Source organism: Gorilla gorilla, chromosome 14 (assembly GCF_029281585.2).
Source record: "Gorilla gorilla gorilla isolate KB3781 chromosome 14, NHGRI_mGorGor1-v2.1_pri, whole genome shotgun sequence".
In the NCBI taxonomy this organism is placed as follows: domain Eukaryota; kingdom Metazoa; phylum Chordata; class Mammalia; order Primates; family Hominidae; genus Gorilla; species Gorilla gorilla.
The window spans coordinates 10,852,077-10,924,165 of NC_073238.2; positions in this window are offsets into that span (position 1 = coordinate 10,852,077).

Sequence of the window (72,089 nt, forward strand, 5' to 3'; positions counted from 1 at the left end):
AGAACGGAATGGAATGGAATGGAATGGATTGGAATGGAATGGAATGGAATGGAATGGAATGTAACCGAGTAGAACGGAATGGAATGTAATTGAATGGAATGTAACCGAGTTGAACGGAACGGAATGGAATGAAATGGAATGGAATGGAATGGAATGGAATGGAATGGAATGGAATGGAATGGAATGGAATGGAATTGAGTGCAATGCAATGCAATGGAATGCAATGGAATGGAAAGGAATGGAATGGAATGGAATGGAATCTACCCGAGTAGAACGGAATGGAATGGAATTGAATGGAATGTAACCGAGTAGAACGGAACGGAATGGAATGGAATGGAATGGAATGCAATGGAATGGAATGGAATGGAATGGAATGGAATGGAATGGAATGGACACCAGTTGAATGGAATGGAATGGAATGGAATGGAATGGAATGGAATGGAATGGAATGGAATGGAATGGAATGGAATCTACCCGAGTAGAACGGAATGGAACGGAATGGAATGGAATGGAATGGAATGGAATGGAATGTACCCGAGCAGAATGGAATGGAATGAAATGGAAATGGAAAGGGAATGGAAATGGAACGGGAATGGAAATGGAACGGGAACGGAAATGGAACGGGAATGGAAATGGAACGGGAACGGAAACGGAACGAGAACAGAAATGGAAAGTGAACGGAAACGGAACGAGAACGGAAATGGAACGGGAACGGAAACGGAACGGGAACGGAAATGGAACGGGAATGGTAATGGAACGGGAATGGAAATGGAACGGGAATGGAAATGGAACGGGAATGGAAATGGATCGGGAATGGAAATGGAACGGGAATGGTAAAGGAACTGGAATGGAAATGGAACGGGAATGGAAAAGAAACGGGAATGGAAATGGAACGGGAATGGAAATGGAATGGGAATGGAAATGGAATGGAATGGAATGGAATGGAATGGAATGGAATGTACCGGAGTGGAGTGGAGTGGAGTGGAGTAGAGTGCACTGGAACGGAATGGAATGGAATGGAATGGAATGGAATGTACCGGAGTGGAGTGGAGTGGAATGGAGTGGAGTGGAGTGGAGTGGAGTGTAATGGAACGGAATGGAATGGAATGGAATGGAATGGAATGCAATGGAATGCAATGGAATGGAAAGGAATGGAATGGAATGGAATGGAATGGAATGGAATGGAATGGAATGGAATGGACACCAGTAGAATGGAATGGAATGGAATGGAATGGAATGGAATGGAATGGAATGGAATGGAATGGAATGTACCAAAGTAGAACGGAATGGAATGGAATGGAATGGAATGGAATGGAATGGAATGGAATGGAATGGAATGTACCCGAGTAGAACGGAATGGAATGGAATGGAATGGATTGGAATGGAATGGAATGGAATGGAATGGAATGAAACCGAGTAGAACGGAATGGAATGTAATTGAATGGAATGTAACCGAGTTGAACGGAACGGAATGGAATGGAATGGAATGGAATGGAATGGAATGGAATGGAATGGAATTGAGTGCAATGCAATGCAATGGAATGCAATGGAATGGAAAGGAATGGAATGGAATGGAATGGAATCTACCCGAGTAGAACGGAATGGAATGGAATTGAATGGAATGTAACCGAGTAGAACGGAACGGAATGGAATGGAATGGAATGGAATGGAATGCAATGGAATGGAATGGAATGGAACGGAATGGAATGGAATGGAATGGAATGGACACCAGTAGAATGGAATGGAATGGAATGGAATGGAATGGAATGGAATGGAATGGAATGGAATGGAATCTACCCGAGTAGAACGGAATGGAACGGAATGGAATGGAATGGAATGGACAGGAGCAGAACGGAATGGAATGCAATGGAATGGAATGGAATGTACCCGAGCAGAACGGAATGGAATGAAATGGAAATGGAAAGGGAAGGGAAATGGAACGGGAATGGAAATGGAACGGGAACGGAAATGGAACGGGAATGGAAATGGAACGGGAACGGAAACGGAATGAGAACGGAAATGGAACGGGAACGGAAACGGAACGGGAACGGAAATGGAACGGGAATGGTAATGGAACGGGAATGGAAATGGAACGGGAATGGAAATGGAACGGGAATGGAAATGGATCGGGAATGGAAATGGAACGGGAATGGTAATGGAACTGGAATGGAAATGGAACGGGAATGGAAAAGAAACGGGAATGGAAATGGAACGGGAATGGAAATGGAATGGGAATGGAAATGGAATGGAATGGAATGGAATGGAATGGAATGGAATGTACCGGAGTGGAGTGGAGTGGAGTGGAGTGGAGAAGAGTGCACTGGAACGGAATGGAATGGAATGGAATGGAACGGAACGGAATGTACCCGAGAAGCACGGAATGGAATGGAATGGAATGGAATGGAATGGCATGGAATGTACCGGAGTGGAGTGGAGTGGAATGGAGTGGAGTGGAGTGGAGTGGAGTGGAATGGAATGGAATGGAATGGAATGGAATGGAATGGAATGGAATGCAATAGAATGCAATGGAATGGAAAGGAATGGAATGGAATGGAATGGAATGGAATGGAATGGAATGGAATGGACACCAGTAGAATGGAATGGAATGGAATGGAATGGAATGGAATGGAATGGAATGGAATTCAATGGAATGGAATGGAATGGAATGGAATTCAATGGAATGGAATGGAATGGAATGGAATTCAATGGAATGGAATGGAATGGAATGGAATTCTATGGAATGGAATGGAGTGGAATCGAATGGAATCGAATGGAATCGAATGGAATGGAATGGAATAGAATGGAATCAACCCGAGTAGAACGGAACGGAACGCAACGGAACGGAACGGAACGGAACGGGACGGAACGGAAAGGAATGGAATGGAATGGAACGGAATTCCATGGAATGGAATGGAATGGAATGGAATTCAATGGAATGGAATGGAATGGAATGGAATGGAATGGAATTCAATGGAATGGAATGGAATGGAATGGAATGAAATGCAATGGAATTCAATGGAATGGAATTCAATGGAATTCAATGGAATGGAATGCAATGGAATGGAATGGAATGGAATGGAATGGAATGGAATGGAATGGAATGGAATTCAATGGAATAGAATGGAATGGAATGGAATGGAAACGAATGGAATCGAATGGAATCGAATGGAATCGAATGGAATCGAATGGAATGGAATGGAATAGAATGGAATCAACCCGAGTAGAACGGAATGGAATGGAATGGAATGGAATGGAATGGAATGGAATGGAATGAAATGTTATGGAATGGAATGGAATGGAATTCAATGCAATTCAATTGAATGGAATGGAAGGGAATGGAATGGAGTGGAGTGGAGTGGAGTGGAGTGGAGTGGAATGGAATGGAGTGGAATGGAATGGAATGGAATGGAATGGAATGGAATGGAATGGAATTCAATTTAATGGAATGGAAGGGAGTGGAATGGAGTGGAGTGGAGTGGAGTGGAGTGCAGTGGAGTGGAATGGAATGGAGTGGAATGGAATGGAATGGAATGGAATGGAATGGAATGGAATGGAATGGAATTCAATGGAGTGGAATGGAATGGAATGGAATGGAATGGAATGGAATGGAATGGAATGGAATGGAATTCAATGCAAAGGAATGGAATGGAATCGAATGGAGTCAAATGGAATGGAATGGAATAGAATGGAATCAACCCGAGTAGAACGGAACGGAACGCAACGGAACGGAACGGAACGGAACGGAACGGAATGGAATGTAATGGAATGGAATGGAATGGAATGGAATGGAGTGGAATGGAATGCAATGGAATGGAATGGAATGGAATGGAATGGAATGGAATGGAATGGAGTCGAATGGAATCGAATGGAATGGAATGGAATAGAATGGAATCAACCCGAGTAGAACGGTACGGAACGGAACGGAACGGAACGGAACGGAACGGAATGGAATGATCAACCCGTGTAGAATGGAATGGAATGGAATTGAATAGAATGGAATCAACCCTAGTTGAACGGAACGGAACGCAACGGAACGGAACGGAACGGAACGGAATGGAATGGAATGGAAAGGAACGGAATTCAATGGAATGGAATGGAATGGAATGGAATTCTATGGAATGGAATGGAATTCAATGGAATGGAATGGAATGGAATGGAATGGAATGGAATGGAATGGAATGGAATGGAATTCTATGGAATGGAATGGAATGGAATGAAATGGAATTCATTGGAATGGAATGGAATGGAATGGAATGGAATGGAATGGAATCGAATGGAATCGAATGGAATCGAATGGAATCGAATGGAATGGAATGGAATAGAATGCAATCAACCCGAGTAGAATGGAATGGAATGGAGTGGAATGGGATGGAATGGAATAGAATGGAATGGAATGGAATGGAATGGAATTCAAATGGAATGGAATGGAATGGAATTCTATGGAATGGAATGGAGTGGAATCGAATGGAATCGAATGGAATCGAATGGAATCGAATGGGATCGAATGGAATGGAATGGAATAGAATGGAATCACCCCGAGTAGAACGGAGCGGAACGCAACGGAACAGAACGGAACGGAACGGAACGGAAAGGCATGGAATGGAATGGATTGGAACGGAATTCAAAGGAATGGAATGGAACAGAATGGAATTCAATGGAAAGGAATGGAATGGAATGGAATGGAATTCAATGGAATGGAATGGAATGGAATGGAATGGAATGGAATGGAATGGAATGGAATGGAACGGAATTCTATGGAATGGAATGGAATGGAATTCAATGGATTGGAATGAAATGGAATGGAATGGAATTGAACGGAATTCAATGGAATGGAATGGAATGGAATGGAATTCAATGGAATGGAATGGAATTCAATGGAATGGAATGGAATGGAATGGAATGGAATGGAATGGAATTCAATGGAATGGAATGGAATGGAATGGAATGGAATTCAATGGAATGGAATGGAGTGGAATCGAATGGAATGGAATGGAATGGAATGGAATGGAATGGAATTCAATTTAATGGAATGGAAGGGAGTGGAATGGAGTGGAGTGGAGTCGAGTGCAGTGGAGTGGAATGGAATGGAGTGGAATGGAATGGAATGGAATGGAATGGAATGGAATGGAATGGAATTCAATGGAGTGGAATGGAATGGAATGGAATGGAATGGAATGGAATGGAATGGAATTCAATGCAATGGAATGGAATGGAATCGAATGGAGTCAAATGGAATGGAATGGAATAGAATGGAATCAACCCGAGTAGAACGGAACGGAACGCAACGGAACGGAACGGAACGGAACGGGATGGAATGTAATGGAATGGATTGGAATGGAATGGAATGGAGTGGAATGGAATGCAATGGAATGGAATGGAATGGAATGGAATGGAATGGAATGGAGTCGAATGGAATCGAATGGAATGGAATGGAATAGAATGGAATCAACCCGAGTAGAACGGTACGGAACGGAACGGAACGGAACGGAACGGAACGGAATGGAATGATCAACCCGTGTAGAATGGAATGGAATGGAATTGAATAGAATGGAATCAACCCTAGTTGAACGGAACGGAACGCAACGGAACGGAACGGAACGGAACGGAATGGAATGGAATGGAAAGGAACGGAATTCAATGGAATGGAATGGAATGGAATGGAATTCTATGGAATGGAATGGAATTCAATGGAATGGAATGGAATGGAATGGAATGGAATGGAATGGAATCGAATGGAATCGAATGGAATCGAATGGAATCGAATGGAATCGAATGGAATGGAATGGAATAGAATGCAATCAACCCGAGTAGAATGGAATGGAATGGAATGGAATGGGATGGAATGGAATAGAATGGAATGGAATGGAATGGAATGGAATTCAAATGGAATGGAATGGAATGGAATTCTATGGAATGGAATGGAGTGGAATCGAATGGAATCGAATGGAATCGAATGGAATCGAATGGGATCGAATGGAATGGAATGGAAAAGAATGGAATCAACCCGAGTAGAACGGAGCGGAAAGCAATGGAACGGAACGGAACGGAACGGAACGGAAAGGAATGGAATGGAATGGAATGGAACGGAATTCAAAGGAATGGAATGGAACAGAATGGAATTCAATGGAAACGAATGGAATGGAATGGAATGGAATTCAATGGAATGGAATGGAATGGAATGGAATGGAATGGAATGGAATGGAATGGAATGGAATGGAACGGAATTCTATGGAATGGAAAGGAATGGAATTCAATGGAATGGAATGGAATGGAATGGAACGGAATTCACTGGAATGGAATGGAATGGATTGGAATTCAATGGAATGGAATGGAATTCAATGGAATGGAATGGAATGGAATGGAATGGAATGGAATGGAATGGAATGGAATTCAATGGAATGGAATGGAGTGGAATCGAATGGAATCGAATGGAATCGAATGAGATCGAATGGAATGGAATTGAATAGAATGGAATCAACCCGAGTAGAACGGAATGGAATGGAATGGAATGGAATGGAATGGAATGGAATGGAATTCAATGGAATGGAATGGAATGGAATGGAATGGAATAGAATGGAATGGAATGGAATGGAATCAACCCGAGTAGAACGGAACGGCACGCAACGGAACGGAACGGAACGGAACGGGACGGAACGGAACGGAATGGAATATAATGCAACGGAATTCAATGGAATGGAATGGAATGGAATGGAATTCAATGGAATCGAATGGAATCGAATGGAATCGATTGGAATCGAATGGAATCGAATAGAATGGAATGGAATAGAATTTAATCAACCCGAGTAGAACGGAACGGAACGCAACGGAACGGAACGGAACGGAACGGGACGGAACGGAACGGAATGGAATGGAATGGAACGGAATTCAATGGAATGGAATGGAATGGAATGGAATTCAATGGAATGGAATTTAATGGAATGGAATGGAATTCAATGGAATGGAATGGAATGGAATGTAATGGAATGGAATGGAATGGAATGGAATTCAATGGAATGGAATGGAGTGGAATGGAATGGAATCGAATGGAATTGAATGGAATCGAATGGAATCAAATGGGATCGAATGGAATGGAATGGAAAAGAATGGAATCAACCCGAGTAGAACGGAATGGAATGGAATGGAATGGAATGGGATGGAATGGAATGGAATGGAATGGAATGGAATGGAATGGAATGGAATTCAATGGAATGGAATGGAATGGAATGGAATGGAATGGAATGGAATGGAATGGAATGGAATTCAATGGAATGGAATGGAACGGAATGGAATTCAATGGAATGGAATGGAATGGAATGGAATGGAATTCAATGGAATGGAATGGAATGGAATGGAATTCCATGGAATGGAATGGAATGGAATGGAATTCCATGGAATGGAATGGAATGGAATCGATTGGAATGGAATGGAATGGAATGGAATGGAATAGAATGGAATCAACCCGAGTAGAACGGAATGGAATGGAATGGAATGTAATGGAATGGAATGGAATGGAATGGAATGGAATGGAATGTACCAAAGTAGAACGGAATGGAATGGAATGGAATGGAATGGAATGGAATGGAATGGAATGTACCCGAGTAGAACGGAATGGAATGGAATGGAATGGATTGGAATGGAATGGAATGGAATGGAATGGAATGTAACCGAGTAGAACGGAATGGAATGTAATTGAATGGAATGTAACCGAGTTGAACGGAACGGAATGGAATGGAATGGAATGGAATGGAATGGAATGGAATGGAATGGAATGGTATTGAGTGCAATGCAATGCAATGGAATGCAATGGAATGGAAAGGAATTTAATGGAATGGAATGGAATGGAATCTACCCGAGTAGAACGGAATGGAATGGAATTGAATGGAATGTAACCGAGTAGAACGGAACGGAATGGAATGGAATGGAATGGAATGGAATGCAATGGAATGGAATGGAATGGAATGGAATGTAATGGAATGGAATGGAATGGAATGGACACCAGTAGAATGGAATGGAATGGAATGGAATGGAATGGAATGGAATGGAATGGAATGGTATTGAGAGCAATGCAATGCAATGGAATGCAATGGAATGGAAAGGAATTTAATGGAATGGAATGGAATGGAATCTACCCGAGTAGAACGGAATGGAATGGAATTGAATGGAATGTAACCGAGTAGAACGGAACGGAATGGAATGGAATGGAATGGAATGGAATGCAATGGAATGGAATGGAATGGAATGGAATGGAATGGAATGGAATGGAATGGAATGGACACCAGTAGAATGGAATGGAATGGAATGGAATGGAATGGAATGGAATGGAATGGAATGGAATGGAATGGAATCTACCCGAGTAGAACGGAATGGAACGGAATGGAATGGAATGGAATGGACAGGAGCAGAACGGAATGGAATGCAATGGAATGGAATGGAATGTACCCGAGCAGAACGGAATGGAATGAAATGGAAATGGAAAGGGAATGGAAATAGAACGGGAATGGAAACGGAACGGGAACGGAAATGGAACGGGAATGGAAATGGAACGGGAACGGAAACGGAACGGGAATGGAAATGGAATGGGAACGGAAACGGAACGAGAACGGAAATGGAACGGGAACGGAAACGGAACGGGAACGGAAATGGAACGGGAATGGTAACGGAACGGGAATGGAAATGGAACGGGAATGGAAAAGGAACGGGAATGGAAATGGATCGGGAATGGAAATGGAACGGGAATGGTAATGGAAATGGAATGGAAATGGAACGGGAATGGAAAAGAAACGGGAATGGAAATGGAACGGGAATGGAAATGGAATGGGAATGGAAATGGAATGGAATGGAATGGAATGGAATGGAATGGAATGTACCGGAGTGGAGTGGAGTGGAGTGGAGTGGAGTAGAGTGCACTGGAACGGAATGGAATGGAATGGAATGGAATGGAACGGAACGGAATGTACCCGAGAAGCACGGAATGGAATGGAATGGAATGGAATGGAATGGAATGGAATGTACCGGAGTGGAGTGGAGTGGAATGGAGTGGAGTGGAGTGGAGTGGAGTGGAATGGAATGGAATGCAATGGAATGGAATGGAATGGAATGCAATGGAATGCAATGGAATGGAAAGGAATGGAATGGAATGGAATGGAATGGAATGGAATGGAATGGACACCAGTAGAATGGAATGGAATGGAATGGAATGGAATGGAATGGAATGGAATGGAAAGGAATGGAATGGAATTCAATGGAATGGAATGGAATGGAATGGAATTCTATGGAATGGAATGGAATGGAATGGAATTCAATGGAATGGAATGGAGTGGAATCGAATGGAATCGAATGGAATCGAATGGAATGGAATGGAATAGAATGGAATCAACCCGAGTAGAACGGAACGGAACGCAACGGAACGGAACGGAACGGAACGGGACGGAAAGGAACGGAATGGAATGGAATGGAACGGAATTCCATGGAATGGAATGGAATGGAATGGAATGGAATCAACCCGAGTAGAACGGAATGGAATGGAATGGAATGTAATGGAATGGAATGGAATGGAATGGAATGGAATGGAATGTACCAAAGTAGAACGGAATGGAATGGAATGGAATGGAATGGAATGGAATGGAATGCAATGTTCCCGAGTAGAACGGAATGGAATGGAATGGAATGGATTGGAATGGAATGGAATGGAATGGAATGGAATGGAATGTAACCGAGTAGAACGGAATGGAATGTAATTGAATGGAATGTAACCGGGTTGAACGGAACGGAATGGAATGGAATGGAATGGAATGGAATGGAATGGAATGGAATTGAGTGCAATGCAATGCAATGGAATGCAATGGAATGGAAAGGAATGGAATGGAATGGAATGGAATCTACCCGAGTAGAACGGAATGGAATGGAATTGAATGGAATGTAACCGAGTAGAACGGAACGGAATGGAATGGAATGGAATGGAATGGAATGCAATGGAATGGAATGGAATGGAATGGAATGGAATGGAATGGAATGGACACCAGTAGAATGGAATGGAATGGAATGGAATGGAATGGAATGGAATGGAATGGAATGGAATGGAATGGAATCTACCCGAGTAGAACGGAATGGAACGGAATGGAATGGAATGGAATGGACAGGAGCAGAACGGAATGGAATGCAATGGAATGGAATGGAATGTACCCGAGCAGAACGGAATGGAATGAAATGGAAATGGAAAGGGAATGGAAATGGAACGGGAATGGAAATGGAACGGGAACGGAAATGGAACGGGAATGGAAATGGAACGGGAACGGAAAGGGAACGAGAACGGAAATGGAACGGGAACGGAAACGGAACGGGAAAGGAAATGGAACGGGAATGGTAATGGAACGGGAATGGAAATGGAACGGGAATGGAAAAGGAACGGGAATGGAAATGGATCGGGAATGGAAATGGAACGGGAATGGTAATGGAACGGGAATGGAAATGGAACGGGAATGGAAAAGAAACGGGAATGGAAATGGAACGGGAATGGAAATGGAATGGGAATGGAAATGGAATGGAATGGAATGGAATGGAATGGAATGGAATGTACCGGAGTGGAGTGGAGTGGAGTGGAGTAGAGTGCACTGGAACGGAATGGAATGGAATGGAATGGAATGGAACGGAACGGAATGTACCTGAGAAGCACGGAATGGAATGGAATGGAATGGAAAGGAATGGAATGGAATGTACCGGAGTGGAGCGGAGTGGAATGGAGTGGAGTGGAGTGGTGTGGAGTGGAATGGAATGGAATGGAATGGAATGGAATGGAATGGAATGGAATGGAATGGAATGCAATGGAATGCAATGGAATGGAAAGGAATTTAATGGAATGGAATGGAATGGAATGGAATGGAATGGAATGGAATGGAATGGAATTCAATGGAATGGAATGGAGTGGAATGGAATGGAATCGAATGGAATTGAATGGAATCGAATGGAATCAAATGGGATCGAATGGAATGGAATGGAATAGAATGGAATCAACCCGAGTAGAACGGAATGGAATGGAATGGAATGGAATGGGATGGAATGGAATGGAATGGAATGGAATGGAATGGAATTCAATGGAATGGAATGGAATGGAATGGAATGGAATGGAATGGAATGGAATGGAATGGAATTGAGTGCAATGCAATGCAATGGAATGCAATGGAATGGGAAGGAATGGAATGGAATGGAATGGAATCTACCCGAGTAGAACGGAATGGAATGGAATTGAATGGAATGTAACCGAGTAGAACGGAACGGAATGGAATGGAATGGAATGGAATGCAATGGAATGGAATGGAAATGGAATGGAATGGAATGGAATGGAATGGAATGGAATGGAATGGAATGTACCGGAGTGGAGTGGAGTGGAGTGGAGTGGAGTAGAGTGCACTGGAACGGAATGGAATGGAATGGAATGGAATGGAACGGAACGGAATGTACCTGAGAAGCACGGAATGGAATGGAATGGAATGGAATGGAATGGAATGGAATGTACCGGAGTGGAGTGGAGTGGAATGGAGTGGAGTGGAGTGGAGTGGAGTGGAATGGAATGGAATGGAATGGAATGGAATGGAATGGAATGGAATGGAATGCAATGGAATGCAATGGAATGGAAATGAATGGAATGGAATGGAATGGAATGGAATGGAATGGAATGGACACCAGTATAATGGAATGGAATGGAATGGAATGGAATGGAATGGAATGGAATTCAATGGAATGGAATGGAATGGAATGGAATTCAATGGAATGGAATGGAATGGAATGGAATTCAATGGAATGGAATGGAATGGAATGGAATTCTATGGAATGGAATGGAGTGGAATCGAATGGAATCGAATGGAATCGAATGGAATGGAATGGAATAGAATGGAATCAACCCGAGTAGAACAGAACGGAACGCAACGGAACGGAACGGAACGGAACGGGACGGAACGGAACGGAATGGAATGGAATGGAACGGAATTCCATGGAATAGAATGGAATGGAATGGAATTCAATGGAATGGAATGGAATGGAATGGAATGGAATGGAATTCAATGGAATGGAATGGAATGGAATGGAATGGAATGGAATTCAATGGAATGGAATGGAATGGAATGGAATTCCATGGAATGGAATGGAATGGAATGGAATTCAATGGAATGGAATGGAATGGAATGGAATTCTATGGAATGGAATGGAGTGGAATCGAATGGAATCGAATGGAATCGAATGGAATGGAATGGAATAGAATGGAATCAACCCGAGTAGAACGGAACGGAACGCAACGGAACGGAACGGAACGGAACGGGACGGAACGGAACGCAATGGAATGGAATGGAACGGAATTCCATGGAATGGAATGGAATGGAATGGAATTCAATGGAATGGAATGGAATGGAATGGAATGGAATGGAATTCAATGGAATGGAATGGAATGGAATGGAATGGAATGGAATGGAATTCAATGGAATGGAATTCAATGCAATTCAATGGAATGGAATGCAATGGAATGGAATGGAATGGAATGGAATGGAATGGAATTCAATGGAATAGAATGGAATGGAATGGAATGGAAATGAATGGAATCGAAAGGAATCGAATGGAATCGAATGGAATGGAATGGAATAGAATGGAATCAACCCGAGTAGAACGGAATGGAATGGAATGGAATGGAATGGAATGGAATGGAATGGAATGGGATGAAATGTTATGGAATGGAATGGAATGGAATTCAATGCAATTCAATTGAATGGAATGGAAGGGAATGGAATGGAGTGGAGTGGAGTGGAGTGGAGTGGAGTGGAATGGAATGGAGTGGAATGGAATGGAATGGAATGGAATGGAATGGAATGGAATTCAATTTAATGGAATGGAAGGGAGTGGAATGGAGTGGAGTGTAGTGGAGTGGAGTGCAGTGGAGTGGAATGGAATGGAGTGGAATGGAATGGAATGGAATGGAATCGAATGGAGTCAAATGGAATGGAATGGAATAGAATGGAATCAACCCGAGTAGAACGGAACGGAACGCAACGGAACGGAACGGAACGGAACGGAATGGAATGTAATGTAATGGAATGGAATGGAATGGAATGGAGTGGAATGGAATGCAATGGAATGGAATGGAATGGAATGGAATGGAATGGAATGGAGTCGAATGGAATCGAATGGAATGGAATGGAATAGAATGGAATCAACCCGAGTAGAACGGTACGGAACGGAACGGAACGGAACGGAACGGAACGGAATGGAATGATCAACCCGTGTAGAATGGAATGGAATGGAATTGAATAGAATGGAATCAACCCTAGTTGAACGGAACGGAACGCAACGGAACGGAACGGAACGGAACGGAATGGAATGGAATGGAAAGGAACGGAATTCAATGGAATGGAATGGAATGGAATGGAATTCTATGGAATGGAATGGAATTCAATGGAATGGAATGGAATGGAATGGAATGGAATGGAATGGAATGGAATTCAATGGAATGGAATGGAATGGAATGGAATGGAATTCAATGGAATGGAATGGAATGGAATGGAATGGAATGGAATGGAATGGAATCGAATGGAATCGAATGGAATCGAATGGAATCGAATGGAATCGAATGGAATGGAATGGAATAGAATGCAATCAACCCGAGTAGAATGGAATGGAATGGAATGGAATGGGATGGAATGGAATAGAATGGAATGGAATAGAATGGAATGGAATTCAAATGGAATGGAATGGAATGGAATTCTATGGAATGGAATGGAGTGGAATCGAATGGAATCGAATGGAATCGAATGGAATCGAATGAGATCAAATGGAATGGAATGGAATAGAATGGAATCAACCCGAGTAGAACGGAGCGGAACGCAACGGAACGGAACGGAACGGAACGGAACGGAAAGGAATGGAATGGAATGGAATGGAACGGAATTCAAAGGAATGGAATGGAACAGAATGGAATTCAATGGAAAGGAATGGAATGGAATGGAATGGAATTCAATGGAATGGAATGGAATGGAATGGAATTCAATGGAATGGAATGGAATTCAATGGAATGGAATGGAATGGAATGGAATGGAATGGAATGGAATGGAATGGAATGGAATGGAATTCAATGGAATGGAATGGAATGGAATGGAATGGAATGGAATGGAATGGAATGGAATGGAATGGAATAGAATGGAATAGAATGGAATCAACCCGAGTAGAACGGAATGGAATGGAATGGAATGTAATGGAATGGAATGGAATGGAATGGAATGGAATGGAATGTACCAAAGTAGAACGGAATGGAATGGAATGGAATGGAATGGAATGGAATGGAATGGAATGGAATGCAATGTACCCGAGTAGAACGGAATGGAATGGAATGGAATGGATTGGAATGGAATGGAATGGAATGGAATGGAATGTAACCGAGTAGAACGGAATGGAATGTAATTGAATGGAATGTAACCGGGTTGAACGGAACGGAATGGAATGGAATGGAATGGAATGGAATGGAATGGAATGGAATGGAATGGAATTGAGTGCAATGCAATGCAATGGAATGCAATGGAATGGAAAGGAATGGAATGGAATGGAATGGAATCTACCCGAGTAGAACGGAATGGAATGGAATTGAATGGAATGTAACCGAGTAGAACGGAACGGAATGGAATGGAATGGAATGGAATGGAATGCAATGGAATGGAATGGAATGGAATGGAATGGACACCAGTAGAATGGAATGGAATGGAATGGAATGGAATGGAATGGAATGGAATGGAATGGAATGGAATGGAATCTACCCGAGTAGAACGGAATGGAACGGATTGGAATGGAATGGAATGGACAGGAGCAGAACGGAATGGAATGCAATGGAATGGAATGGAATGTACCCGAGCAGAACGGAATGGAATGAAATGGAAATGGAAAGGGAATGGAAATGGAACGGGAATGGAAATGGAACGGGAACGGAAATGGAACGGGAATGGAAATGGAACGGGAACGGAAACGGAACGAGAACGGAAATGGAACGGGAACGGAAACGGAACGGGAACGGAAATGGAACGGGAATGGTAATGGAACGGGAATGGAAATGGAACGGGAATGGAAAAGGAACGGGAATGGAAATGGATCGGGAATGGAAATGGAACGGGAATGGTAAAGGAACGGGAATGGAAATGGAACGGGAATGGAAAAGAAACGGGAATGGAAATGGAACGGGAATGGAAATGGAATGGGAATGGAAATGGAATGGAATGGAATGGAATGGAATGGAATGGAATGGAATGTACCGGAGTGGAGTGGAGTGGAGTGGAGTAGAGTGCACTGGAACGGAATGGAATGGAATGGAATGGAATGGAACGGAACGGAATGTACCTGAGAAGCACGGAATGGAATGGAATGGAATGGAAAGGAATGGAATGGAATGTACCGGAGTGGAGCGGAGTGGAATGGAGTGGAGTGGAGTGGTGTGGAGTGGAATGGAATGGAATGGAATGGAATGGAATGGAATGGAATGGAATGGAATGGAATGCAATGGAATGCAATGGAATGGAAAGGAATGGAATGGAATGGAATGGAATGGAATGGAATGGAATGGAATGGAATGGAATGGAATGGAGTGGAATGGAATGGAATGGAATGGAATGGAATGGAATTCAATGGAATGGAATGGAATGGAATGGAATGGAATGGAATGGAATGGGATGGAATGGAATGGAATGGAATGGAATGGAATGGAATGGAATTCAATGGAATGGAATGGAATGGAATGGGATGGAATGGAATGGAATGGAATGGAATTAAAAGGAATGGAATGGAATGGAATGGAATGGAATGGAATGGAATGGAATTCCATGGAATGGAATGGAATGGAATGGAATTCCATGGAATGGAAGGGAATGGAATGGAATTCAATGGAATGGAATGGAATGGAATGGAATGGAATGGAATGGAATGGAATAGAATGGAATCAACCTGAGTAGAACGGAATGGAATGGAATGGAATGGAATGGAATGGAATGGAATGGAATGGAATGGAATGGAATGTACCAAAGTAGAACGGAATGGAATGGAATGGAATGGAATGGAATGGAATGGAATGGAATGGAATGGAATGGAATGGAATGGAATGGAATGTACACGAGTAGAACGGAATGGAATGGAATGGAATGGATTGGAATGGAATGGAATGGAATGGAATGGAATGGAATGTAACCGAGTAGAACGGAATGGAATGTAATTGAATGGAATGTAACCGAGTTGAACGGAACGGAATGGAATTGAATGGAATGGAATGGAATGGAATGGAATGGAATTGAGTGCAATGCAATGCAATGGAATGCAATGGAATGGAAAGGAATGGAATGGAATGGAATGGAATCTACCCGAGTAGAACGGAATGGAATGGAATTGAATGGAATGTAACCGAGTAGAACGGAACGGAATGGAATGGAATGGAATGGAATGCAATGGAATGGAATGGAATGGAATGGAATGGAATTGAATGGACACCAGTAGAATGGAATGGAATGGAATGGAATGGAATGGAATGGAATGGAATGGAATATACCCGAGTAGAACGGAATGGAACGGAATGGAATGGAATGGAATGGACAGGAGCAGAACGGAATGGAATGCAATGGAATGGAATGGAATGTACCCGAGCAGAACGGAATGGAATGAAATGGAAACGGAAAGGGAATGGAAATCTAACGGGAATGGAAATGGAACGGGAACGGAAATAGAACGGGAATGGAAATGGAACGGGAACGGAAACGGAACGAGAACGGAAATGGAACGGGAACGGAAACGGAACGGGAACGGAAATGGAACGGGAATGGTAACGGAACGGGAATGGAAATGGAACGGGAATGGAAATGGAACGGGAATGGAAATGGATCGGGAATGGAAATGGAACGGGAATGGTAATGGAACTGGAATGGAAATGGAACGGGAATGGAAAAGAAACGGGAATGGAAATGGAACGGGAATGGAAATGGAATGGGAATGGAAATGGAATGGAATGGAATGGAATGGAATGGAATGGAATGTACCGGAGTGGAGTGGAGTGGAGTGGAGTGGAGTAGAGTGCACTGGAACGGAATGGAATGGAATGGAATGGAATGGAATGGAACGGAACGGAATGTACCCGAGAAGCACGGAATGGAATGGAATGGAATGGAATGGAATGGAATGGAATGTACCGGAGTGGAGTGGAGTGGAATGGAGTGGAGTAGAGTGGAGTGGAGTGGAATGGAATGGAATGGAATGGAATGCAATGGAATGCAATGGAATGGAAAGGAATGGAATGGAATGGAATGGAATGGAATGGAATGGAATGGACACCAGTAGAATGGAATGGAATGGAATGGAATGGAATGGAATGGAATGGAATGGAATGGAATGGAATTCAATGGAATGGAATGTACCGGAGTGGAGTGGAGTGGAGTGGAGTAGAGTGCACTGGAACGGAATGGAATGGAATGGAATGGAATGGAACGGAACGGAATGTACCTGAGAAGCACGGAATGGAATGGAATGGAATGGAAAGGAATGGAATGGAATGTACCGGAGTGGAGCGGAGTGGAATGGAGTGGAGTGGAGTGGTGTGGAGTGGAATGGAATGGAATTGAATGGAATGGAATGGAATGGAATGGAATGGAATGGAATGCAATGGAATGCAATGGAATGGAAAGGAATTTAATGGAATGGAATGGAATGGAATGGAATGGAATGGAATGGAATGGAATGGAATGGAACGGAACGGAATGTACCCGAGAAGCACGGAATGGAATGGAATGGAATGGAATGGAATGGAATGGAATGTACCGGAGTGGAGTGGAGTGGAATGGAGTGGAGTGGAGTGGAATGGAGTGGAATGGAATGGAATGGAATGGAATGGAATGGAATGGAATGCAATGGAATGCAATGGAATGGAAAGGAATGGAATGGAATGGAATGGAATGGAATGGAATGGACAACAGTAGAATGGAATGGAATGGAATGGAATGGAATGGAATGGAATGGAATGGAATGGAATGGAATTCCATGGAATGGAATGGAATGGAATTCCATGGAATGGAATGGAATGGAATGGAATTCCATGGAATGGAATGGAATGGAATGGAATGGAATGGAATGTACCGGAGTGGAGTGGAGTGGAGTGGAGTGGAGTAGAGTGCACTGGAACGGAATGGAATGGAATGGAATGGAACGGAACGGAATGTACCCGAGAAGCACGGAATGGAATGGAATGGAATGGAATGGAATGTACCGGAGTGGAGTGGAGTGGAATGGAGTGGAGTGGAGTGGAGTGGAGTGGAATGGAATGGAATGGAATGGAATGGAATGGAATGGAATGCAATGGAATGCAATGGAATGGAAAGGAATGGAATGGAATGGAATGGAATGGAATGGAATGGAATGGAATGGAATGGACACCAGTAGAATGGAATGGAATGGAATGGAATGGAATGGAATGGAATGGAATGGAATGGAATGGAATTCAATGGAATGGAATGGAATGGAATGGAATGGAATGGAATGGAATGGAATGTACCGGAGTGGAGTGGAGTGGAGTGGAGTGGAGTAGAGTGCACTGGAACGGAATGGAATGGAATGGAATGGAATGGAACGGAACGGAATGTACCCGAGAAGCACGGAATGGAATGGAATGGAATGGAATGGAATGTACCGGAGTGGAGTGGAGTGGAATGGAGTGGAGTGGAGTGGAGTGGAGTGGAATGGAATGGAATGGAATGGAATGGAATGGAATGGAATGGAATGCAATGGAATGCAATGGAATGGAAAGGAATGGAATGGAATGGAATGGAATGGAATGGAATGGAATGGAATGGACACCAGTAGAATGGAATGGAATGGAATGGAATGGAATGGAATGGAATTCAATGGAATGGAATGGAATGGAATGGAATTCAATGGAATGGAATGGAATGGAATGGAATGGAATTCCATGGAATGGAATGGAATGGAATGGAATTCCATGGAATGGAATGGAGTGGAATCGAATGGAATCGAATGGAATCGAATGGAATGGAATGGAATAGAATGGAATAGAATGGAATCAACCCGAGTAGAACGGAACGGAACGCAACGGAACGGAACGGAACGGAACGGGACGGAACGGAACGGAATGGAATTGAATGGAACGTAATTCCATGGAATGGAATGGAATGGAAAGGAATGGAATGGAATGGAATGGAATGGAATGGAATGGAATTCAATGGAATGGAACGGAATGGATTGGAATGGAATGGAATAGAATGGAATCAACCCGAGTAGAACGGAACGGAACACAACGGAACGGAACGGAACGCAACGGAACGGAACGGAACGGAACGGAACGGAATGGAATGGAATGGAAAGGAATTCAGTGGAATGGAATGGAATGGAATGGAATCAACCCGAGTAGAACGGAACGGAACGCAACGGAACGGAACGGAACGGAACGGAACGGAATGGAATGGAATGGAATGGAAAGGAATTCAGTGGAATGGAATGGAATAGAATGGAATCAACCTGAGTAGAACGGAATGGAATGGAATGTAATGTAATGGAATGGAATGGATTGGAATGGAATGGAATGGAATGGAATGGAATGTACCAAAGTAGAACGGAAAGGAATGGAATGGAATGGAATGGAATGGAATGGAATGGAACGGAAGGTACCCGAGTAGAACGGAATGGAATGGAATGGAATGGATTGGAATGGAATGGAATGGAATGGAATGGAATGTAACCGAGTAGAACGGAATGGAATGTAATTGAATGGAATGTAACCGAGTTGAACGGAACGGAATGGAATGGAATGGAATGGAATGGAATGGAATGGAATGGAATGGAATTGAGTGCAATGCAATGCAATGGAATGCAATGGAATGGAAAGGAATTTAATGGAATGGAATGGAATGGAATCTACCCGAGTAGAACGGAATGGAATGGAATTGAATGGAATGTAACCGAGTAGAACGGAACGGAATGGAATGGAATGGAATGGAATGGAATGCAATGGAATGGAATGGAATGGAATGGAAAGGAACGGAATTCAATGGAATGGAATGGAATGGAATGGAATTCTATGGAATGGAATGGAATTCAATGGAATGGAATGGAATGGAATGGAATGGAATGGAATGGAATGGAATGGAATTCAATGGAATGGAATGGAATGGAATGAAATGGAATTCATTGGAATGGAATGGAATGGAATGGAATGGAATGGAATGGAATGGAATGGAATCGAATGGAATCGAATGGAATCGAATGGAATCGAATGGAATGGAATGGAATAGAATGCAATCAACCCGAGTAGAATGGAATGGAATGGAGTGGAATGGGATGGAATGGAATAGAATGGAATGGAATGGAATGGAATGGAATTCAAATGGAATGGAATGGAATGGAATTCTATGGAATGGAATGGAGTGGAATCGAATGGAATCGAATGGAATCGAATGGAATCGAATGGGATCGAATGGAATGGAATGGAATAGAATGGAATCACCCCGAGTAGAACGGAGCGGAACGCAACGGAACAGAACGGAACGGAACGGAACGGAAAGGCATGGAATGGAATGGATTGGAACGGAATTCAAAGGAATGGAATGGAACAGAATGGAATTCAATGGAAAGGAATGGAATGGAATGGAATGGAATTCAATGGAATGGAATGGAATGGAATGGAATGGAATGGAATGGAATGGAATGGAATGGAACGGAATTCTATGGAATGAATTGGAATGGAATTCAATGGAGTGGAATGAAATGGAATGGAATGGAATTGAACGGAATTCAATGGAATGGAATGGAATGGAATGGAATTCAATGGAATGGAATGGAATTCAATGGAATGGAATGGAATGGAATGGAATGGAATGGAATGGAATTCAATGGAATGGAATGGAATGGAATGGAATGGAATTCAATGGAATGGAATGGAGTGGAATCGAATGGAATGGAATGGAATGGAATGGAATGGAATGGAATTCAATTTAATGGAATGGAAGGGAGTGGAATGGAGTGGAGTGGAGTGGAGTGCAGTGGAGTGGAATGGAATGGAGTGGAATGGAATGGAATGGAATGGAATGGAATGGAATGGAATGGAATTCAATGGAGTGGAATGGAATGGAATGGAATGGAATGGAATGGAATGGAATGGAATTCAATGCAATGGAATGGAATGGAATCGAATGGAGTCAAATGGAATGGAATGGAATAGAATGGAATCAACCCGAGTAGAACGGAACGGAACGCAACGGAACGGAACGGAACGGAACGGGATGGAATGTAATGGAATGGATTGGAATGGAATGGAATGGAGTGGAATGGAATGCAATGGAATGGAATGGAATGGAATGGAATGGAATGGAATGGAGTCGAATGGAATCGAATGGAATGGAATGGAATAGAATGGAATCAACCCGAGTAGAACGGTACGGAACGGAACGGAACGGAACGGAACGGAACGGAATGGAATGATCAACCCGTGTAGAATGGAATGGAATGGAATTGAATAGAATGGAATCAACCCTAGTTGAACGGAACGGAACGCAACGGAACGGAACGGAACGGAACGGAATGGAATGGAATGGAAAGGAACGGAATTCAATGGAATGGAATGGAATGGAATGGAATTCTATGGAATGGAATGGAATTCAATGGAATGGAATGGAATGGAATGGAATGGAATGGAATGGAATCGAATGGAATCGAATGGAATCGAATGGAATCGAATGGAATCGAATGGAATGGAATGGAATAGAATGCAATCAACCCGAGTAGAATGGAATGGAATGGAATGGAATGGGATGGAATGGAATAGAATGGAATGGAATGGAATGGAATGGAATTCAAATGGAATGGAATGGAATGGAATTCTATGGAATGGAATGGAGTGGAATCGAATGGAATCGAATGGAATCGAATGGAATCGAATGGGATCGAATGGAATGGAATGGAAAAGAATGGAATCAACCCGAGTAGAACGGAGCGGAAAGCAATGGAACGGAACGGAACGGAACGGAACGGAAAGGAATGGAATGGAATGGAATGGAACGGAATTCAAAGGAATGGAATGGAACAGAATGGAATTCAATGGAAAGGAATGGAATGGAATGGAATGGAATTCAATGGAATGGAATGGAATGGAATGGAATGGAATGGAATTCAATGGAATGGAATGGAATGGAATGGAATGGAATGGAATGGAATGGAATGGAATGGAACGGAATTCTATGGAATGGAAAGGAATGGAATTCAATGGAATGGAATGGAATGGAATGGAACGGAATTCACTGGAATGGAATGGAATGGAATGGAATTCAATGGAATGGAATGGAATTCAATGGAATGGAATGGAATGGAATGGAATGGAATGGAATGGAATGGAATGGAATTCAATGGAATGGAATGGAGTGGAATCGAATGGAATCGAATGGAATCGAATGAGATCGAATGGAATGGAATTGAATAGAATGGAATCAACCCGAGTAGAACGGAATGGAATGGAATGGAATGGAATGGAATGGAATGGAATTGAATTCAATGGAATGGAATGGAATGGAATGGAATGGAATAGAATGGAATGGAATGGAATGGAATCAACCCGAGTAGAACGGAACGGCACGCAACGGAACGGAACGGAACGGAACGGGACGGAACGGAACGGAATGGAATATAATGCAACGGAATTCAATGGAATGGAATGGAATGGAATGGAATTCAATGGAATCGAATGGAATCGAATGGAATCGATTGGAATCGAATGGAATCGAATAGAATGGAATGGAATAGAATTTAATCAACCCGAGTAGAACGGAACGGAACGCAACGGAACGGAACGGAACGGAACGGGACGGAACGGAACGGAATGGAATGGAATGGAACGGAATTCAATGGAATGGAATGGAATGGAATGGAATTCAATGGAATGGAATTTAATGGAATGGAATGGAATTCAATGGAATGGAATGGAATGGAATGGAATGGAATGGAATGGAATGGAATGGAATGGAATTCAATGGAATGGAATGGAGTGGAATGGAATGGAATCGAATGGAATTGAATGGAATCGAATGGAATCAAATGGGATCGAATGGAATGGAATGGAAAAGAATGGAATCAACCCGAGTAGAACGGAATGGAATGGAATGGAATGGAATGGGATGGAATGGAATGGAATGGAATGGAATGGAATGGAATGGAATGGAATGGAATTCAATGGAATGGAATGGAATGGAATGGAATGGAATGGAATGGAATGGAATGGAATTCAATGGAATGGAATGGAACGGAATGGAATTCAATGGAATGGAATGGAATGGAATGGAATGGAATTCAATGGAATGGAATGGAATGGAATGGAATTCCATGGAATGGAATGGAATGGAATGGAATTCAATGGAATGGAATGGAATGGAATCGATTGGAATGGAATGGAATTCAATGGAATGGAATGGAATGGAATAGAATGGAATCAACCCGAGTAGAACGGAATGGAATGGAATGGAATGGAATGGAATGGAATGGAATGGAATGGAATGGAATGGAATGTACCAAAGTAGAACGGAATGGAATGGAATGGAATGGAATGGAATGGAATGGAATGGAATGGAATGTACCCGAGTAGAACGGAATGGAATGGAATGGAATGGATTGGAATGGAATGGAATGGAATGGAATGGAATGTAACCGAGTAGAACGGAATGGAATGTAATTGAATGGAATGTAACCGAGTTGAACGGAACGGAATGGAATGGAATGGAATGGAATGGAATGGAATGGAATGGAATGGAATGGAATGGTATTGAGTGCAATGCAATGCAATGGAATGCAATGGAATGGAAAGGAATTTAATGGAATGGAATGGAATGGAATCTACCCGAGTAGAACGGAATGGAATGGAATTGAATGGAATGTAACCGAGTAGAACGGAACGGAATGGAATGGAATGGAATGGAATGGAATGCAATGGAATGGAATGGAATGGAATGGAATGGAATGGAATGGAATGGAATGGAATGGAATGGACACCAGTAGAATGGAATGGAATGGAATGGAATGGAATGGAATGGAATGGAATGGAATGGAATGGAATGGAATGGAATGGAATGGAATCTACCCGAGTAGAACGGAATGGAACGGAATGGAATGGAATGGAATGGACAGGAGCAGAACGGAATGGAATGCAATGGAATGGAATGGAATGTACCCGAGCAGAACGGAATGGAATGAAATGGAAATGGAAAGGGAATGGAAATAGAACGGGAATGGAAACGGAACGGGAACGGAAATAGAACGGGAATGGAAATGGAACGGGAACGGAAATGGAACGGGAATGGAAATGGAATGGGAACGGAAACGGAACGAGAACGGAAATGGAACGGGAACGGAAACGGAACGGGAACGGAAATGGAACGGGAATGGTAATGGAACGGGAATGGAAATGGAACGGGAATGGAAAAGGAACGGGAATGGAAATGGATCGGGAATGGAAATGGAACGGGAATGGTAATGGAACTGGAATGGAAATGGAACGGGAATGGAAAAGAAACGGGAATGGAAATGGAACGGGAATGGAAATGGAATGGGAATGGAAATGGAATGGAATGGAATGGAATGGAATGGAATGGAATGGAATGTACCGGAGTGGAGTGGAGTGGAGTGGAGTGGAGTAGAGTGCACTGGAACGGAATGGAATGGAATGGAATGGAATGGAACGGAACGGAATGTACCCGAGAAGCACGGAATGGAATGGAATGGAATGGAATGGAATGGAATGGAATGGAATGTACCGGAGTGGAGTGGAGTGGAATGGAGTGGAGTGGAGTGGAGTGGAATGGAATGGAATGCAATGGAATGGAATGGAATGGAATGCAATGGAATGCAATGGAATGGAAAGGAATGGAATGGAATGGAATGGAATGGAATGGAATGGAATGGACACCAGTAGAATGGAATGGAATGGAATGGAATGGAATGGAATGGAATGGAATGGAATGGAATTCAATGGAATGGAATGGAATGGAATGGAATTCTATGGAATGGAATGGAATGGAATGGAATTCAATGGAATGGAATGGAGTGGAATCGAATGGAATCCAATGGAATCGAATGGAATGGAATGGAATAGAATGGAATCAACCCGAGTAGAACGGAACGGAACGCAACGGAACGGAACGGAACGGAACGGGACGGAAAGGAACGGAATGGAATGGAATGGAACGGAATTCCATGGAATGGAATGGAATGGAATGGAATGGAATCAACCCGAGTAGAACGGAATGGAATGGAATGGAATGTAATGGAATGTAATGGAATGGAATGGAATGGAATGGAATGGAATGGAATGTACCAAAGTAGAACGGAATGGAATGGAATGGAATGGAATGGAATGGAATGGAATGGAATGGAATGGAATGCAATGTACCCGAGTAGAACGGAATGGAATGGAATGGAATGGATTGGAATGGAATGGAATGGAATGGAATGGAATGGAATGGAATGTAACCGAGTAGAACGGAATGGAATGTAATTGAATGGAATGTAACCGGGTTGAACGGAACGGAATGGAATGGAATGGAATGGAATGGAATGGAATGGAATGGAATGGAATTGAGTGCAATGCAATGCAATGGAATGCAATGGAATGGAAAGGAATGGAATGGAATGGAATGGAATCTACCCGAGTAGAACGGAATGGAATGGAATTGAATGGAATGTAACCGAGTAGAACGGAACGGAATGGAATGGAATGGAATGGAATGGAATGCAATGGAATGGAATGGAATGGAATGGAATGGAATGGAATGGAATGGACACCAGTAGAATGGAATGGAATGGAATGGAATGGAATGGAATGGAATGGAATGGAATGGAATGGAATGGAATCTACCCGAGTAGAACGGAATGGAACGGAATGGAATGGAATGGAATGGACAGGAGCAGAACGGAATGGAATGCAATGGAATGGAATGGAATGTACCCGAGCAGAACGGAATGGAATGAAATGGAAATGGAAAGGGAATGGAAATGGAACGGGAATGGAAATGGAACGGGAACGGAAATGGAACGGGAATGGAAATGGAACGGGAACGGAAACGGAACGAGAACGGAAATGGAACGGGAACGGAAACGGAACGGGAAAGGAAATGGAACGGGAATGGTAATGGAACGGGAATGGAAATGGAACGGGAATGGAAAAGGAACGGGAATGGAAATGGATCGGGAATGGAAATGGAACGGGAATGGTAATGGAACGGGAATGGAAATGGAACGGGAATGGAAAAGAAACGGGAATGGAAATGGAACGGGAATGGAAATGGAATGGGAATGGAAATGGAATGGAATGGAATGGAATGGAATGGAATGGAATGTACCGGAGTGGAGTGGAGTGGAGTGGAGTAGAGTGCACTGGAACGGAATGGAATGGAATGGAATGGAATGGAACGGAACGGAATGTACCTGAGAAGCACGGAATGGAATGGAATGGAATGGAAAGGAATGGAATGGAATGTACCGGAGTGGAGCGGAGTGGAATGGAGTGGAGTGGAGTGGTGTGGAGTGGAATGGAATGGAATGGAATGGAATGGAATGGAATGGAATGGAATGGAATGCAATGGAATGCAATGGAATGGAAAGGAATTTAATGGAATGGAATGGAATGGAATGGAATGGAATGGAATGGAATGGAATGGAATGGAATTCAATGGAATGGAATGGAGTGGAATGGAATGGAATCGAATGGAATTGAATGGAATCGAATGGAATCAAATGGGATCGAATGGAATGGAATGGAATAGAATGGAATCAACCCGAGTAGAACGGAATGGAATGGAATGGAATGGAATGGGATGGAATGGAATGGAATGGAATGGAATGGAATGGAATTCAATGGAATGGAATGGAATGGAATGGAATGGAATGGAATGGAATGGAATGGAATGGAATGGAATTCAATGGAATGGAATGGAACGGAATGGAATTCAATGGAATGGAATGGAATGGAATGGAATGGAATTCAATGGAATGGAATTCCATGGAATGGAATGGAATGGAATGCAATGGAATGGAATTCCATGGAATGGAATGGAATGGAATGGAATTCAATGGAATGGAAGGGAATGGAATCGAATGGAATGGAATGGAATGGAATGGAATGGAATGGAATGGAATGGAATAGAATGGAATCAACCTGAGTAGAACGGAATGGAATGGAATGTAATGTAATGGAATGGAATGGAATGGAATGGAATGGAATGGAATGTACCAAAGTAGAACGGAAAGGAATGGAATGGAATGGAATGGAATGGAATGGAATGGAACGGAAGGTACCCGAGTAGAACGGAATGGAATGGAATGGAATGGATTGGAATGGAATGGAATGGAATGGAATGGAATGTAACCGAGTAGAACGGAATGGAATGTAATTGAATGGAATGTAACCGAGTTGAACGGAACGGAATGGAATGGAATGGAATGGAATGGAATGGAATGGAATGGAATGGAATGGAATTGAGTGCAATGCAATGCAATGGAATGCAATGGAATGGGAAGGAATGGAATGGAATGGAATGGAATCTACCCGAGTAGAACGGAATGGAATGGAATTGAATGGAATGTAACCGAGTAGAACGGAACGGAATGGAATGGAATGGAATGGAATGCAATGGAATGGAATGGAATGGAATGGAATGGAATGGAATGGAATGGACACCAGTTGAATGGAATGGAATGGAATGGAATGGAATGGAATGGAATGGAATGGAATGGAATGGAATGGAATGGAATGGAATCTACCCGAGTAGAACGGAATGGAACGGAATGGAATGGAATGGAATGGACAGGAGCAGAACGGAATGGAATGCAATGGAATGGAATGGAATGTACCCGAGCAGAATGGAATGGAATGAAATGGAAATGGAAAGGGAATGGAAATGGAACGGGAATGGAAATGGAACGGGAACGGAAATGGAACGGGAATGGAAATGGAACGGGAACGGAAACGGAACGAGAACGGAAATGGAACGGGAACGGAAACGGAACGGGAACGGAAATGGAACGAGAATGGTAATGGAACGGGAATGGAAATGGAACGGGAATGGAAATGGAACGGGAATGGAAATGGATCGGGAATGGAAATGGAACGGGAATGGTAATGGAACTGGAATGGAAATGGAACGGGAATGGAAAAGAAACGGGAATGGAAATGGAACGGGAATGGAAATGGAATGGGAATGGAAATGGAATGGAATGGAATGGAATGGAATGGAATGGAATGGAATGTACCGGAGTGGAGTGGAGTGGAGTGGAGTGGAGTAGAGTGCACTGGAACGGAATGGAATGGAATGGAATGGAATGGAACGGAACGGAATGTACCTGAGAAGCACGGAATGGAATGGAATGGAATGGAATGGAATGGAATGGAATGGAATGTACCGGAGTGGAGTGGAGTGGAATGGAGTGGAGTGGAGTGGAGTGGAGTGGAATGGAATGGAATGGAATGGAATGGAATGGAATGGAATGGAATGCAATGGAATGCAATGGAATGGAAATGAATGGAATGGAATGGAATGGAATGGAATGGAATGGAATGGACACCAGTATAATGGAATGGAATGGAATGGAATGGAATGGAATGGAATGGAATGGAATTCAATGGAATGGAATGGAATGGAATGGAATTCAATGGAATGGAATGGAATGGAATGGAATTCAATGGAATGGAATGGAATGGAATGGAATTCTATGGAATGGAATGGAGTGGAATCGAATGGAATCGAATGGAATCGAATGGAATGGAATGGAATAGAATGGAATCAACCCGAGTAGAACAGAACGGAACGCAACGGAACGGAACGGAACGGAACGGGACGGAACGGAACGGAATGGAATGGAATGGAACGGAATTCCATGGAATAGAATGGAATGGAATGGAATTCAATGGAATGGAATGGAATGGAATGGAATGGAATGGAATTCAATGGAATGGAATGGAATGGAATGGAATGGAATGGAATTCAATGGAATGGAATGGAATGGAATGGAATTCAATGGAATGGAATGGAATGGAATGGAATTCAATGGAATGGAATGGAATGGAATGGAATTCTATGGAATGGAATGGAGTGGAATCGAATGGAATCGAATGGAATCGAATGGAATGGAATGGAATAGAATGGAATCAACCCGAGTAGAACGGAACGGAACGCAACGGAACGGAACGGAACGGAACGGGACGGAACGGAACGCAATGGAATGGAATGGAACGGAATTCCATGGAATGGAATGGAATGGAATGGAATTCAATGGAATGGAATGGAATGGAATGGAATGGAATGGAATTCAATGGAATGGAATGGAATGGTATGGAATGGAATGGAATGGAATTCAATGGAATGGAATTCAATGCAATTCAATGGAATGGAATGCAATGGAATGGAATGGAATGGAATGGAATGGAATGGAATTCAATGGAATAGAATGGAATTGAATGGAATGGAAACGAATGGAATCGAATGGAATCGAATGGAATCGAATGGAATGGAATGGAATAGAATGGAATCAACCCGAGTAGAACGGAATGGAATGGAATGGAATGGAATGGAATGGAATGGAATGGAATGGAATGAAATGTTATGGAATGGAATGGAATGAAATTCAATGCAATTCAATTGAATGGAATGGAAGGGAATGGAATGGAGTGGAGTGGAGTGGAGTGGAGTGGAATGGAATGGAGTGGAATGGAATGGAATGGAATGGAATGGAATGGAATGGAATTCAATTTAATGGAATGGAAGGGAGTGGAATGGAGTGGAGTGTAGTGGAGTGGAGTGCAGTGGAGTGGAATGGAATGGAGTGGAATGGAATGGAATGGAATGGAATCGAATGGAGTCAAATGGAATGGAATGGAATAGAATGGAATCAACCCGAGTAGAACGGAACGGAACGCAACGGAACGGAACGGAACGGAACGGAATGGAATGTAATGTAATGGAATGGAATGGAATGGAATGGAGTGGAATGGAATGCAATGGAATGGAATGGAATGGAATGGAATGGAATGGAATGGAGTCGAATGGAATCGAATGGAATGGAATGGAATAGAATGGAATCAACCCGAGTAGAACGGTACGGAACGGAACGGAACGGAACGGAACGGAACGGAATGGAATGATCAACCCGTGTAGAATGGAATGGAATGGAATTGAATAGAATGGAATCAACCCTAGTTGAACGGAACGGAACGCAACGGAACGGAACGGAACGGAACGGAATGGAATGGAATGGAAAGGAACGGAATTCAATGGAATGGAATGGAATGGAATGGAATTCTATGGAATGGAATGGAATTCAATGGAATGGAATGGAATGGAATGGAATGGAATGGAATGGAATGGAATTCAATGGAATGGAATGGAATGGAATGGAATGGAATTCCATGGAATGGAATGGAATGGAATTCAATGGAATAGAATGGAATGGAATCGAATGGAATCGAATGGAATCGAATGGAATCGAATGGAATCGAATGGAATGGAATGGAATAGAATGCAATCAACCCGAGTAGAATGGAATGGAATGGAATGGAATGGGATGGAATGGAATAGAATGGAATGGAATAGAATGGAATGGAATTCAAATGGAATGGAATGGAATGGAATTCTATGGAATGGAATGGAGTGGAATCGAATGGAATCGAATGGAATCGAATGGAATCGAATGGGATCAAATGGAATGGAATGGAATAGAATGGAATCAACCCGAGTAGAACGGAGCGGAACGCAACGGAACGGAACGGAACGGAACGGAACGGAAAGGAATGGAATGGAATGGAATGGAACGGAATTCAAAGGAATGGAATGGAACAGAATGGAATTCAATGGAAAGGAATGGAATGGAATGGAATGGAATTCAATGGAATGGAATGGAATGGAATGGAATGGAATGGAATGGAATGGAATGGAATGGAACGGAATTCTATGGAATGGAATGGAATGGAATTCAATGGAATGGAATGGAATGGAATGGAATGGAATGGAATGGAACGGAATTCAATGGAATGGAATGGAATGGAATGGAATTCAATGGAATGGAATGGAATTCAATGGAATGGAATGGAATGGAATGAAATGGAATGGAATGGAATGGAATGGAATGGAATGGAATGGAATGGAATGGAATGGAATTCAATGGAATGGAATGGAATGGAATGGAATGGAATGGAATGGAATGGAATGGAATGGAATGGAATGGAATGGAATAGAATGGAATAGAATGGAATCAACCCGAGTAGAACGGAATGGAATGGAATGGAATGTAATGGAATGGAATGGAATGGAATGGAATGGAATGGAATGTACCAAAGTAGAACGGAATGGAATGGAATGGAATGGAATGGAATGGAATGGAATGGAATGGAATGGAATGGAATGCAATGTACCCGAGTAGAACGGAATGGAATGGAATGGAATGGATTGGAATGGAATGGAATGGAATGGAATGGAATGTAACCGAGTAGAACGGAATGGAATGTAATTGAATGGAATGTAACCGGGTTGAACGGAACGGAATGGAATGGAATGGAATGGAATGGAATGGAATGGAATGGAATGGAATGGAATGGAATTGAGTGCAATGCAATGCAATGGAATGCAATGGAATGGAAAGGAATGGAATGGAATGGAATGGAATCTACCCGAGTAGAACGGAATGGAATGGAATTGAATGGAATGTAACCGAGTAGAACGGAACGGAATGGAATGGAATGGAATGGAATGGAATGCAATGGAATGGAATGGAATGGAATGGAATGGACACCAGTAGAATGGAATGGAATGGAATGGAATGGAATGGAATGGAATGGAATGGAATGGAATGGAATGGAATGGAATCTACCCGAGTAGAACGGAATGGAACGGAATGGAATGGAATGGAATGGACAGGAGCAGAACGGAATGGAATGCAATGGAATGGAATGGAATGTACCCGAGCAGAACGGAATGGAATGAAATGGAAATGGAAAGGGAATGGAAATGGAACGGGAATGGAAATGGAACGGGAACGGAAATGGAACGGGAATGGAAATGGAACGGGAACGGAAACGGAACGAGAACGGAAATGGAACGGGAACGGAAACGGAACGGGAACGGAAATGGAACGGGAATGGTAATGGAACGGGAATGGAAATGGAACGGGAATGGAAAAGGAACGGGAATGGAAATGGATCGGGAATGGAAATGGAACGGGAATGGTAAAGGAACGGGAATGGAAATGGAACGGGAATGGAAAAGAAACGGGAATGGAAATGGAACGGGAATGGAAATGGAATGGGAATGGAAATGGAATGGAATGGAATGGAATGGAATGGAATGGAATGGAATGTACCGGAGTGGAGTGGAGTGGAGTGGAGTAGAGTGCACTGGAACGGAATGGAATGGAATGGAATGGAATGGAACGGAACGGAATGTACCTGAGAAGCACGGAATGGAATGGAATGGAATGGAAAGGAATGGAATGGAATGTACCGGAGTGGAGCGGAGTGGAATGGAGTGGAGTGGAGTGGTGTGGAGTGGAATGGAATGGAATGGAATGGAATGGAATGGAATGGAATGGAATGGAATGGAATGCAATGGAATGCAATGGAATGGAAAGGAATGGAATGGAATGGAATGGAATGGAATGGAATGGAATGGAATGGAATGGAATGGAATGGAATGGAGTGGAATGGAATGGAATCGAATGGAATTGAATGGAATCGAATGGAATCAAATGGGATCGAATGGAATGGAATGGAATAGAATGGAATCAACCCGAGTAGAACGGAATGGAATGGAATGGAATGGAATGGGATGGAATGGAATGGAATGGAATGGAATGGAATGGAATTCAATGGAATGGAATGGAATGGAATGGGATGGAATGGAATGGAATGGAATGGAATTAAAAGGAATGGAATGGAATGGAATGGAATGGAATGGAATGGAATGGAATGGAATGGAATGGAATGGAATTCCATGGAATGGAATGGAATGGAATGGAATTCCATGGAATGGAAGGGAATGGAATGGAATTCAATGGAATGGAATGGAATGGAATGGAATGGAATGGAATGGAATGGAATGGAATGGAATAGAATGGAATCAACCTGAGTAGAACGGAATGGAATGGAATGGAATGGAATGGAATGGAATGGAATGGAATGGAATGGAATGGAATGGAATGTACCAAAGTAGAACGGAATAGAATGGAATGGAATGGAATGGAATGGAATGGAATGGAATGGAATGGAATGGAATGGAATGGAATGGAATGTACACGAGTAGAACGGAATGGAATGGAATGGAATGGATTGGAATGGAATGGAATGGAATGGAATGGAATGTAACCGAGTAGAACGGAATGGAATGTAATTGAATGGAATGTAACCGAGTTGAACGGAACGGAATGGAATGGAATGGAATGGAATGGAATGGAATGGAATGGAATGGAATGGAATTGAGTGCAATGCAATGCAATGGAATGCAATGGAATGGAAAGGAATGGAATGGAACGGAATGGAATCTACCCGAGTAGAACGGAATGGAATGGAATTGAATGGAATGTAACCGAGTAGAACGGAACGGAATGGAATGGAATGGAATGGAATGCAATGGAATGGAATGGAATGGAATGGAATGGAATTGAATGGACACCAGTAGAATGGAATGGAATGGAATGGAATGGAATGGAATGGAATGGAATCTACCCGAGTAGAACGGAATGGAACGGAATGGAATGGAATGGAATGGACAGGAGCAGAACGGAATGGAATGCAATGGAATGGAATGGAATGTACCCGAGCAGAACGGAATGGAATGAAATGGAAACGGAAAGGGAATGGAAATCTAACGGGAATGGAAATGGAACGGGAACGGAAATAGAACGGGAATGGAAATGGAACGGGAACGGAAACGGAACGAGAACGGAAATGGAACGGGAACGGAAACGGAACGGGAACGGAAATGGAACGGGAATGGTAACGGAACGGGAATGGAAATGGAACGGGAATGGAAATGGAACGGGAATGGAAATGGATCGGGAATGGAAATGGAACGGGAATGGTAATGGAACTGGAATGGAAATGGAACGGGAATGGAAAAGAAACGGGAATGGAAATGGAACGGGAATGGAAATGGAATGGGAATGGAAATGGAATGGAATGGAATGGAATGGAATGGAATGGAATGTACCGGAGTGGAGTGGAGTGGAGTGGAGTGGAGTAGAGTGCACTGGAACGGAATGGAATGGAATGGAATGGAATGGAATGGAACGGAACGGAATGTACCCGAGAAGCACGGAATGGAATGGAATGGAATGGAATGGAATGGAATGGAATGTACCGGAGTGGAGTGGAGTGGAATGGAGTGGAGTAGAGTGGAGTGGAGTGGAATGGAATGGAATGGAATGGAATGCAATGGAATGCAATGGAATGGAAAGGAATGGAATGGAATGGAATGGAATGGAATGGAATGGAATGGAATGGACACCAGTAGAATGGAATGGAATGGAATGGAATGGAATGGAATGGAATGGAATGGAATGGAATGGAATTCAATGGAATGGAATGTACCGGAGTGGAGTGGAGTGGAGTGGAGTAGAGTGCACTGGAACGGAATGGAATGGAATGGAATGGAATGGAACGGAACGGAATGTACCTGAGAAGCACGGAATGGAATGGAATGGAATGGAAAGGAATGGAATGGAATGTACCGGAGTGGAGCGGAGTGGAATGGAGTGGAGTGGAGTGGTGTGGAGTGGAATGGAATGGAATGGAATGGAATGGAATGGAATGGAATGGAATGGAATGGAATGCAATGGAATGCAATGGAATGGAAAGGAATTTAATGGAATGGAATGGAATGGAATGGAATGGAATGGAATGGAATGGAATGGAATGGAACGGAACGGAATGTACCCGAGAAGCACGGAATGGAATGGAATGGAATGGAATGGAATGGAATGGAATGTACCGGAGTGGAGTGGAGTGGAATGGAGTGGAGTGGAGTGGAATGGAGTGGAATGGAATGGAATGGAATGGAATGGAATGGAATGGAATGCAATGGAATGCAATGGAATGGAAAGGAATGGAATGGAATGGAATGGAATGGAATGGAATGGACAACAGTAGAATGGAATGGAATGGAATGGAATGGAATGGAATGGAATGGAATGGAATGGAATGGAATGGAATTCCATGGAATGGAATGGAATGGAATTCCATGGAATGGAATGGAATGGAATGGAATTCCATGGAATGGAATGGAATGGAATGGAATGGAATGGAATGTACCGGAGTGGAGTGGAGTGGAGTGGAGTGGAGTAGAGTGCACTGGAACGGAATGGAATGGAATGGAATGGAACGGAACGGAATGTACCCGAGAAGCACGGAATGGAATGGAATGGAATGGAATGGAATGTACCGGAGTGGAGTGGAGTGGAATGGAGTGGAGTGGAGTGGAGTGGAGTGGAATGGAATGGAATGGAATGGAATGGAATGGAATGGAATGCAATGGAATGCAATGGAATGGAAAGGAATGGAATGGAATGGAATGGAATGGAATGGAATGGAATGGAATGGAATGGACACCAGTAGAATGGAATGGAATGGAATGGAATGGAATGGAATGGAATGGAATGGAATGGAATGGAATGGAATTCAATGGAATGGAATGGAATGGAATGGAATGGAATGGAATGGAATGGAATGTACCGGAGTGGAGTGGAGTGGAGTGGAGTGGAGTAGAGTGCACTGGAACGGAATGGAATGGAATGGAATGGAATGGAACGGAACGGAATGTACCCGAGAAGCACGGAATGGAATGGAATGGAATGGAATGGAATGGAATGGAATGTACCGGAGTGGAGTGGAGTGGAATGGAGTGGAGTGGAGTGGAGTGGAGTGGAATGGAATGGAATGGAATGGAATGGAATGGAATGGAATGGAATGCAATGGAATGCAATGGAATGGAAAGGAATGGAATGGAATGGAATGGAAGGGAATGGAATGGAATGGAATGGACACCAGTAGAATGGAATGGAATGGAATGGAATGGAATGGAATGGAATGGAATGGAATTCAATGGAATGGAATGGAATGGAATGGAATTCAATGGAATGGAATGGAATGGAATGGAATGGAATTCCATGGAATGGAATGGAATGGAATGGAATTCTATGGAATGGAATGGAGTGGAATCGAATGGAATCGAATGGAATCGAATGGAATGGAATGGAATAGAATGGAATAGAATGGAATCAACCCGAGTAGAACGGAACGGAACGCAACGGAACGGAACGGAACGGAACGGGACGGAACGGAACGGAATGGAATTGAATGGAACGTAATTCCATGGAATGGAATGGAATGGAAAGGAATGGAATGGAATGGAATGGAATGGAATGGAATGGAATTCAATGGAATGGAACGGAATGGATTGGAATGGAATGGAATAGAATGGAATCAACCCGAGTAGAACGGAACGGAACACAACGGAACGGAACGGAACGCAACGGAACGGAACGGAACGGAACGGAACGGAATGGAATGGAATGGAAAGGAATTCAGTGGAATGGAATGGAATGGAATGGAATCAACCCGAGTAGAACGGAACGGAACGCAACGGAACGGAACGGAACGGAACGGAACGGAATGGAATGGAATGGAATGGAAAGGAATTCAGTGGAATGGAATGGAATAGAATGGAATCAACCTGAGTAGAACGGAATGGAATGGAATGTAATGTAATGGAATGGAATGGATTGGAATGGAATGGAATGGAATGGAATGGAATGTACCAAAGTAGAACGGAAAGGAATGGAATGGAATGGAATGGAATGGAATGGAATGGAACGGAAGGTACCCGAGTAGAACGGAATGGAATGGAATGGAATGGATTGGAATGGAATGGAATGGAATGGAATGGAATGTAACCGAGTAGAACGGAATGGAATGTAATTGAATGGAATGTAACCGAGTTGAACGGAACGGAATGGAATGGAATGGAATGGAATGGAATGGAATGGAATGGAATGGAATGGAATTGAGTGCAATGCAATGCAATGGAATGCAATGGAATGGAAAGGAATGGAATGGAATGGAATGGAATCTACCCGAATAGAATGGAATGGAATGGAATTGAATGGAATGTAACCGAGTAGAACGGAACGGAATGGAATGGAATGGAATGGAATGCAATGGAATGGAATGGAATGGAATGGAATGGAATGGAATGGAATGGACACCAGTAGAATGGAATGGAATGGAATGGAATGGAATGGAATGGAATGGAATGGAATGGAATCTACCCGAGTAGAACGGAATGGAACGGATTGGAATGGAATGGAATGGACAGGAGCAGAACGGAATGGAATGCAATGGAATGGAATGGAATGTACCCGAGCAGAACGGAATGGAATGAAATGGAAATGGAAAGGGAATGGAAATGGAACGGGAATGGAAATGGAACGGGAACGGAAATGGAACGGGAATGGAAATGGAACGGGAACGGAAACGGAACGGGAACGGAAATGGAACGGGAACGGAAACGGAACGGGAACGGAAATGGAACGGGAATGGTAATGGAACGGGAATGGAAATGGAACGGGAATGGAAATGGAACGGGAATGGAAATGGATCGGGAATGGAAATGGAACGGGAATGGTAATGGAACTGGAATGGAAATGGAACGGGAATGGAAAAGAAACGGGAATGGAAATGGAACGGGAATGGAAATGGAATGGGAATGGAAATGGAATGGAATGGAATGGAATGGAATGGAATGGAATGGAATGTACCGGAGTGGAGTGGAGTGGAGTGGAGTGCAGTAGAGTGCACTGGAACGGAATGGAATGGAATGGAATGGAATGGAACGGAACGGAATGTACCCGAGAAGCACGGAATGGAATGGAATGGAATGGAATGGAATGGAATGGAATGTACCGGAGTGGAGTGGAGTGGAATGGAGTGGAGTGGAGTGGAGTGGAGTGGAATGGAATGGAATGGAATGGAATGGAATGGAATTCAATGGAATGGAATGGAATGGAATGGAATGGAATTCAATGGAATGGAATGGAATGGAATGGAATGGAATGGAATGGAATGGAATTCAATGGAATGGAATGGAGTGGAATGGAATGGAATCGAATGGAATTGAATGGAATCGAATGGAATCAAATGGGATCGAATGGAATGGAATGGAATAGAATGGAATCAACCCGAGTAGAACGGAATGGAATGGAATGGACTGGAATGGGATGGAATGGAATGGAATGGAATGGAATGGAATGGAATGGAATGGAATTCAATGGAATGGAATGGAATGGAATGGAATGGAATGGAATGGAACGGAATTCAATGGAATGGAATGGAACGGAATGGAATTCAATGGAATGGAATGGAATGGAATGGAATGGAATGGAATGGAATGGAATGGAATGGAATGGAATTCCATGGAATGGAATGGAATGGAATGGAATGGAATGGAATGTACCGGAGTGGAGTGGAGTGGAATGGAGTGGAGTAGAGTGGAGTGGAGTGGAATGGAATGGAATGGAATGGAATGCAATGGAATGCAATGGAATGGAAAGGAATGGAATGGAATGGAATGGAATGGAATGGAATGGAATGGACACCAGTAGAATGGAATGGAATGGAATGGAATGGAATGGAATGGAATGGAATGGAATGGAATTCAATGGAATGGAATGTACCGGAGTGGAGTGGAGTGGAGTGGAGTAGAGTGCACTGGAACGGAATGGAATGGAATGGAATGGAATGGAACGGAACGGAATGTACCTGAGAAGCACGGAATGGAATGGAATGGAATGGAAAGGAATGGAATGGAATGTACCGGAGTGGAGCGGAGTGGAATGGAGTGGAGTGGAGTGGTGTGGAGTGGAATGGAATGGAATTGAATGGAATGGAATGGAATGGAATGGAATGGAATGGAATGCAATGGAATGCAATGGAATGGAAAGGAATTTAATGGAATGGAATGGAATGGAATGGAATGGAATGGAATGGAATGGAATGGAATGGAACGGAACGGAATGTACCCGAGAAGCACGGAATGGAATGGAATGGAATGGAATGGAATGGAATGGAATGTACCGGAGTGGAGTGGAGTGGAATGGAGTGGAGTGGAGTGGAATGGAGTGGAATGGAATGGAATGGAATGGAATGGAATGGAATGGAATGCAATGGAATGCAATGGAATGGAAAGGAATGGAATGGAATGGAATGGAATGGAATGGAATGGACAACAGTAGAATGGAATGGAATGGAATGGAATGGAATGGAATGGAATGGAATGGAATGGAATGGAATGGAATTCCATGGAATGGAATGGAATGGAATTCCATGGAATGGAATGGAATGGAATGGAATTCCATGGAATGGAATGGAATGGAATGGAATGGAATGGAATGTACCGGAGTGGAGTGGAGTGGAGTGGAGTGGAGTAGAGTGCACTGGAACGGAATGGAATGGAATGGAATGGAACGGAACGGAATGTACCCGAGAAGCACGGAATGGAATGGAATGGAATGGAATGGAATGTACCGGAGTGGAGTGGAGTGGAATGGAGTGGAGTGGAGTGGAGTGGAGTGGAATGGAATGGAATGGAATGGAATGGAATGGAATGGAATGCAATGGAATGCAATGGAATGGAAAGGAATGGAATGGAATGGAATGGAATGGAATGGAATGGAATGGAATGGAATGGAATGGACACCAGTAGAATGGAATGGAATGGAATGGAATGGAATGGAATGGAATGGAATGGAATGGAATGGAATTCAATGGAATGGAATGGAATGGAATGGAATGGAATGGAATGGAATGGAATGTACCGGAGTGGAGTGGAGTGGAGTGGAGTGGAGTAGAGTGCACTGGAACGGAATGGAATGGAATGGAATGGAATGGAACGGAACGGAATGTACCCGAGAAGCACGGAATGGAATGGAATGGAATGGAATGGAATGTACCGGAGTGGAGTGGAGTGGAATGGAGTGGAGTGGAGTGGAGTGGAGTGGAATGGAATGGAATGGAATGGAATGGAATGGAATGGAATGGAATGCAATGGAATGCAATGGAATGGAAAGGAATGGAATGGAATGGAATGGAATGGAATGGAATGGAATGGAATGGACACCAGTAGAATGGAATGGAATGGAATGGAATGGAATGGAATGGAATGGAATGGAATGGAATTCAATGGAATGGAATGGAATGGAATGGAATTCAATGGAATGGAATGGAATGGAATGGAATGGAATTCCATGGAATGGAATGGAATGGAATGGAATTCCATGGAATGGAATGGAGTGGAATCGAATGGAATCGAATGGAATCGAATGGAATGGAATGGAATAGAATGGAATAGAATGGAATCAACCCGAGTAGAACGGAACGGAACGCAACGGAACGGAACGGAACGGAACGGGACGGAACGGAACGGAATGGAATTGAATGGAACGTAATTCCATGGAATGGAATGGAATGGAAAGGAATGGAATGGAATGGAATGGAATGGAATGGAATGGAATTCAATGGAATGGAACGGAATGGATTGGAATGGAATGGAATAGAATGGAATCAACCCGAGTAGAACGGAACGGAACACAACGGAACGGAACGGAACGCAACGGAACGGAACGGAACGGAACGGAACGGAATGGAATGGAATGGAAAGGAATTCAGTGGAATGGAATGGAATGGAATGGAATCAACCCGAGTAGAACGGAACGGAACGCAACGGAACGGAACGGAACGGAACCGAACGGAATGGAATGGAATGGAATGGAAAGGAATTCAGTGGAATGGAATGGAATAGAATGGAATCAACCTGAGTAGAACGGAATGGAATGGAATGTAATGTAATGGAATGGAATGGATTGGAATGGAATGGAATGGAATGGAATGGAATGTACCAAAGTAGAACGGAAAGGAATGGAATGGAATGGAATGGAATGGAATGGAATGGAACGGAAGGTACCCGAGTAGAACGGAATGGAATGGAATGGAATGGATTGGAATGGAATGGAATGGAATGGAATGGAATGTAACCGAGTAGAACGGAATGGAATGTAATTGAATGGAATGTAACCGAGTTGAACGGAACGGAATGGAATGGAATGGAATGGAATGGAATGGAATGGAATGGAATGGAATGGAATTGAGTGCAATGCAATGCAATGGAATGCAATGGAATGGAAAGGAATTTAATGGAATGGAATGGAATGGAATCTACCCGAGTAGAACGGAATGGAATGGAATTGAATGGAATGTAACCGAGTAGAACGGAACGGAATGGAATGGAATGGAATGGAATGGAATGCAATGGAATGGAATGGAATGGAATGGAAAGGAACGGAATTCAATGGAATGGAATGGAATGGAATGGAATTCTATGGAATGGAATGGAATTCAATGGAATGGAATGGAATGGAATGGAATGGAATGGAATGGAATGGAATGGAATGGAATTCAATGGAATGGAATGGAATGGAATGAAATGGAATTCATTGGAATGGAATGGAATGGAATGGAATGGAATGGAATGGAATGGAATCGAATGGAATCGAATGGAATCGAATGGAATCGAATGGAATGGAATGGAATAGAATGCAATCAACCCGAGTAGAATGGAATGGAATGGAGTGGAATGGGATGGAATGGAATAGAATGGAATGGAATGGAATGGAATGGAATTCAAATGGAATGGAATGGAATGGAATTCTATGGAATGGAATGGAGTGGAATCGAATGGAATCGAATGGAATCGAATGGAATCGAATGGGATCGAATGGAATGGAATGGAATAGAATGGAATCACCCCGAGTAGAACGGAGCGGAACGCAACGGAACAGAACGGAACGGAACGGAACGGAAAGGCATGGAATGGAATGGATTGGAACGGAATTCAAAGGAATGGAATGGAACAGAATGGAATTCAATGGAAAGGAATGGAATGGAATGGAATGGAATTCAATGGAATGGAATGGAATGGAATGGAATGGAATGGAATGGAATGGAATGGAATGGAACGGAATTCTATGGAATGAATTGGAATGGAATTCAATGGAGTGGAATGAAATGGAATGGAATGGAATTGAACGGAATTCAATGGAATGGAATGGAATGGAATGGAATTCAATGGAATGGAATGGAATTCAATGGAATGGAATGGAATGGAATGGAATGGAATGGAATGGAATGGAATTCAATGGAATGGAATGGAATGGAATGGAATGGAATTCAATGGAATGGAATGGAGTGGAATCGAATGGAATGGAATGGAATGGAATGGAATGGAATGGAATGGAATGGAATTCAATTTAATGGAATGGAAGGGAGTGGAATGGAGTGGAGTGGAGTGGAGTGCAGTGGAGTGGAATGGAATGGAGTGGAATGGAATGGAATGGAATGGAATGGAATGGAATGGAATTCAATGGAGTGGAATGGAATGGAATGGAATGGAATGGAATGGAATGGAATGGAATTCAATGCAATGGAATGGAATGGAATCGAATGGAGTCAAATGGAATGGAATGGAATAGAATGGAATCAACCCGAGTAGAACGGAACGGAACGCAACGGAACGGAACGGAACGGAACGGGATGGAATGTAATGGAATGGATTGGAATGGAATGGAATGGAGTGGAATGGAATGCAATGGAATGGAATGGAATGGAATGGAATGGAATGGAATGGAGTCGAATGGAATCGAATGGAATGGAATGGAATAGAATGGAATCAACCCGAGTAGAACGGTACGGAACGGAACGGAACGGAACGGAACGGAACGGAATGGAATGATCAACCCGTGTAGAATGGAATGGAATGGAATTGAATAGAATGGAATCAACCCTAGTTGAACGGAACGGAACGCAACGGAACGGAACGGAACGGAACGGAATGGAATGGAATGGAAAGGAACGGAATTCAATGGAATGGAATGGAATGGAATGGAATTCTATGGAATGGAATGGAATTCAATGGAATGGAATGGAATGGAATGGAATGGAATGGAATGGAATCGAATGGAATCGAATGGAATCGAATGGAATCGAATGGAATCGAATGGAATGGAATGGAATAGAATGCAATCAACCCGAGTAGAATGGAATGGAATGGAATGGAATGGGATGGAATGGAATAGAATGGAATGGAATGGAATGGAATGGAATTCAAATGGAATGGAATGGAATGGAATTCTATGGAATGGAATGGAGTGGAATCGAATGGAATCGAATGGAATCGAATGGAATCGAATGGGATCGAATGGAATGGAATGGAAAAGAATGGAATCAACCCGAGTAGAACGGAGCGGAAAGCAATGGAACGGAACGGAACGGAACGGAACGGAAAGGAATGGAATGGAATGGAATGGAACGGAATTCAAAGGAATGGAATGGAACAGAATGGAATTCAATGGAAAGGAATGGAATGGAATGGAATGGAATTCAATGGAATGGAATGGAATGGAATGGAATGGAATGGAATGGAATGGAATGGAATGGAACGGAATTCTATGGAATGGAAAGGAATGGAATTCAATGGAATGGAATGGAATGGAATGGAACGGAATTCACTGGAATGGAATGGAATGGAATGGAATTCAATGGAATGGAATGGAATTCAATGGAATGGAATGGAATGGAATGGAATGGAATGGAATGGAATGGAATGGAATTCAATGGAATGGAATGGAGTGGAATCGAATGGAATCGAATGGAATCGAATGAGATCGAATGGAATGGAATTGAATAGAATGGAATCAACCCGAGTAGAACGGAATGGAATGGAATGGAATGGAATGGAATGGAATGGAATTGAATTCAATGGAATGGAATGGAATGGAATGGAATGGAATAGAATGGAATGGAATGGAATGGAATCAACCCGAGTAGAACGGAACGGCACGCAACGGAACGGAACGGAACGGAACGGGACGGAACGGAACGGAATGGAATATAATGCAACGGAATTCAATGGAATGGAATGGAATGGAATGGAATTCAATGGAATCGAATGGAATCGAATGGAATCGATTGGAATCGAATGGAATCGAATAGAATGGAATGGAATAGAATTTAATCAACCCGAGTAGAACGGAACGGAACGCAACGGAACGGAACGGAACGGAACGGGACGGAACGGAACGGAATGGAATGGAATGGAACGGAATTCAATGGAATGGAATGGAATGGAATGGAATTCAATGGAATGGAATTTAATGGATTGGAATGGAATTCAATGGAATGGAATGGAATGGAATGTAATGGAATGGAATGGAATGGAATGGAATTCAATGGAATGGAATGGAGTGGAATGGAATGGAATCGAATGGAATTGAATGGAATCGAATGGAATCAAATGGGATCGAATGGAATGGAATGGAAAAGAATGGAATCAACCCGAGTAGAACGGAATGGAATGGAATGGAATGGAATGGGATGGAATGGAATGGAATGGAATGGAATGGAATGGAATGGAATGGAATGGAATTCAATGGAATGGAATGGAATGGAATGGAATGGAATGGAATGGAATGGAATGGAATTCAATGGAATGGAATGGAACGGAATGGAATTCAATGGAATGGAATGGAATGGAATGGAATGGAATTCAATGGAATGGAATGGAATGGAATGGAATTCCATGGAATGGAATGGAATGGAATGGAATTCAATGGAATGGAATGGAATGGAATCGATTGGAATGGAATGGAATGGAATGGAATGGAATGGAATGGAATAGAATGGAATCAACCCGAGTAGAACGGAATGGAATGGAATGGAATGGAATGGAATGGAATGGAATGGAATGGAATGGAATGGAATGTACCAAAGTAGAACGGAATGGAATGGAATGGAATGGAATGGAATGGAATGGAATGGAATGGAATGTACCCGAGTAGAACGGAATGGAATGGAATGGAATGGATTGGAATGGAATGGAATGGAATGGAATGGAATGTAACCGAGTAGAACGGAATGGAATGTAATTGAATGGAATGTAACCGAGTTGAACGGAACGGAATGGAATGGAATGGAATGGAATGGAATGGAATGGAATGGAATGGAATGGAATGGTATTGAGTGCAATGCAATGCAATGGAATGCAATGGAATGGAAAGGAATTTAATGGAATGGAATGGAATGGAATCTACCCGAGTAGAACGGAATGGAATGGAATTGAATGGAATGTAACCGAGTAGAACGGAACGGAATGGAATGGAATGGAATGGAATGGAATGCAATGGAATGGAATGGAATGGAATGGAATGGAATGGAATGGAATGGAATGGAATGGAATGGACACCAGTAGAATGGAATGGAATGGAATGGAATGGAATGGAATGGAATGGAATGGAATGGAATGGAATGGAATGGAATCTACCCGAGTAGAACGGAATGGAACGGAATGGAATGGAATGGAATGGACAGGAGCAGAACGGAATGGAATGCAATGGAATGGAATGGAATGTACCCGAGCAGAACGGAATGGAATGAAATGGAAATGGAAAGGGAATGGAAATAGAACGGGAATGGAAACGGAACGGGAACGGAAATAGAACGGGAATGGAAATGGAACGGGAACGGAAATGGAACGGGAATGGAAATGGAATGGGAACGGAAACGGAACGAGAACGGAAATGGAACGGGAACGGAAACGGAACGGGAACGGAAATGGAACGGGAATGGTAATGGAACGGGAATGGAAATGGAACGGGAATGGAAAAGGAACGGGAATGGAAATGGATCGGGAATGGAAATGGAACGGGAATGGTAATGGAACTGGAATGGAAATGGAACGGGAATGGAAAAGAAACGGGAATGGAAATGGAACGGGAATGGAAATGGAATGGGAATGGAAATGGAATGGAATGGAATGGAATGGAATGGAATGGAATGGAATGTACCGGAGTGGAGTGGAGTGGAGTGGAGTGGAGTAGAGTGCACTGGAACGGAATGGAATGGAATGGAATGGAATGGAACGGAACGGAATGTACCCGAGAAGCACGGAATGGAATGGAATGGAATGGAATGGAATGGAATGGAATGGAATGTACCGGAGTGGAGTGGAGTGGAATGGAGTGGAGTGGAGTGGAGTGGAATGGAATGGAATGCAATGGAATGGAATGGAATGGAATGCAATGGAATGCAATGGAATGGAAAGGAATGGAATGGAATGGAATGGAATGGAATGGAATGGAATGGACACCAGTAGAATGGAATGGAATGGAATGGAATGGAATGGAATGGAATGGAATGGAATGGAATTCAATGGAATGGAATGGAATGGAATGGAATTCTATGGAATGGAATGGAATGGAATGGAATTCAATGGAATGGAATGGAGTGGAATCGAATGGAATCGAATGGAATCGAATGGAATGGAATGGAATAGAATGGAATCAACCCGAGTAGAACGGAACGGAACGCAACGGAACGGAACGGAACGGAACGGGACGGAAAGGAACGGAATGGAATGGAATGGAACGGAATTCCATGGAATGGAATGGAATGGAATGGAATGGAATCAACCCGAGTAGAACGGAATGGAATGGAATGGAATGTAATGGAATGGAATGGAATGGAATGGAATGGAATGGAATGGAATGGAATGTACCAAAGTAGAACGGAATGGAATGGAATGGAATGGAATGGAATGGAATGGAATGGAATGGAATGCAATGTACCCGAGTAGAACGGAATGGAATGGAATGGAATGGATTGGAATGGAATGGAATGGAATGGAATGGAATGGAATGTAACCGAGTAGAACGGAATGGAATGTAATTGAATGGAATGTAACCGGGTTGAACGGAACGGAATGGAATGGAATGGAATGGAATGGAATGGAATGGAATGGAATGGAATTGAGTGCAATGCAATGCAATGGAATGCAATGGAATGGAAAGGAATGGAATGGAATGGAATGGAATCTACCCGAGTAGAACGGAATGGAATGGAATTGAATGGAATGTAACCGAGTAGAACGGAACGGAATGGAATGGAATGGAATGGAATGGAATGCAATGGAATGGAATGGAATGGAATGGAATGGAATGGAATGGAATGGACACCAGTAGAATGGAATGGAATGGAATGGAATGGAATGGAATGGAATGGAATGGAATGGAATGGAATGGAATGGAATCTACCCGAGTAGAACGGAATGGAACGGAATGGAATGGAATGGAATGGACAGGAGCAGAACGGAATGGAATGCAATGGAATGGAATGGAATGTACCCGAGCAGAACGGAATGGAATGAAATGGAAATGGAAAGGGAATGGAAATGGAACGGGAATGGAAATGGAACGGGAACGGAAATGGAACGGGAATGGAAATGGAACGGGAACGGAAACGGAACGAGAACGGAAATGGAACGGGAACGGAAACGGAACGGGAAAGGAAATGGAACGGGAATGGTAATGGAACGGGAATGGAAATGGAACGGGAATGGAAAAGGAACGGGAATGGAAATGGATCGGGAATGGAAATGGAACGGGAATGGTAATGGAACGGGAATGGAAATGGAACGGGAATGGAAAAGAAACGGGAATGGAAATGGAACGGGAATGGAAATGGAATGGGAATGGAAATGGAATGGAATGGAATGGAATGGAATGGAATGGAATGTACCGGAGTGGAGTGGAGTGGAGTGGAGTAGAGTGCACTGGAACGGAATGGAATGGAATGGAATGGAATGGAACGGAACGGAATGTACCTGAGAAGCACGGAATGGAATGGAATGGAATGGAAAGGAATGGAATGGAATGTACCGGAGTGGAGCGGAGTGGAATGGAGTGGAGTGGAGTGGTGTGGAGTGGAATGGAATGGAATGGAATGGAATGGAATGGAATGGAATGGAATGGAATGGAATGGAATGGAATGGAATGGAATGCAATGGAATGCAATGGAATGGAAAGGAATTTAATGGAATGGAATGGAATGGAATGGAATGGAATTCAATGGAATGGAATGGAGTGGAATGGAATGGAATCGAATGGAATTGAATGGAATCGAATGGAATCAAATGGGATCGAATGGAATGGAATGGAATAGAATGGAATCAACCCGAGTAGAACGGAATGGAATGGAATGGAATGGAATGGGATGGAATGGAATGGAATGGAATGGAATGGAATGGAATTCAATGGAATGGAATGGAATGGAATGGAATGGAATGGAATGGAATGGAATGGAATGGAATGGAATTCAATGGAATGGAATGGAACGGAATGGAATTCAATGGAATGGAATGGAATGGAATGGAATGGAATTCAATGGAATGGAATTCCATGGAATGGAATGGAATGGAATGCAATGGAATGGAATTCCATGGAATGGAATGGAATGGAATGGAATTCAATGGAATGGAAGGGAATGGAATCGAATGGAATGGAATGGAATGGAATGGAATGGAATGGAATGGAATAGAATGGAATCAACCTGAGTAGAACGGAATGGAATGGAATGTAATGTAATGGAATGGAATGGAATGGAATGGAATGGAATGGAATGTACCAAAGTAGAACGGAAAGGAATGGAATGGAATGGAATGGAATGGAATGGAATGGAACGGAAGGTACCCGAGTAGAACGGAATGGAATGGAATGGAATGGATTGGAATGGAATGGAATGGAATGGAATGGAATGTAACCGAGTAGAACGGAATGGAATGTAATTGAATGGAATGTAACCGAGTTGAACGGAACGGAATGGAATGGAATGGAATGGAATGGAATGGAATGGAATGGAATGGAATTGAGTGCAATGCAATGCAATGGAATGCAATGGAATGGGAAGGAATGGAATGGAATGGAATGGAATCTACCCGAGTAGAACGGAATGGAATGGAATTGAATGGAATGTAACCGAGTAGAACGGAACGGAATGGAATGGAATGGAATGGAATGCAATGGAATGGAATGGAATGGAATGGAATGGAATGGAATGGAATGGACACCAGTTGAATGGAATGGAATGGAATGGAATGGAATGGAATGGAATGGAATGGAATGGAATGGAATGGAATGGAATGGAATCTACCCGAGTAGAACGGAATGGAACGGAATGGAATGGAATGGAATGGACAGGAGCAGAACGGAATGGAATGCAATGGAATGGAATGGAATGTACCCGAGCAGAATGGAATGGAATGAAATGGAAATGGAAAGGGAATGGAAATGGAACGGGAATGGAAATGGAACGGGAACGGAAATGGAACGGGAACGGAAATGGAACGGGAACGGAAACGGAACGAGAACGGAAATGGAACGGGAACGGAAACGGAACGGGAACGGAAATGGAACGAGAATGGTAATGGAACGGGAATGGAAATGGAACGGGAATGGAAATGGAACGGGAATGGAAATGGATCGGGAATGGAAATGGAACGGGAATGGTAATGGAACTGGAATGGAAATGGAACGGGAATGGAAAAGAAACGGGAATGGAAATGGAACGGGAATGGAAATGGAATGGGAATGGAAATGGAATGGAATGGAATGGAATGGAATGGAATGGAATGGAATGGAATGGAATGTACCGGAGTGGAGTGGAGTGGAGTGGAGTGGAGTAGAGTGCACTGGAACGGAATGGAATGGAATGGAATGGAATGGAACGGAACGGAATGTACCTGAGAAGCACGGAATGGAATGGAATGGAATGGAATGGAATGGAATGGAATGTACCGGAGTGGAGTGGAGTGGAATGGAGTGGAGTGGAGTGGAGTGGAGTGGAATGGAATGGAATGGAATGGAATGGAATGGAATGGAATGGAATGCAATGGAATGCAATGGAATGGAAATGAATGGAATGGAATGGAATGGAATGGAATGGAATGGAATGGACACCAGTATAATGGAATGGAATGGAATGGAATGGAATGGAATGGAATGGAATGGAATTCAATGGAATGGAATGGAATGGAATGGAATTCAATGGAATGGAATGGAATGGAATGGAATTCAATGGAATGGAATGGAATGGAATGGAATTCTATGGAATGGAATGGAGTGGAATCGAATGGAATCGAATGGAATGGAATGGAATAGAATGGAATCAACCCGAGTAGAACAGAACGGAACGCAACGGAACGGAACGGAACGGAACGGGACGGAACGGAACGGAATGGAATGGAATGGAACGGAATTCCATGGAATAGAATGGAATGGAATGGAATTCAATGGAATGGAATGGAATGGAATGGAATGGAATGGAATTCAATGGAATGGAATGGAATGGAATGGAATGGAATGGAATGGAATGGAATGGAATGGAATGGAATGGAATTCAATGGAATGGAATGGAATGGAATGGAATTCAATGGAATGGAATGGAATGGAATGGAATTCTATGGAATGGAATGGAGTGGAATCGAATGGAATCGAATGGAATCGAATGGAATGGAATGGAATAGAATGGAATCAACCCGAGTAGAACGGAACGGAACGCAACGGAACGGAACGGAACGGAACGGGACGGAACGGAACGCAATGGAATGGAATGGAACGGAATTCCATGGAATGGAATGGAATGGAATGGAATTCAATGGAATGGAATGGAATGGAATGGAATGGAATGGAATTCAATGGAATGGAATGGAATGGAATGGAATGGAATGGAATGGAATTCAATGGAATGGAATTCAATGCAATTCAATGGAATGGAATGCAATGGAATGGAATGGAATGGAATGGAATGGAATGGAATGGAATTCAATGGAATAGAATGGAATTGAATGGAATGGAAACGAATGGAATCGAATGGAATCGAATGGAATCGAATGGAATGGAATGGAATAGAATGGAATCAACCCGAGTAGAACGGAATGGAATGGAATGGAATGGAATGGAATGGAATGGAATGGAATGGAATGAAATGTTATAGAATGGAATGGAATGGAATTCAATGCAATTCAATTGAATGGAATGGAAGGGAATGGAATGGAGTGGAGTGGAGTGGAGTGGAGTGGAGTGGAATGGAATGGAGTGGAATGGAATGGAATGGAATGGAATGGAATGGAATGGAATTCAATTTAATGGAATGGAAGGGAGTGGAATGGAGTGGAGTGTAGTGGAGTGGAGTGCAGTGGAGTGGAATGGAATGGAGTGGAATGGAATGGAATGGAATGGAATCGAATGGAGTCAAATGGAATGGAATGGAATAGAATGGAATCAACCCGAGTAGAACGGAACGGAACGCAACGGAACGGAACGGAACGGAACGGAATGGAATGTAATGTAATGGAATGGAATGGAATGGAATGGAGTGGAATGGAATGCAATGGAATGGAATGGAATGGAATGGAATGGAATGGAATGGAGTCGAATGGAATCGAATGGAATGGAATGGAATAGAATGGAATCAACCCGAGTAGAACGGTACGGAACGGAACGGAATGGAACGGAACGGAACGGAATGGAATGATCAACCCGTGTAGAATGGAATGGAATGGAATTGAATAGAATGGAATCAACCCTAGTTGAACGGAACGGAACGCAACGGAACGGAACGGAACGGAACGGAATGGAATGGAATGGAAAGGAACGGAATTCAATGGAATGGAATGGAATGGAATGGAATTCTATGGAATGGAATGGAATTCAATGGAATGGAATGGAATGGAATGGAATGGAATGGAATGGAATGGAATTCAATGGAATGGAATGGAATGGAATGGAATGGAATACCATGGAATGGAATGGAATGGAATTCAATGGAATAGAATGGAATGGAATCGAATGGAATCGAATGGAATCGAATGGAATCGAATGGAATCGAATGGAATGGAATGGAATAGAATGCAATCAACCCGAGTAGAATGGAATGGAATGGAATGGAATGGGATGGAATGGAATAGAATGGAATGGAATAGAATGGAATGGAATTCAAATGGAATGGAATGGAATGGAATTCTATGGAATGGAATGGAGTGGAATCGAATGGAATCGAATGGAATCGAATGGAATCGAATGGGATCAAATGGAATGGAATGGAATAGAATGGAATCAACCCGAGTAGAACGGAGCGGAACGCAACGGAACGGAACGGAACGGAACGGAACGGAAAGGAATGGAATGGAATGGAATGGAACGGAATTCAAAGGAATGGAATGGAACAGAATGGAATTCAATGGAAAGGAATGGAATGGAATGGAATGGAATTCAATGGAATGGAATGGAATGGAATGGAATGGAATGGAATGGAATGGAATGGAATGGAACGGAATTCTATGGAATGGAATGGAATGGAATTCAATGGAATGGAATGGAATGGAATGGAATGGAATGGAATGGAACGGAATTCAATGGAATGGAATGGAATGGAATGGAATTCAATGGAATGGAATGGAATTCAATGGAATGGAATGGAATGGAATGAAATGGAATGGAATGGAATGGAATGGAATGGAATGGAATGGAATGGAATGGAATGGAATTCAATGGAATGGAATGGAATGGAATGGAATGGAATGGAATGGAATGGAATGGAATGGAATAGAATGGAATAGAATGGAATCAACCCGAGTAGAACGGAATGGAATGGAATGGAATGTAATGTAATGGAATGGAATGGAATGGAATGGAATGGAATGTACCAAAGTAGAACGGAATGGAATGGAATGGAATGGAATGGAATGGAATGGAATGGAATGGAATGGAATGCAATGTACCCGAGTAGAACGGAATGGAATGGAATGGAATGGATTGGAATGGAATGGAATGGAATGGAATGGAATGTAACCGAGTAGAACGGAATGGAATGTAATTGAATGGAATGTAACCGGGTTGAACGGAACGGAATGGAATGGAATGGAATGGAATGGAATGGAATGGAATGGAATGGAATGGAATTGAGTGCAATGCAATGCAATGGAATGCAATGGAATGGAAAGGAATGGAATGGAATGGAATGGAATCTACCCGAGTAGAACGGAATGGAATGGAATTGAATGGAATGTAACCGAGTAGAACGGAACGGAATGGAATGGAATGGAATGGAATGGAATGCAATGGAATGGAATGGAATGGAATGGAATGGACACCAGTAGAATGGAATGGAATGGAATGGAATGGAATGGAATGGAATGGAATGGAATGGAATGGAATGGAATGGAATCTACCCGAGTAGAACGGAATGGAACGGAATGGAATGGAATGGAATGGACAGGAGCAGAACGGAATGGAATGCAATGGAATGGAATGGAATGTACCCGAGCAGAACGGAATGGAATGAAATGGAAATGGAAAGGGAATGGAAATGGAACGGGAATGGAAATGGAACGGGAACGGAAATGGAACGGGAATGGAAATGGAACGGGAACGGAAACGGAATGAGAACGGAAATGGAACGGGAACGGAAACGGAACGGGAACGGAAATGGAACGGGAATGGTAATGGAACGGGAATGGAAATGGAACGGGAATGGAAAAGGAACGGGAATGGAAATGGATCGGGAATGGAAATGGAACGGGAATGGTAAAGGAACGGGAATGGAAATGGAACGGGAATGGAAAAGAAACGGGAATGGAAATGGAACGGGAATGGAAATGGAATGGGAATGGAAATGGAATGGAATGGAATGGAATGGAATGGAATGTACCGGAGTGGAGTGGAGTGGAGTGGAGTAGAGTGCACTGGAACGGAATGGAATGGAATGGAATGGAATGGAACGGAACGGAATGTACCTGAGAAGCACGGAATGGAATGGAATGGAATGGAAAGGAATGGAATGGAATGTACCGGAGTGGAGCGGAGTGGAATGGAGTGGAGTGGAGTGGTGTGGAGTGGAATGGAATGGAATGGAATGGAATGGAATGGAATGGAATGGAATGGAATGGAATGCAATGGAATGCAATGGAATGGAAAGGAATGGAATGGAATGGAATGGAATGGAATGGAATGGAATGGAATGGAATGGAATGGAGTGGAATGGAATGGAATCGAATGGAATTGAATGGAATCGAATGGAATCAAATGGGATCGAATGGAATGGAATGGAATAGAATGGAATCAACCCGAGTAGAACGGAATGGAATGGAATGGAATGGAATGGGATGGAATGGAATGGAATGGAATGGAATGGAATGGAATTCAATGGAATGGAATGGAATGGAATGGGATGGAATGGAATGGAATGGAATGGAATTAAAAGGAATGGAATGGAATGGAATGGAATGGAATGGAATGGAATGGAATGGAATGGAATGGAATTCCATGGAATGGAATGGAATGGAATGGAATTCCATGGAATGGAAGGGAATGGAATGGAATTCAATGGAATGGAATGGAATGGAATGGAATGGAATGGAATGGAATGGAATGGAATGGAATAGAATGGAATCAACCTGAGTAGAACGGAATGGAATGGAATGGAATGGAATGGAATGGAATGGAATGGAATGGAATGGAATGGAATGTACCAAAGTAGAACGGAATAGAATGGAATGGAATGGAATGGAATGGAATGGAATGGAATGGAATGGAATGGAATGGAATGGAATGGAATGGAATGGAATGTACACGAGTAGAACGGAATGGAATGGAATGGAATGGATTGGAATGGAATGGAATGGAATGGAATGGAATGGAATGTAACCGAGTAGAACGGAATGGAATGTAATTGAATGGAATGTAACCGAGTTGAACGGAACGGAATGGAATGGAATGGAATGGAATGGAATGGAATGGAATGGAATGGAATTGAGTGCAATGCAATGCAATGGAATGCAATGGAATGGAAAGGAATGGAATGGAACGGAATGGAATCTACCCGAGTAGAACGGAATGGAATGGAATTGAATGGAATGTAACCGAGTAGAACGGAATGGAATGGAATGGAATGGAATGGAATGCAATGGAATGGAATGGAATGGAATGGAATGGAATTGAATGGACACCAGTAGAATGGAATGGAATGGAATGGAATGGAATGGAATGGAATGGAATCTACCCGAGTAGAACGGAATGGAACGGAATGGAATGGAATGGAATGGACAGGAGCAGAACGGAATGGAATGCAATGGAATGGAATGGAATGTACCCGAGCAGAACGGAATGGAATGAAATGGAAACGGAAAGGGAATGGAAATCTAACGGGAATGGAAATGGAACGGGAACGGAAATAGAACGGGAATGGAAATGGAACGGGAACGGAAACGGAACGAGAACGGAAATGGAACGGGAACGGAAACGGAACGGGAACGGAAATGGAACGGGAATGGTAACGGAACGGGAATGGAAATGGAACGGGAATGGAAATGGAACGGGAATGGAAATGGATCGGGAATGGAAATGGAACGGGAATGGTAATGGAACTGGAATGGAAATGGAACGGGAATGGAAAAGAAACGGGAATGGAAATGGAACGGGAATGGAAATGGAATGGGAATGGAAATGGAATGGAATGGAATGGAATGGAATGGAATGGAATGTACCGGAGTGGAGTGGAGTGGAGTGGAGTGGAGTAGAGTGCACTGGAACGGAATGGAATGGAATGGAATGGAATGGAATGGAACGGAACGGAATGTACCCGAGAAGCACGGAATGGAATGGAATGGAATGGAATGGAATGGAATGGAATGGAATGTACCGGAGTGGAGTGGAGTGGAATGGAGTGGAGTAGAGTGGAGTGGAGTGGAATGGAATGGAATGGAATGGAATGCAATGGAATGCAATGGAATGGAAAGGAATGGAATGGAATGGAATGGAATGGAATGGAATGGAATGGAATGGACACCAGTAGAATGGAATGGAATGGAATGGAATGGAATGGAATGGAATGGAATGGAATGGAATTCAATGGAATGGAATGTACCGGAGTGGAGTGGAGTGGAGTGGAGTAGAGTGCACTGGAACGGAATGGAATGGAATGGAATGGAATGGAACGGAACGGAATGTACCTGAGAAGCACGGAATGGAATGGAATGGAATGGAAAGGAATGGAATGGAATGTACCGGAGTGGAGCGGAGTGGAATGGAGTGGAGTGGAGTGGTGTGGAGTGGAATGGAATGGAATGGAATGGAATGGAATGGAATGGAATGGAATGGAATGGAATGCAATGGAATGCAATGGAATGGAAAGGAATTTAATGGAATGGAATGGAATGGAATGGAATGGAATGGAATGGAATGGAATGGAATGGAACGGAACGGAATGTACCCGAGAAGCACGGAATGGAATGGAATGGAATGGAATGGAATGGAATGGAATGGAATGTACCGGAGTGGAGTGGAGTGGAATGGAGTGGAGTGGAGTGGAATGGAGTGGAATGGAATGGAATGGAATGGAATGGAATGGAATGGAATGCAATGGAATGCAATGGAATGGAAAGGAATGGAATGGAATGGAATGGAATGGAATGGAATGGACAACAGTAGAATGGAATGGAATGGAATGGAATGGAATGGAATGGAATGGAATGGAATGGAATGGAATGGAATGGAATTCCATGGAATGGAATGGAATGGAATGGAATTCCATGGAATGGAATGGAATGGAATGGAATGGAATGGAATGTACCGGAGTGGAGTGGAGTGGAGTGGAGTGGAGTAGAGTGCACTGGAACGGAATGGAATGGAATGGAATGGAACGGAACGGAATGTACCCGAGAAGCACGGAATGGAATGGAATGGAATGGAATGGAATGTACCGGAGTGGAGTGGAGTGGAATGGAGTGGAGTGGAGTGGAGTGGAGTGGAATGGAATGGAATGGAATGGAATGGAATGGAATGGAATGCAATGGAATGCAATGGAATGGAAAGGAATGGAATGGAATGGAATGGAATGGAATGGAATGGAATGGAATGGAATGGACACCAGTAGAATGGAATGGAATGGAATGGAATGGAATGGAATGGAATGGAATGGAATGGAATTCAATGGAATGGAATGGAATGGAATGGAATGGAATGGAATGGAATGGAATGTACCGGAGTGGAGTGGAGTGGAGTGGAGTGGAGTAGAGTGCACTGGAACGGAATGGAATGGAATGGAATGGAATGGAACGGAACGGAATGTACCCGAGAAGCACGGAATGGAATGGAATGGAATGGAATGGAATGGAATGGAATGTACCGGAGTGGAGTGGAGTGGAATGGAGTGGAGTGGAGTGGAGTGGAGTGGAATGGAATGGAATGGAATGGAATGGAATGGAATGGAATGGAATGCAATGGAATGCAATGGAATGGAAAGGAATGGAATGGAATGGAATGGAAGGGAATGGAATGGAATGGAATGGACACCAGTAGAATGGAATGGAATGGAATGGAATGGAATGGAATGGAATGGAATGGAATTCAATGGAATGGAATGGAATGGAATGGAATTCAATGGAATGGAATGGAATGGAATGGAATGGAATTCCATGGAATGGAATGGAATGGAATGGAATTCTATGGAATGGAATGGAGTGGAATCGAATGGAATCGAATGGAATCGAATGGAATGGAATGGAATAGAATGGAATAGAATGGAATCAACCCGAGTAGAACGGAACGGAACGCAACGGAACGGAACGGAACGGAACGGGACGGAACGGAACGGAATGGAATTGAATGGAACGTAATTCCATGGAATGGAATGGAATGGAAAGGAATGGAATGGAATGGAATGGAATGGAATGGAATGGAATTCAATGGAATGGAACGGAATGGATTGGAATGGAATGGAATAGAATGGAATCAACCCGAGTAGAACGGAACGGAACACAACGGAACGGAACGGAACGCAACGGAACGGAACGGAACGGAACGGAACGGAATGGAATGGAATGGAAAGGAATTCAGTGGAATGGAATGGAATGGAATGGAATCAACCCGAGTAGAACGGAACGGAACGCAACGGAACGGAACGGAACGGAACGGAACGGAATGGAATGGAATGGAATGGAAAGGAATTCAGTGGAATGGAATGGAATAGAATGGAATCAACCTGAGTAGAACGGAATGGAATGGAATGTAATGTAATGGAATGGAATGGATTGGAATGGAATGGAATGGAATGGAATGGAATGTACCAAAGTAGAACGGAAAGGAATGGAATGGAATGGAATGGAATGGAATGGAATGGAACGGAAGGTACCCGAGTAGAACGGAATGGAATGGAATGGAATGGATTGGAATGGAATGGAATGGAATGGAATGGAATGTAACCGAGTAGAACGGAATGGAATGTAATTGAATGGAATGTAACCGAGTTGAACGGAACGGAATGGAATGGAATGGAATGGAATGGAATGGAATGGAATGGAATGGAATGGAATTGAGTGCAATGCAATGCAATGGAATGCAATGGAATGGAAAGGAATGGAATGGAATGGAATGGAATCTACCCGAATAGAATGGAATGGAATGGAATTGAATGGAATGTAACCGAGTAGAACGGAACGGAATGGAATGGAATGGAATGGAATGCAATGGAATGGAATGGAATGGAATGGAATGGAATGGAATGGAATGGACACCAGTAGAATGGAATGGAATGGAATGGAATGGAATGGAATGGAATGGAATGGAATGGAATCTACCCGAGTAGAACGGAATGGAACGGATTGGAATGGAATGGAATGGACAGGAGCAGAACGGAATGGAATGCAATGGAATGGAATGGAATGTACCCGAGCAGAACGGAATGGAATGAAATGGAAATGGAAAGGGAATGGAAATGGAACGGGAATGGAAATGGAACGGGAACGGAAATGGAACGGGAATGGAAATGGAACGGGAACGGAAACGGAACGGGAACGGAAATGGAACGGGAACGGAAACGGAACGGGAACGGAAATGGAACGGGAACGGTAATGGAACGGGAATGGAAATGGAACGGGAATGGAAATGGAACGGGAATGGAAATGGATCGGGAATGGAAATGGAACGGGAATGGTAATGGAACTGGAATGGAAATGGAACGGGAATGGAAAAGAAACGGGAATGGAAATGGAACGGGAATGGAAATGGAATGGGAATGGAAATGGAATGGAATGGAATGGAATGGAATGGAATGGAATGGAATGTACCGGAGTGGAGTGGAGTGGAGTGGAGTGCAGTAGAGTGCACTGGAACGGAATGGAATGGAATGGAATGGAATGGAACGGAACGGAATGTACCCGAGAAGCACGGAATGGAATGGAATGGAATGGAATGGAATGGAATGGAATGGAATGTACCGGAGTGGAGTGGAGTGGAATGGAGTGGAGTGGAGTGGAGTGGAGTGGAATGGAATGGAATGGAATGGAATGGAATGGAATTCAATGGAATGGAATGGAATGGAATGGAATGGAATTCAATGGAATGGAATGGAATGGAATGGAATGGAATGGAATGGAATGGAATTCAATGGAATGGAATGGAGTGGAATGGAATGGAATCGAATGGAATTGAATGGAATCGAATGGAATCAAATGGGATCGAATGGAATGGAATGGAATAGAATGGAATCAACCCGAGTAGAACGGAATGGAATGGAATGGACTGGAATGGGATGGAATGGAATGGAATGGAATGGAATGGAATGGAATGGAATGGAATTCAATGGAATGGAATGGAATGGAATGGAATGGAATGGAATGGAATGGAACGGAATTCAATGGAATGGAATGGAACGGAATGGAATTCAATGGAATGGAATGGAATGGAATGGAATGGAATGGAATGGAATGGAATGGAATGGAATGGAATTCCATGGAATGGAATGGAATGGAATGGAATTCAATGGAATGGAATGGAATGGAATGGAATGGAATGGAATGGAATGGAATGGAATGGAATGGAATTGAATGGAATGGAATAGAATGGAATCAACCCGAGTAGAACGGAATGGAATGGAATGGAATGGAATGGAATGGAATGGAATGGAATGGAATGGAATGGAATGGAATGGAATGGAATGTACCAAAGTAGAACGGAATGGAATGGAATGGAATGGAATGGAATGGAATGGAATGGAATGGAATGGAATGTACCCGAGTAGAACGGAATGGAATGGAATGGAATGGATTGGAATGGAATGGAATGGAATGGAATGGAATGTAACCGAGTAGAACGGAATGGAATGTAATTGAATGGAATGTAACCGAGTTGAACGGAACGGAATGGAATGGAATGGAATGGAATGGAATGGAATGGAATTGAGTGTAATGCAATGCATTGGAATGCAATGGAATGGAAAGGAATGGAATGGAATGGAATGGAATCTACCCGAGTAGAACGGAATGGAATGGAATTGAATGGAATGTAACCGAGTAGAACGGAACGGAATGGAATGGAATGGAATGGAATGCAATGGAATGGAATGGAATGGAATGGAATGGAATGGAATGGAATGGACACCAGTAGAATGGAATGGAATGGAATGGAATGGAATGGAATGGAATCTACCCGAGTAGAACGGAATGGAACGGAATGGAATGGAATGGAATGGACAGGAGCAGAACGGAATGGAATGCAATGGAATGGAATGGAATGTACCCGAGCAGAACGGAATGGAATGAAATGGAAATGGAAAGGGAATGGAAATGGAACGGGAATGGAAATGGAACGGGAACGGAAATGGAACGGGAATGGAAATGGAACGGGAACGGAAACGGAACGAGAACGGAAATGGAACGGAAACGGAAACGGAACGGGAACGGAAATGGAACGGGAATGGTAACGGAACGGGAATGGAAATGGAACGGGAATGGAAAAGGAACGGGAATGGAAATGGATCGGGAATGGAAATGGAACTGGAATGGTAATGGAACTGGAATGGAAATGGAACGGGAATGGAAAAGAAACGGGAATGGAAATGGAACGGGAATGGAAATGGAATGGGAATGGAAATGGAATGGAATGGAATGGAATGGAATGGAATGGAATGGAATGTACCGGAGTGGAGTGGAGTGGAGTGGAGTGGAGTAGAGTGCACTGGAACGGAATGGAATGGAATGGAATGGAATGGAACGGAACGGAATGTACCCGAGAAGCACGGAATGGAATGGAATGGAATGGAATGGAATGGAATGGAATGTACCGGAGTGGAGTGGAGTGGAATGGAGTGGAGTGGAGTGGAGTGGAGTGGAATGGAATGGAATGGAATGGAATGGAATGGAATTCAATGGAATGGAATGGAATGGAATGGAATGGAATTCAATGGAATGGAATGGAATGGAATGGAATGGAATGGAATGGAATGGAATTCAATGGAATGGAATGGAGTGGAATGGAATGGAATCGAATGGAATTGAATGGAATCGAATGGAATCAAATGGGATCGAATGGAATGGAATGGAATAGAATGGAATCAACCCGAGTAGAACGGAATGGAATGGAATGGACTGGAATGGGATGGAATGGAATGGAATGGAATGGAATGGAATTCAATGGAATGGAATGGAATGGAATGGAATGGAATGGAATGGAATGGAATGGAACGGAATTCAATGGAATGGAATGGAACGGAATGGAATTCAATGGAATGGAATGGAATGGAATGGAATGGAATGGAATGGAATGGAATGGAATGGAATTCCATGGAATGGAATGGAATGGAATGGAATTCAATGGAATGGAATGGAATGGAATCGAATGGAATGGAATGGAATGGAATGGAATGGAATGGAATGGAATGGAATGGAATGGAATGGAATGGAATAGAATGGAATCAACCCGAGTAGAACGGAATGGAATGGAATGGAATGGAATGGAATGGAATGGAATGGAATGGAATGGAATGGAATGTACCAAAGTAGAACGGAATGGAATGGAATGGAATGGAATGGAATGGAATGGAATGGAATGGAATGGAATGGAATGTACACGAGTAGAACGGAATGGAATGGAATGGAATGGATTGGAATGGAATGGAATGGAATGGAATGGAATGTAACCGAGTAGAACGGAATGGAATGTAATTGAATGGAATGTAACCGAGTTGAACGGAACGGAATGGAATGGAATGGAATGGAATGGAATGGAATGGAATGGAATGGAATGGAATTGAGTGTAATGCAATGCAATGGAATGCAATGGAATGGAAAGGAATGGAATGGAATGGAATGGAATCTACCCGAGTAGAACGGAATGGAATGGAATTGAATGGAATGTAACCGAGTAGAACGGAACGGAATGGAATGGAATGGAATGGAATGCAATGGAATGGAATGGAATGGAATGGAATGGAATGGAATGGAATGGACACCAGTAGAATGGAATGGAATGGAATGGAATGGAATGGAATGGAATCTACCCGAGTAGAACGGAATGGAACGGAATGGAATGGAATGGAATGGACAGGAGCAGAACGGAATGGAATGCAATGGAATGGAATGGAATGTACCCGAGCAGAACGGAATGGAATGAAATGGAAATGGAAAGGGAATGGAAATGGAACGGGAATGGAAATGGAACGGGAACGGAAATGGAACGGGAATGGAAATGGAACGGGAACGGAAACGGAACGAGAACGGAAATGGAACGGAAACGGAAACGGAACGGGAACGGAAATGGAACGGGAATGGTAACGGAACGGGAATGGAAATGGAACGGGAATGGAAAAGGAACGGGAATGGAAATGGATCGGGAATGGAAATGGAACTGGAATGGTAATGGAAATGGAATGGAAATGGAACGGGAATGGAAAAGAAACGGGAATGGAAATGGAACGGGAATGGAAATGGAATGGGAATGGAAATGGAATGGAATGGAATGGAATGGAATGGAATGGAATGTACCGGAGTGGAGTGGAGTGGAGTGGAGTGGAGTAGAGTGCACTGGAACGGAATGGAATGGAATGGAATGGAATGGAACGGAACGGAATGTACCCGAGAAGCACGGAATGGAATGGAATGGAATGGAATGGAATGGAATGGAATGTACCGGAGTGGAGTGGAGTGGAATGGAGTGGAGTGGAGTGGAGTGGAGTGGAATGGAATGGAATGGAATGGAATGGAATGGAATGGAATGGAATGGAATGCAATGGAATGGAATGGAATGCAATGGAATGCAATGGAATGGAATGGAATGGAATGGAATGGAATGGAATGGACAACAGTAGAATGGAATGGAATGGAATGGAATGGAATGGAATGGAATGGAATGGAATGGAATGGAATGGAATGGAATTCAATGGAATGGAATGGAATGGAATGGAATTCAATGGAATGGAATGGAATGGAGTGGAATTCAATGGAATGGAATGGAATGGAATGGAATTCTATGGAATGGAATGGAGTGGAATCGAATGGAATCGAATGGAATCGAATGGAATGGAATGGAATAGAATGGAATCAACCCGAGTAGAATGGAACGGAACGCAACGGAACGGAACGGAACGGAACGGGACGGAACGGAACGGAATGGAATGGAATGGAACGTAATTCCATGGAATGGAATGGAATGGAATGGAATGGAATGGAATGGAATGGAATGGAATGGAATTCAATGGAATGGAACGGAATGGATTGGAATGGAATGGAATAGAATGGAATCAACCCGAGTAGAACGGAACGGAACACAACGGAACGGAACGGAACGCAACGGAACGGAACGGAACGGAACGGAACGGAATGGAATGGAATGGAAAGGAATTCAGTGGAATGGAATGGAATGGAATGGAATTCTATGGAATGGAATGGAATGGAATGGAATGGAATTCCATGGAATGGAATGGAATGGAATGGAATGGAATGGAATGGAATTCAATGGAATGGAATGGAGTGGAATGGAATGGAATCGAATGGAATTGAATGGAATCGAATGGAATCAAATGGGATCGAATGGAATGGAATGGAATAGAATGGAATCAACCCGAGTAGAACGGAATGGAATGGAATGGAATGGAATGGGATGGAATGGAATGGAATGGAATGGAATGGAATGGAATTCAATGGAATGGAATGGAATGGAATGGAATGGAACGGAATGGAATTCAATGGAATGGAATGGAACGGAATGGAATTCAATGGAATGGAATGGAATGGAATGGAATGGAATGGAATGGAATGGAATGGAATGGAATGGAATGGAATGGAATTCCATGGAATGGAATGGAATGGAATGGAATGGAATGGAATTCCATGGAATGGAATGGAATGGAATGGAATTCCATGGAATGGAATGGAATGGAATGGAATGGAATGGAATGGAATGGAATGGAATCGAATGGAATGGAATAGAATGGAATCAACCTGAGTAGAACGGAATGGAATGGAATGGAATAGAATGGAATGGAATGGAATGGAATGGAATGTACCAAAGTAGAACGGAATGGAATGGAATGGAATGGAATGGAATGGAATGGAATGGAATGGAATGTACACGAGTAGAACGGAATGGAATGGAATGGAATGGATTGGAATGGAATGGAATGGAATGGAATGGAATGTAACCGAGTAGAACGGAATGGAATGTAATTGAATGGAATGTAACCGAGTTGAACGGAACGGAATGGAATGGAATGGAATGGAATGGAATGGAATGGAATGGAATTGAGTGCAATGCAATGCAATGGAATGCAATGGAATGGAAAGGAATGGAATGGAATGGAATGGAATCTACCCGAGTAGAACGGAATGGAATGGAATTGAATGGAATGTAACCGAGTAGAATGGAACGGAATGGAATGGAATGGAATGGAATGCAATGGAATGGAATGGAATGGAATGGAATGGAATGGAATGGAATGGAATGGACACCAGTTGAATGGAATGGAATGGAATGGAATGGAATGGAATGGAATGGAATGGAATGGAATGGAATCTACCCGAGTAGAACGGAATGGAACGGAATGGAATGGAATGGAATGGAATGGAATGTACCCGAGCAGAATGGAATGGAATGAAATGGAAATGGAAAGGGAATGGAAATGGAACGGGAATGGAAATGGAACGGGAACGGAAATGGAACGGGAATGGAAATGGAACGGGAACGGAAACGGAACGACAACGGAAATGGAACGGGAACGGAAACGGAACGGGAAAGGAAATGGAACGGGAATGGTAATGGAACTGGAATGGAAATGGAACGGGAATGGAAAAGAAACGGGAATGGAAATGGAACGGGAATGGAAATGGAATGGGAATGGAAATGGAATGGAATGGAATGGAATGGAATGGAATGGAATGTACCGGAGTGGAGTGGAGTGGAGTGGAGTGGAGTAGAGTGCACTGGAACGGAATGGAATGGAATGGAATGGAATGGAACGGAACGGAATGTACCCGAGAAGCACGGAATGGAATGGAATGGAATGGAATGGAATGGAATGGAATGGAATGTACCGGAGTGGAGTGGAGTGGAATGGAGTGGAGTGGAGTGGAGTGGAGTGGAATGGAATGGAATGGAATGGAATGGAATGGAATGGAATGCAATGGAATGCAATGGAATGGAAAGGAATGGAATGGAATGGAATGGAATGGAATGGAATGGAATGGGCACCAGTAGAATGGAATGGAATGGAATGGAATGGAATGGAATGGAATGGAATGGAATGGAATTCCATGGAATGGAATGGAATCAACCCGAGTAGAACGGAACGGAACGCAACGGAACGGAACGGAACGGAACGGGACGGAACGGAACGGAATGGAATGGAATGAAACGGAATTCCATGGAATGGAATGGAATGGAATGGAATTCAATGGAATGGAATGGAATGGAATGGAATGGAATGGAATGGAATTCAATGGAATGGAATGGAATGGAATGGAATGGAATGGAATTCAATGGAATGGAATTCAATGGAATTCAATGGAATGGAATGCAATGGAATGGAATGGAATGGAATGGAATGGAGTGGAATGGAATGGAATGGAATGGAATGGAATGGAATTCAATGGAATAGAATGGAATGGAATGGAATGGAAACGAATGGAATCGAATGGAATCGAATGGAATCGAATGGAATGGAATGGAATAGAATGGAATCAACCCGAGTAGAACGGAATGGAATGGAATGGAATGGAATGGAATGGAATGGAATGGAATGGAATGAAATGTTATGGAATGGAATGGAATGGAATTCAATGCAATTCAATTGAATGGAATGGAAGGGAATGGAATGGAGTGGAGTGGAGTGGAGTGGAGTGGAGTGGAATGGAATGGAGTGGAATGGAATGGAATGGAATGGAATGGAATGGAATGGAATGGAATTCAATTTAATGGAATGGAAGGGAGTGGAATGGAGTGGAGTGGAGTGGAGTGGAGTGCAGTGGAGTGGAATGGAATGGAGTGGAATGGAATGGAATGGAATGGAATGGAATGGAATGGAATGGAATTCAATGGAGTGGAATGGAATGGAATGGAATGGAATGGAATGGAATGGAATACAATGCAATGGAATGGAATAGAATCGAATTGAGTCAAATGGAATGGAATGGAATAGAATGGAATCAACCCGAGTAGAACGGAACGGAACGCAACGGAACGGAACGGAACGGAACGGAACGGAATGGAATGGAATGGAATGGAATGGAATGGAATGGAATGGAGTGGAATGGAATGCAATGGAATGGAATGGAATGGAATGGAATGGAATGGAATGGAGTCGAATGGAATCGAATGGAATGGAATGGAATAGAATGGAATCAACCCGAGTAGAACGGTACGGAACTGAACGGAACGGAACGGAACGGAACGGAATGGAATGATCAACCCGTGTAGAATGGAATGGAATGGAATTGAATAGAATGGAATCAACCCTAGTTGAACGGAACGGAACGCAACGGAACGGAACGGAACGGAACGGAATGGAATGGAATGGAAAGGAACGGAATTCAATGGAATGGAATGGAATGGAATGGAATTCTATGGAATGGAATGGAATTCAATGGAATGGAATGGAATGGAATGGAATGGAATGGAATGGAATGGAATGGAATTCAATGGAATGGAATGGAATGGAATGGAATGGAATGGAATGGAATGGAATTCAATGGAATGGAATGGAATGGAATGGAATGGAATTCAATGGAATGGAATGGAATGGAATGGAATGGAATGGAATGGAATCGAATGGAATCGAATGGAATCGAATGGAATCGAATGGAATGGAATGGAATAGAATGCAATCAACCCGAGTAGAATGGAATGGAATGGAATGGAATGGGATGGAATGGAATAGAATGGAATGGAATGGAATGGAATGGAATTCAAATGGAATGGAATGGAATGGAATTCTATGGAATGGAATGGAGTGGAATCGAATGGAATCGAATGGAATCGAATGGAATCGAATGGGATCGAATGGAATGGAATGAAATAGAATGGAATCAACCCGAGTAGAACGGAGCGGAACGCAACGGAACGGAACGGAACGGAACGGAACGGAAAGGAATGGAATGGAATGGAATGGAACGGAATTCAAAGGAATGGAATGGAAGAGAATGGAATTCAATGGAAAGGAATGGAATGAAATGGAATGGAATTCAATGGAATGGAATGGAATGGAATGGAATGGGAATGGAAATGGAATGGAATGGAATGGAATAGAATGGAATGGAATGTACCGGAGTGGAGTGGAGTGGAGTGGAGTGGAGTAGAGTGCACTGGAACGGAATGGAATGGAATGGAATGGAATGGAACGGAACGGAATGTACCCGAGAAGCACGGAATGGAATGGAATGGAATGGAATGGAATGGAATGGAATGGAATGTACCGGAGTGGAGTGGAGTGGAATGGAGTGGAGTGGAGTGGAGTGGAGTGGAATGGAATGGAATGGAATGGAATGGAATGGAATGGAATGGAATGCAATGGAATGCAATGGAATGGAAAGGAATGGAATGGAATGGAATGGAATGGAATGGAATGGAATGGAATGGGCACCAGTAGAATGGAATGGAATGGAATGGAATGGAATGGAATGGAATGGAATGGAATGGAATGGAATTCCATGGAATGGAATGGAATCAACCGGAGTAGAACGGAACGGAACGCAACGGAACGGAACGGAACGGAACGGGACGGAACGGAACGGAATGGAATGGAATGAAACGGAATTCCATGGAATGGAATGGAATGGAATGGAATTCAATGGAATGGAATGGAATGGAATGGAATGGAATGGAATGGAATTCAATGGAATGGAATGGAATGGAATGGAATGGAATGGAATTCAATGGAATGGAATTCAATGGAATTCAATGGAATGGAATGCAATGGAATGGAATGGAATGGAATGGAATGGAGTGGAATGGAATGGAATGGAATGGAATGGAATGGAATTCAATGGAATAGAATGGAATGGAATGGAATGGAAACGAATGGAATCGAATGGAATCGAATGGAATGGAATGGAATAGAATGGAATCAACCCGAGTAGAACGGAATGGAATGGAATGGAATGGAATGGAATGGAATGGAATGGAATGGAATGAAATGTTATGGAATGGAATGGAATGGAATTCAATGCAATTCAATTGAATGGAATGGAAGGGAATGCAATGGAGTGGAGTGGAGTGGAGTGGAGTGGAGTGGAATGGAATGGAGTGGAATGGAATGGAATGGAATGGAATGGAATGGAATGGAATGGAATTCAATTTAATGGAATGGAAGGGAGTGGAATGGAGTGGAGTGGAGTGGAGTGGAGTGCAGTGGAGTGGAATGGAATAGAGTGGAATGGAATGGAATGGAATGGAATGGAATGGAATGGAATGGAATTCAATGGAGTGGAATGGAATGGAATGGAATGGAATGGAATGGAATGGAATACAATGCAATGGAATGGAATAGAATCGAATTGAGTCAAATGGAATGGAATGGAATAGAATGGAATCAACCCGAGTAGAACGGAACGGAACGCAACGGAACGGAACGGAACGGAACGGAATGGAATGTAATGGAATGGAATGGAATGGAATGGAATGGAGTGGAATGGAATGCAATGGAATGGAATGGAATGGAATGGAATGGAATGGAATGGAGTCGAATGGAATCGAATGGAATGGAATGGAATAGAATGGAATCAACCCGAGTAGAACGGTACGGAACGGAACGGAACGGAACGGAACGGAACGGAATGGAATGATCAACCCGTGTAGAATGGAATGGAATGGAATTGAATAGAATGGAATCAACCCTAGTTGAACGGAACGGAACGCAACGGAACGGAACGGAACGGAACGGAATGGAATGGAATGGAAAGGAACGGAATTCAATGGAATGGAATGGAATGGAATGGAATTCTATGGAATGGAATGGAATTCAATGGAATGGAATGGAATGGAATGGAATGGAATGGAATGGAATGGAATTCAATGGAATGGAATGGAATGGAATGGAATGGAATTCCATGGAATGGAATGGAATGGAATTCAATGGAATAGAATGGAATGGAATCGAATGGAATCGAATGGAATCGAATGGAATCGAATGGAATCGAATGGAATGGAATGGAATAGAATGCAATCAACCCGAGTAGAATGGAATGGAATGGAATGGAATGGGATGGAATGGAATAGAATGGAATGGAATAGAATGGAATGGAATTCAAATGGAATGGAATGGAATGGAATTCTATGGAATGGAATGGAGTGGAATCGAATGGAATCGAATGGAATCGAATGGAATCGAATGGGATCAAATGGAATGGAATGGAATAGAATGGAATCAACCCGAGTAGAACGGAGCGGAACGCAACGGAACGGAACGGAACGGAACGGAACGGAAAGGAATGGAATGGAATGGAATGGAACGGAATTCAAAGGAATGGAATGGAACAGAATGGAATTCAATGGAAAGGAATGGAATGGAATGGAATGGAATTCAATGGAATGGAATGGAATGGAATGGAATGGAATGGAATGGAATGGAATGGAATGGAACGGAATTCTATGGAATGGAATGGAATGGAATTCAATGGAATGGAATGGAATGGAATGGAATGGAATGGAATGGAACGGAATTCAATGGAATGGAATGGAATGGAATGGAATTCAATGGAATGGAATGGAATTCAATGGAATGGAATGGAATGGAATGAAATGGAATGGAATGGAATGGAATGGAATGGAATGGAATGGAATGGAATGGAATGGAATTCAATGGAATGGAATGGAATGGAATGGAATGGAATGGAATGGAATGGAATGGAATGGAATGGAATGGAATAGAATGGAATAGAATGGAATCAACCCGAGTAGAACGGAATGGAATGGAATGGAATGTAATGGAATGGAATGGAATGGAATGGAATGGAATGGAATGTACCAAAGTAGAACGGAATGGAATGGAATGGAATGGAATGGAATGGAATGGAATGGAATGGAATGCAATGTACCCGAGTAGAACGGAATGGAATGGAATGGAATGGATTGGAATGGAATGGAATGGAATGGAATGGAATGTAACCGAGTAGAACGGAATGGAATGTAATTGAATGGAATGTAACCGGGTTGAACGGAACGGAATGGAATGGAATGGAATGGAATGGAATGGAATGGAATGGAATGGAATGGAATGGAATTGAGTGCAATGCAATGCAATGGAATGCAATGGAATGGAAAGGAATGGAATGGAATGGAATGGAATCTACCCGAGTAGAACGGAATGGAATGGAATTGAATGGAATGTAACCGAGTAGAACGGAACGGAATGGAATGGAATGGAATGGAATGGAATGCAATGGAATGGAATGGAATGGAATGGAATGGACACCAGTAGAATGGAATGGAATGGAATGGAATGGAATGGAATGGAATGGAATGGAATGGAATGGAATGGAATGGAATCTACCCGAGTAGAACGGAATGGAACGGAATGGAATGGAATGGAATGGACAGGAGCAGAACGGAATGGAATGCAATGGAATGGAATGGAATGTACCCGAGCAGAACGGAATGGAATGAAATGGAAATGGAAAGGGAATGGAAATGGAACGGGAATGGAAATGGAACGGGAACGGAAATGGAACGGGAATGGAAATGGAACGGGAACGGAAACGGAACGAGAACGGAAATGGAACGGGAACGGAAACGGAACGGGAACGGAAATGGAACGGGAATGGTAATGGAACGGGAATGGAAATGGAACGGGAATGGAAAAGGAACGGGAATGGAAATGGATCGGGAATGGAAATGGAACGGGAATGGTAAAGGAACGGGAATGGAAATGGAACGGGAATGGAAAAGAAACGGGAATGGAAATGGAACGGGAATGGAAATGGAATGGGAATGGAAATGGAATGGAATGGAATGGAATGGAATGGAATGGAATGGAATGTACCGGAGTGGAGTGGAGTGGAGTGGAGTAGAGTGCACTGGAACGGAATGGAATGGAATGGAATGGAATGGAACGGAACGGAATGTACCTGAGAAGCACGGAATGGAATGGAATGGAATGGAAAGGAATGGAATGGAATGTACCGGAGTGGAGCGGAGTGGAATGGAGTGGAGTGGAGTGGTGTGGAGTGGAATGGAATGGAATGGAATGGAATGGAATGGAATGGAATGGAATGGAATGGAATGCAATGGAATGCAATGGAATGGAAAGGAATGGAATGGAATGGAATGGAATGGAATGGAATGGAATGGAATGGAATGGAATGGAATGGAGTGGAATGGAATGGAATCGAATGGAATTGAATGGAATCGAATGGAATCAAATGGGATCGAATGGAATGGAATGGAATAGAATGGAATCAACCCGAGTAGAACGGAATGGAATGGAATGGAATGGAATGGGATGGAATGGAATGGAATGGAATGGAATGGAATGGAATTCAATGGAATGGAATGGAATGGAATGGGATGGAATGGAATGGAATGGAATGGAATTAAAAGGAATGGAATGGAATGGAATGGAATGGAATGGAATGGAATGGAATGGAATGGAATGGAATTCCATGGAATGGAATGGAATGGAATGGAATTCCATGGAATGGAAGGGAATGGAATGGAATTCAATGGAATGGAATGGAATGGAATGGAATGGAATGGAATGGAATGGAATGGAATGGAATAGAATGGAATCAACCTGAGTAGAACGGAATGGAATGGAATGGAATGGAATGGAATGGAATGGAATGGAATGGAATGGAATGGAATGTACCAAAGTAGAA